Raw genomic sequence first — 72,089 nt, forward strand, 5'->3', positions numbered from 1 at the left:
TTGATAACTGCAAGCCATTGATAATTGCGATTGTAGGGCACTAGATCCTCAGTGCACGGAAAATCCACAATACCGTTGAACATGTACGTGTGTGTATATGCATAACCTGTTTGAGATCTCATCCAAGGGTGAACACATTTGGGAATAAATTCTAGATGGAGATGAGCACTTACGTATCCCTTGTATCTGCTCAAGATTGGATCACACACAGGGGCGTGATCTGCACAACAAGTTGACAACAAGGACCAAGTCCGCACAAGTTGTTCTGCATCTCTCGTACTCCCTCGTTAGAGAGCAGGAGGTCGACCAGAGATGCAGAACAGTGAGGAAAAGGCTATGGGTTGTCGTAGATTTCCTGTTATTTGCTAGTCACAGTTCCTTTAGGATCTTTTAGGATCTGTTACATTGATTCCTTTTCTTTCTTCTAACAGTTTAAAATCCATACATTGATTCCTTTTCTTTCCTCTAAAAGTTTAAATCCATACATTGATTCCTTTTCTTTCCTCTAAAATAATCCAGTTGTTGAGTAAGTACCATGGGGTCTAAGAAACCAGAAGCAAGCAGGAGGTCTGATAGGAGCCCAAGCCCGCTCCCAATAGAGGGCACTCCGGCACAGACGCCACTCCCAATAGAGGGCGTCCCAGCACAAGATGGGGCGGATGCAAGCAAGAGGTCAGATAGGAGCTCAAGCCCTCACCAGTCGTCCTCCTCCGACAGCAGCGAAAGCTCGGGGTCGTATCACAGCCCGAGCCCTCTTCTGTGCGAACGGGAGATCCAACGTCACGAAAGTGACAACGACTACGATCCTACTGAAGAGGTATTTAGTTGAGTCAATGCATTTTATACTTCTTAAATGGAGCAATTTCTTTTGTTTATTTGAACTCTCCTTTTTTTTTCTCTCTAGAGGGTCAGGGTGCAACGATCTTCACGTTGATCATCTGCGCCACAACCCACCGCTACCTCTGTGCCCGAAACTTCGGGTCCCTTTGGGGGTACGCTGAAACGAAGAAGGGGCGAGCATAGCAGAAACAAGTTGACGTCCGGCATTTATACAATAACACAGGTCAGTGTTGAAGGGGAGCCTGTTGCACATCGTGAGGCCTGCGCTAAATTCCGCAACAGTTGCGGATTTCTTGTCAAGGAGTATGTCCCAATCACTATAACTGATTGGCAGTTGCTGCCGGATGAGACGAAGGAGTTCCTGTAGGCAACATTGCAGAGAACCATCCGATTCCCCGTGGGAACAGAGGAAGCCGCCAAACATAATGCATTGAAAACTATGGGAAAGAGCTTCCGGGGCTGGAAGAGTGAGCTGAATAAGGAATTCGTGAAGAAGAACCTGGTACCCTTTAATAAATACGGAAAGATTATGCCAGAGCAATAGGTAGAGTTTGTTAGGCAGAAGACCACACCTAAGGCCATCAAACTGGGTGAATCGTTCAAGCACCTTGCGAAGAAGAACAAGCACCACCATCACCTGGGCTCGTTTGGGTATGCCCCCAAAATTCCTGAGTGGAGGAGGCAAGAAGAAGAGGCTGCCCGGGCTGGGAAACCCAACCCTTTGGAAAATTGTGAAGAGCGAAGCAGGAACTGGGTCCACGCTCGGTCACAACAAACCGAGTCTGAGGACTTAGCCTTCAATAGCCCCGAGACCATGGAGGTGACCCAAACCATTCAAGGGCTTGCTAAGGAAGGGTCTCTAGAGCCCGACAGGGAGAATGACCTGCTTACCAAAGCCCTGGGGAACAAGGAACACTCGGGTCACACTCGAGTCATCGGATCAAAAGTGGGCTGGAAGCATGGGTTCCCAGACGCCGCGGGCCAGTACGAGACCCGTAATAGATATAAGAAGACCCTAGAGGAACAGATACAAGAACAGGTTAAGGTCCAATTCATGAAAATGTGGAATGAAAAGGAGAAGGAAAAGGCGACATTAATGTTGATAGAGCAACCAACCAGCCCAGGCTTTCGGAGCAGCGTCGGGTCCACGCAGGCCGATAACCAGAGATATCTTGTGGATGACATCACAGAGGCTACCCCTTGCATGCTACATGTTCCGGTAGGCAAGGGAGACTTCACTGTCAAGGCGGCCACGGGCCAGGACATTCCAGGCCGTTTGTTTCACAATCAAGACATTCCGGCCGGTTACGCCAAGGTACAAGTGGACTCGGTATAGCCACTTTTCATGAAGTACAAGCTAGACATCAGCACACCTGAGGGTATCGAGCTTCTCGATGAGGCTGTTGGCAACTTCATTCTGTGGCCTAGACGGGATATCATCTTTAGCCGTCAGAAGTCACAATCGCCAGCGTCACGGCCGCCCCCGCGCCCAGCATCTCTGCCTTAGGCACCTACGCCCCAGAGCTGAGCCTCTACGCCTCAGGCAACTCCGCCCCAGAGCCAAGCCTCTCCTCCTCAGGCAGCTTCGCCCCCACGCCCAATATCTCCGCCTCAGGCATCTTCGCATCATGCTTCACCGTCTGCAACTCCAGCACCTCCGCCTCCAGTGTCTGTGACTCCAGCATATTCATCACCTGAGCATCGAAGAGTCCCCAAAATGATTACCCGATACGAGAAGACTCTACCTGATCCGGTGAAGAGGTGGCTTCTGTCCTCAAAAGAAAAGGCATCATCCACTCAGGAATCTCCAGCGAAGGGCGATCTGGCGAAAGAGACTGGCAAAACATTAAGTACCCCTCAGATGGATTTCTTGCCTACACCGGATGTTCCTGAGAAATATGAGCATGGCAAGCCATTTCTGCCATCGTTTCAACTCCAAGAAGGTCCATGGGAGATGAGAAAATTCCACGAATGGTACATGAGGGCATGTCGCGCGGGGTTCTCCGTAATCACTGCTTCTGTCCCTGCTAACATTTATCTAAGCGGAGACTCCTTTCTCATCTTGGATTTTAAGGACATGCACGCTTTGTTCCGCCGCGAAAAACTCGACATCAATCTCATAAGTGTGTGGTGCTTTTAAGTGCCTATAATCTACCCCTACGTTCATATATCTACCAATGTATGCTATAGAAGCTAATGACTAGTGACTTGTTCTGTAGGATGCAATTTAACGATGCGGAAAAGTTGAAGAGGCCCGTCAGATTCATTAATCCGCAACGAATTTGCCAGCCCAACATGGTCGTGAACTTGAGGAATGATGACCCCCAGATTAAGGGGAAGAGTAAAAAGGATAAAGCAAGGGTCCTAAAAGACTTGACCAAATCAAAAAGGCTCGAAATGTCAGTCTACATAGGAAGGGCTATGCTAGAAATGTAGGACAAGGACTGCATCTTGGCTCCCTACAACTTTAAGTAAGTGTGATACGTCATGAACCTAACATAAGTATTCAACTTAGTTGATCGATCAAGAATATAACATAAGTATTCATGTAGCGACCACTATATTTGTATAATGCTGATGCCGAAGTCGAGCAGACTCGTGGTCTTTGACTTAGCCGATTTCCAACAAAAATGCTATCAAGATTTCATTGACGTTATACAGAGGTAAAAGAAATTCCCATACATAAAATTCTTATAAATCATTTATGAATTGATAATTAATTATTGGCATTCGAATAGGGCCTACAAGTGGTACGTAAAAGGTGGGATACACGATACGGCCAAACCGGATGCGATAGCGGTCCGTACACACTTTCCGGTAATAACACACTTGTAATGCTTGCATCTCGCTATTTATGACGAAGAGTCTTATTGAACTAACGAATAGAAGCATGTGTTTTATTTGAAGTGCCACAAACAAGGTTTCAATAGCGTTCTTTGTGGATATTATGTTTGCGAGTTTCTTAGGGTAAACGGAAGGTACACAACGAACCCTAAGGACGTAAGTCATCATTGCGCCTGCACATTCTTATTTGGTTATGTTTCCGTTGTCAGGAGTGTTTTAACTCTTTTAGTTGTGTTTTCAATCCAGGCACGGATGATCCAATGTACCGACCAATCTCTCACAGACAAAGATATTCAAAATGTCCAACGTGACATGTGCCGGTTTATTTTGCACGAAGTCATCCACAAGAGTGGCATATTCTTTGATCCCGGAGGTGAATTAGCTAGCCATCTGAGGCTATGTGAGTGGGAGAGGAAAGACTTGTGATGTTGTGAATATTATTGTACTTGTGTTAAATATTGAAATCTATGAAATCTGTATTGAAATTTGTTGAAATTTGTGTGAAATCTGTATGCTCATTATTATTTTTTTGAAACAAATACATACCACAAGCAGTTCCGTAAGAGAACCGCCTGTGGAAATCTTCATATCTATAGGCGGCACATAAAGTGGGCCGCCTGTGAAAATGGATTTCCACATGCGGTTTCCTTAAGGAACCGCCTGTGGAAATCCATTTTCACAGCGGTTCCTTAAGACAACCACCTGTGGAAATCCATTTCCATAGGCGGCCTGTTTTGCGCCTGTGGAAATCGTTCATTTCCACAGGCCTTCGGTCGCAAGCGGGTGCGCTAAACGCCTGTGAATAGGTGTTTCCACCTACCTGTGTAGTAGTGCCGTATGCCCATCCACAGACATTAGGATTAAACTTCGCTTTGATAAGGGGGTGTGAGAAGTTTATATACTGTGCATACCAATGAAAAGATCCAAAGCATGTTTCTACTGCTCCATTCACCTTCCCTTCCATGTTAATCTTCTAGAGTCCTATAACATCCCTCTATGCCACAACGTCATCATCCAAGAAAAGAATCTGGTGCAACTTTGGGTACATCTCCAGCAAATAGAATCACCTATACCACAACATCATCGTCCAAGAAAACAATCCGGTGCAGCTTTGGGCACATCTCCCACAAATAGATCACAAGTGATTAAGCATAGACAGATATGTTGATGCGAAAAGTTGCCACACCAATACACTGAGCACCTCGTGTGTAATATCCGGCGAGCTTGTGCTTTACTAGTCGTGCGTCTGGTCGCATAGATAGCTTGTGCTCGATCACACCCCTGGGGACTCCAGGCATATCAGACAGACTCCATTAAAAAATGTCCGCATTCACCCGGAGGAATATGATGAGCACGAGTTCCTATTTTGGGTCCAGAGCGACCCCTATCTGGACCAACCTGGTTGGGTTGGTGTCGTCCAGACTCACTGCTTTGAGCCGATCGTCGGGGCAGGTAACCCGGGAGTTAGTTCGACCATGTCGAGACTCCTCTTATCGGAGTGCAGGGCTGTCTTGGTGCTGCCAGTAATGGTTTATGGCCCCTGTTGGCCCAGGTATATTGATCACCTTGTATGCGTAGTGAGTAATGGCCATAAACTGGGCCATTGCTGGTCGGTCTAGGATCGCGTTATACGCGGTCCCGAAGTCGGCCACATCGAAAAGGACTCTTTCGGTCCTGAAGTTGTCCAGCGAGCCGAAGGTGATGGGCAACTCAATCTGCCCCAGTGGCTTGGCTGAGGAGCCCAGAGTGATCCCGAAGAAAGGTGGGGACGGCCTCAATGAGCTTCTCAGAATCTGCAGGGCGTCTAGTGCGTCGGCGAATAGGAGGTTGATCGGGCTTCCACCGTTGACGAGCACATGGCCCAGGCGGATGTTCTTCACCGTGGGTTCGATCACGATGGGGTAGTGACCAGCGCATTGGACACACGCGGGGTGGTCAGCCTGGCTAAAAGTGAGCAGGCTTGGGTCTGACGTTATCACCCACACCTCCCAGACCACCGACTTGTATTCCCTATTAGATGAATATGTCACGGTGCCTCCGAAGATGTGATGGACCATATGATCTGCCTCGTGGTACCCCAATGTCGATAGGTCAGTGGTGTCCCCGTCCTTATCTTCATCGCTGTGTTTGTACTTGCGCTCTCTGAGCTCCTGGTCGATGATGCCTCGCACGACCTTGCATTCAGTCAGGTCGTGGGCGTCCGTACGGTGGATTGGGCAGTAGCCCCGACCCTTTTTTTCATCTTTCTTGTCGAAGCGCCAGCATGTTAGGCCGGTTTGCTCGACCGCCAAGACTTCAAAAGGTCCGGCCTTGCGCTTGCTCTTCTTGTCCTTCCGGTCGACCCCTTTGGCAAGGACGGGCCGTTCGGACGTAGGTCGTGACCTGGTGTCGATCTGTCGCTCCTGGGCCTCGACGACCTGTGCGCACTTATCCGTGAGCTTGAAGAGCTTGGTTGTGCTTTGGATTACCCGGGTGGCCATTTTCTGGTCTTTGACCCCCCATTGAAACGCTATGATCTTGGATTCTCCCGTGATTCTTGGAATGGTATTTCGGCGTTCAGTGAAACACTGGATGAAGTCTCTCAACGACTCACCTTGTCACTGCCGGATCTGATATAGGTCATCCTCAACCCTTGGTCAGGCGTAGGCCCCCTGGAAGTTAACGACCAACTGGTCGCATAGATCCTCCCAGGAGTGAACCAAACCACGGAGGAGGTTCATCAGCCAAGACCGGGCGAAACCGGTCAGGGAAGTAGGGAAATAGTTGGCCATGACCTTCGCATGGCCTCCCGCAGTTTGCACCATGGTGGTGTAGATCTGCAAGAATTCTCCCGAGTTGGTCGAGCCATCATACTTATCGGCTAGGACTAGCCAAAACTTGTCCGGCTAGTGCACTTCACGTAACCTGACAGACAGGGCATTACACCCTGTCCCGTAATGGGGAGCCACTCGTTGTTGGGCGACAGCGCGTGCCTGGGGAGAGAGACGACGGTCCCAGGGTCCTGGCGAAGGGGTGGAGCCATCCGATGCATCCCTGTAGGGGGAAGACGTGTGGCAGGGCTCCTTACCCTTTTCCTGCTCGCGTCGAGCCCTATCCTCCTGCTTTCTAGTGGCCACCTGGCCCTGGATCATGCCTCGCAGGTCACGTTGGCGCTGAGAGTTACGTAGGTCGGAGGGTTGGCTTTCCTGACGTGGAGGTGGTCCGAAAGTACTCCTCGTGGTTGGGGGAGCACATGACCTATTCCGTCATGGGCCCTTTTGTGACCCCTATCGACTGAGACCTTCACCGGCCCTTGCGATAGCTGTGGTGCATGTTGATGTGGTTTGGCGCCGGGCGGTCTCGACCAAAATGGCAAGATCACGTAGCCATGGTGCCACAGGCGAGCCCCCAGTACAGGTACCGGTGGGTGGCTGAGGAGGATCCATAGGGTATGTAGGTTCTGCGCCTGCATCATGGTCTCGTAATCGAGACGCTGGGCACGGAGTGGTGATAAATCGCGAGGTGGGGAGCACCGGCGTTTAGGCGGTACGATGGGCTAGGCAATGACACCATCGTGGATTGTGCTCTGTGTAGGAGTTCCTCAGGACAATGTTGGGGATGTGGGGGTTGTCTTGAAGCACCCGCCTGACCAGTGCCAGGCTCGTTTCCCTCTGGGCGTAAAGCTGGGGGTTCTCCACTGGCGTTTGACGCATTTGGGCCTTCAGTGCCTCCTATTGTATGGTCCGCCATGTAGACCTCACATTGGGTCTCGGAGCTCTCAGAATCCGGCTCGGTGTCCCATGCCTGGAGCATTCCGGACTCATCCTAATATCTAATCCAGACCATCATTACGGAGGATCAGGTATGCCCACTTGCTCTGAGGGCACCATGCATCTAGTTGCCGTGCGTATAATGCCACGGGACGGGATAAGGTCCTTTTGTGCTGACTCCAACCACTTGCCTGGTTGGGCTGCTGATGACGTCCCATCCGTCGTGCGCCGTCGTGCCGGTCCTCCAAAGTTCTATCCCGCAACATTTAATACTACGGGATGGGACAGTGCCCTTTGGCACCGACCCAGTCCACTTGCCTGGTCGGGCTGCTGACAACGTCCCATCTGTCGTGTGCCATCATGCTGGCCTACGAAGTTCTATCTCGCAGCATTTAATGCTACAGGACTGGACAGGGCCCTTCGGCGCCGACCCCGTCCACTTGCCTAGTTGGACTGCTGACAACGTCCCATCCGCCGTGTGCCACCGCATTTAATACTACGGGATGGGACAATGTCCAACTATGTCGTCCATGACTTTGTCCTCTAGTGCTGGTGCGTGGGGAAAGAAAACACTTGAGTGCATATTAACGACTGCGCTCTAGATAGGCTGTGTCAAATCTGGCCCTGCGACCAGTGGGGCTGGTCGCAAGGTGTAAGCAATGGTATACGGAGACTAGTCGGGCGGGCGGAACCTTTGAAATCTTTGAAAAGCCAAGTTGTAGCTAATTTTATTGTTGACCGTCGAATATGATAAGCATGCTTTAGAAGTCGGTTATATATATATATATATATATTATATTATATATATATATATATATATAAGAAATCATGGAACCTTTATTTTGATGGTTCTGTTTGCGGGGTAGGACAAGGTGTTGTTCTCACTTTTGTTTCACTTAGAGGTGTTGTTTTTGAAACATCTTATCGTTTAGAGTATTTTTGTACTAATAACCAAGCCAAATATGAAGCTCACTTGTTAGGATTAGAAATTTTGGGTTCCATGGGAGTACAAAATATAGAAGCTTTTGGTGATTCGTTGCTAGTTGTACAGTAAGTTTCCAGTAATTATCGATGTTCTGACGAATCACTAAATAGCTATCTTGACAAATGTCTAGTCATCATTGCCTTCTTGGTTGATTTTGCTATCAGTCATGTATCTAGAGATGATAATTTTAGAGCTAATGACTTAACACAACAAACATCTGGTTATCAAGTTGATAGAGGCAAATTCTTTGTGATTGAAAGACCGATGCTTGAAAATGTTGGTCATTGTATACTGGACATGAGTTCTTGGGTTTGGTTATGTCTTCTCCAGTGAGAGAAAAGGTTGAAGTGGCTAAATCTAAGGATTGGAGAAGACTTTTAATTGATTATTTGAAGGATCCAAGCAAAAGTGTTGATAGAAAGGTTCGGTGACAAGCTTTCAAGTATACATTGCTGAATGATGATCTGTATCACCGAGTTATAGATGGTTTTCTTCCTAAGTGCTTGGATTCGGATAAGCAAGAATTGCTATAGGAGAAGTACATGAAGGCATTTGTGGCACACATCAACCAACACGCAAGATGAAGTGGTTACTAAAAAGAGCTGGATTCTATTGGCCCACCATACTTAATGATTGCTTCAAGTATTATAAGGGATGTAAGGCATGCCAAAAGTTTGGTGATATTCAATTAGTTCCTACTTCTATGATGAATCATATTATTAAACCATGTCCGTTCCGGGGATGGGGCTTGGATTTCAATGGTCAAATACATCCTCCATTGCTAAAGGTCAACACATTATTTTAGTTGCTACTGATTATTTCACTAAGTGGGTCGAAGTTGTTCCTATCAAGAACATGACACAAAGAGGTGTTTGATTTTATTTTGGAGCATATTGTTCATAGATTCGGCATTCTGTAAACTTTAACTACAGATCAAGGTACCTCATTCATGTCACATCAGGTACGTGAATTTGCCGAGTCATTAAAAATTAAGTTTCTCTATCCATCTCCATTTAAAAGATACTAAGTTTGGCAAGTGGTCTCCGAGCTGGGAAGGTCCATACAGAGTTGTAAGTATCGTCCTCGGGAATTCTTATTTATTACAAACCTTGTAAGGGGATAAATTGCATAGAGCTATTAACGGACGATACTTGAAGAAGTATTATCCTAGTGTGTGGAAAAGTACATAGGTAGAATATGGCTGATTTTTTGCTTACCATCATTCTGAAGAACAACTAAGGATTTTGTTTTGTGTCAAACATGTATGTTTACCAAAAACAGGGGGGCATCTGTTGATGATAAGATTTGAGAAACCAAGTGGATATGGACATTGGTTTATATGTGAAGAGTCATTGATAGCATAGTCAATGGGACTAACATATTTGTCAAGTATATACTTTAGTAGGTCTCATGGATACAACATATGAAGAAGCCACCAAAGTTGAGACAAAGATTATATTGAATTGTACAAGTCCCAAGAAATATGTACATGCCAGATGGTCTGGCCATGAAGAGTTGGCAACACCGAAGCATTCCAGAAGCTGAAGTTCAAGGTTGTACATGTCGGATGGTCTGGCATATACATCGGATGCTTTGTCAAAGTAAAGTCCAGAGGAATTCACAAAGTTGATTGGAAAGAGAACTTCTACACGCCGGATATTCCGGTGCGCGTACTACTGTTAACGCTGGAATATCTGATGTTCACGTTCGTTTGAGTTTAATTGAATTAGGTTCGCATTAGCATGTCTATGTGTTACAATGCATGGTTATGATTATGACTAATTGGAGATGGAGAGAAACTTAGGTGCTTGTGATGTGTAGGTGATGGATGCAACTTGACGGTCGATGGCGGGATGATCGGGGCTAAGCATGGTGCTTGATGGCGGACGATCAAGGAGGTTGGATGGAGTCAAGGGTGATCCTAGCTGTACACGTGGAGAGCAAGAAAAACTTGAGAAGGTCGATGAAGCGGCGTGTTGACAAAGTCAAGCGAATGGGATGTTGCTGCAAGTGATAAGGTGGCTCGAAGGATCGAGAGTGGGAGAGACTTGCCAGCAGTGGAGATCGCAAGACATGGTACACGCGTCATCATTAGGAAGGTTACTTGAGATGCAAGAAAGCTAGGTTACTTAGGATACAAGAAATCTAGGAAACTTGGGATGCAAGGATTCTAGGAAACTTGGGATGCAAGGATTCTAGGAAACTTGGGAAGCAAGGAAGCTCCCAAAGCCTATAAATATGGGGGGGGGAGGGCTGTGAGGGCCTACTTGAGACATCCATTTGAGAGTTGAGTTCTAGGGTTTTAGAAGATGAAGATAGGAATGCTTAGCCTATGTGTTAGGTGAGAGTTATGTATCTAAAATCACTTTGTAATCAGCCAAAAATAGGGCGTTCGTCTGCAAGTAATGAGTATTGTGTTGCATCTTACCCGTTTATCATCTCATTCTACTTTCCCTCTATTGGCTCACTTACATGATTGCAAGTTCTTTTGTCTTTGTGTGATTTTTGTTTTTGTTTAAGAGCTGAATTTGTCCATCCTGTTGAATTTATTCTTCTTGTTGCTACAGGGATGAAAATCATCTATAAGTTGGTCTTAAACCATCCCTTATTTCTAGATCCATCAACTTAGAGTGTTTCTTCACTCTGTGCTTAGTTCTTTAAATTTGAGTTTTTCCTCATCGAGTTGCAAGTTTTTGTGAGCTATGACACTTGGAATGGTTTTCTATGGAACCTAGGGTTCAGATCCATCGATTGGAGCCATGTTCTTTTCGGACATGTTCAATGTGATTTATTCTTGTTTCTCTCAGTTTTTTGCTTCTGCTTTTTTATTTGAGGCATGTTGGATGAAAGATTAGGATAGGCCACCTAAAAATTTGGTAAGGCTTCTATTCACCCCCGTCTAGTCGCCTTCCTCGGTCCTACAAGATTTTACATCTGTAGTAGTCATTGCAGTGATGATCAGTTTAATGGGATATTGTCGGACTTAGTCCAATGCATGAGAGTGGTCCAACCGAGCAGGTGATATTTGACCAGGTGATCTTCGAGAAGGTAATATTCAGCTATGGTTATCCCCGATCAGGTGATCTTCAAGCAGGTGGTGCATGTCTCTGACCAAATGATTTGCATGTATGTTGGTCTCCGAGCAGGTGACGAACAGAGCAGTGACTAGTCAAGTTCGAGCACATGGTCTCTTAGCAGGCTGGTCGAACTTTGAGCATGTCGGTCTCCGAGCCAGGACTGGTCAAGTTCGAGCACGAGGATTCTAAGTAGGTGGTCGGACTGAGCGATGGCTAGTCGAATTTGGAGCACATGGTTGGACCGAGTAGGAGGTACGTGAGCAGGTGTTCAGGTCGAGCATGTAGTCGAGTCCAAGAAAGTTGAACTGCACAATAAAGGATACTCGGATGGATATATGGGAGCCCGCGAGATCAAAGCAAAAAGATATGTCAATTGTAGAAAGTTCGGAGATTAAATGGTATAGCCGAATCATATATATCCGTAAGTCTTATTCGGTTTGAATTAGTAGTCCTGATCTTTTATGGCTAAGACCTGACACCCTTTAAATATGAGAGGGTCATGGCCGATTGAGAACTAATCCAATGAATCAAACACAATTTACATTATCTTTCGTTTTATCTCTTTTTGGCCTAATTCTATTTTCCAACCTAAATTGCTACTCGTTCTTGATCTCGACGACCAAGAACAAGCCGCCGGCCATCTACGCTCTGACAGGGTCTAACAGCGTGGCATCACTACTAGTGTTTTGTAGGCGCTGCCCAGTCGAATAGTTATCATCAGAGCTTCCGATTTTCCTCGTCGGAACATCCGGTCCAGATTGCACACGAAGTGCTTAGAGTTTGGTGTGCGGCACCTTCACGCATCAACGGTTTCTTTGTTTATACAACTAGGATCGCCATGATTTTGCTTATGCTGTCTATTTTTTATGATTTAAATTAATTCAATTTTATCTCTCGTTTCTCAGTTTCTTATTTGTTATTGCTGTCGCCAGCAGTTTGAACACTAACTGAGTAGGTTTAACTGAACAAAAGCATGCCAAAAATTTATCATTACAAGCAGAAAATCCAACACAAATGACAAGAGGAACAACCAAAGTATCTATCATTGCTATTTCACGCCCATTTGACCCATGTTTTGTAAGTTGAAAATTCCCCTAACGGATTGAGTTGGAAAAAAAAGCACAAATTGGCAAAACAAACAGGCACTGAAAATAGGAGTGGCCAAAACGAATGATCATAGAAATGGGTGGCAATTATTGGTGATTCTAATTGAAAACACAAAATTATCCCCAAAATAAACTATGGCAAATTATGATTATAGAAATGGTATCACATCCAAACATTGCATAATTATCAAATTTCTCACAATAATTTGAATTTACAAAAATGTGGCTGAAAGGCCAACAAAAAAATCTTAAAGAATTAAAGCAACAACAAATACTTGATATGAAATATTCAAATATCCAGCTGGTATACCTAATGTTCGCCCACATGTAACTAACTAGGAGTTGAATCGTAGAAAGAGATGGCGTCGTCCTTTCCAAAACTTTATTATAAGAATGTAGCTCATTTATCTAAATTCCACATAATTAAACAAGGATGGTCCTTTCCTACTCTGAGAGATTTTACTGTTTAGCAAAACCTAACATACATATATGGTTAACCAAAGAAAGGTTCATAAATCTGGTTCTTTTGCATAAAGACAAATTTTAATATTTCAACAAATGCATAGATAAAAAATAGAACTAAGGCGGTATTTAAAGGCACATATGAACTTGCATAAAGATAAAGCATAAGACCAATTCATTCTTAACTTTCATGTCAAGAACACATATTTATCCATAACCTCCAAGGCACGGATGACATCTCCAACTAATTCAATCAATAGACTCACAACTCAGGTATGCAAATGCAATCCCGACGACCCACACATTTCTAAATAATGATCCATCATCAAGGTGCTCCTGACCACGAGCATGGCTACTCAAATAGATTAATACTATATAGAGTTTGTACACTTTACTCACGAGTGATCCATGTGGTATCCGTCGGTACCCTACACTCACAAAGTGTACATGTAGGTATCATAAGAAGCTATTTCACTAAATGACCACTACTCTTGCCTTCCCTGAAAAGTATTATTCCATACTTTACTATTTAAACTAAGTACCCATTGGCGAATCCCCTTTATGTTGGGTCCCACTAGTCCAAAGGATACAGATCTTATGCATGTCCTAATGCTTTATTTGAAAAAGCTTATAATCTTAGATTGATCAATAAAATTAGACCTCGGTGAGTTGATCAGTAAATTATCATAATTTATGTCCAGATATTTGATTGGGGACCGGCGCCACTGAAATTATACATACCTGAATATATCAATCCATGCCAGTTTAGCCCTATATTAGTAGAATTATGATAAATGGAACCTAAAAAGGATTTCTTTTTCACAACTAGGATCACCATAATTTTGCTTATGCCGACTATTTTTTTATGCTTTAAATTAATTTATTTTTGTCTCTCGTTTCTCAGTTTCTTGCTTGTTATTGCTGTCGCCAGCAGTTTGAACACTAACTCAGCAGGTTTGACTGAACAAAAGCATGCCAAAAATTTATCATTACAAGCAGAAAATCCCATGCAAGTGACAAGAGGAACAACCAAAGTATCTACGATTGCTATTTCACACCCATTTGACCCCATGTTTTGTAAGTTGAAAACTCCCCTAATCGATGGTGTTGGCCAAAAAAAAAAGCACAAAGTGGCAAAACAACCAGACACTGGAAATAGGAGTGGCCAAAACGAATGATCATAGAAATGAGTTGCAATTATTGGTGCTTCTAATTGAAAACATAAAATTATCCCCAAAATGAACCTGGTTCTATGTGTGAAAAAATGTGTAGAGTTGAGATGCGGAAACGAGGAGGAAGAAGGATTACTACAGCACTAAAATTTGCATATAAAATTAATTCTGTATGTTAGGTGCAGCAGCTTCAATTTACCACCAAACACTGAACATTTACACTTTGCAATGTATTGAACCATTTAAAGATTGTAAATTAAAAAAGCGATATTTATATAATAATGGAGCAGTAGGTATAATTCAGTGATATTGCCGATTGCCCCTGAATTATACGTAACAAAACAGTACTCATGTTCTCAACTCAGTAGTAAAGTAAATAGTAGCACCGGGGAGCAAAAGGGAGATCTCAGGTTGCGACCGTAGCAGTTCGTCTATCGAGCTCCTTAATCAGGTAAACCTGGTTCTATGCATCCTTCCACAATCTGAAATCTTAAAGTCAACAAAATTTCCCTCTCGAAACAGCAAAAAGTCAAAACTCAATCATTTCTACAAGAAAACAAGAAGGAGCCCTCTTCCATTACTATGACGAATTGTCAATCTGATCAAGCAAAGGTCTGTCCAAAATTTAAATAACAGAGAAGAAAAAATACTACATGCATTAACCTGGCACTTATTTACCTGCGGGATCCGATGTTGCACGAGCAAACATCAACTACACAAAAATAAATTGAATCTCTATCCCAAACTCAGGTGAGATCCAAAATTCACCAATAATTCTTACATGCGCTAACAGCCGGATCAGAATTTCACTAGCCAGATCACCCTACGGTTTACAAACTAAGCATTTCTCCTGCCAGAGTAATCCAGATATCCATAATTCCTCCAGAGCCATCGTAACACACGCAAACCAACAAATTCAAGAAAAAAAACCACGGCCGGCTAGCATATCTGTGATGACTGCTCAGTAGACTTCTCCCTCCTCCAAGAATCAAGGTCAATGAAGTTCATACCGTATGCCCGTCCACAGACATTAGGATTAAACTTCGCTTTGATAAGGGGGTGTGAGAAGTTTATATACTGTGCATACCGATGAAAAGATCCAAAGCATGTTTCTACTGCTCCATTCACCTTCCCTTCCATGTTAATCTTCCAGAGTCCTATAACATCCCTTTGTGCCACAACGTCATCATCCAAGAAAAGAATCTGGTGCAACTTTGGGTACATCTCCAGCAAATAGAATCACCTGTACCACAACATCTTCGTCCAAGAAAACAATCCGGTGCAGCTTAGGGCACATCTCCCGCAAATAGATCGCAAGTGATTAAGCATAGACAGATATGTTGATGCGAAAAGTTGCCACGCCAATACATTGAGCACCTCGTGTGTAATATCCGATGAGCAAAACCCAGGATACCCCGGTCGTGACACTACGTCGTCGGACCTTCATCGTCACCCACACTCGGGAGGGACCCTGTCGGAGCGCAGATAGCCGCCGGCTTGTCTTTGGTCGTTGGAATCAAGAACAGGTAGCAATATAGATTGGAAAAGAGAACGAGACTATATGAACTAGGCAAAAAAAGAAAGGTAAAGTAGATTGATTTGATCAATTGGTTGAGGTCCTCAATCGGCCATGACCCTCTCATATTTAAAGGGCAGCAGGTCTTAGCCGTAAGAGATCAAGACTCCTAATTCAAATTGAACAAGACTTACAGATATAATTCGGCTACGCCTACCTGATCTCCAAATTTTTTATAACAAACATATATTTCCTATTTGAACACGTAAAACTCTCATATATCCACCCGAATACGCTTTAATGAGTTTGGTATTCTTTAGATTTGACCAACTCTTCCAACTGTCCAGAGATCAACTGCAGTAACAAACCATGATCACTGGTCGCCTAGTCATTGGTCATGACCACTGATCGTGTTCACTGGTGTGAAATCACTATTCACTGGTCTGAAATCACTGTTTATCTGGTCGCATGTACTGTTCATCTCTGCGTGGTTACTGTTCATCTGGGCGGAATACTGTTCACCGATCGATCAGGAAACTTGCAGAACCAAAATTCTTCATAACATGCTAATTTCGGTCGTCAACACATGCCCCTCTATTTTTTTGGTAAAGCTTGCGTGCCAAAAAAAACATATCTTCTCTACTTTTATGTTTCTTAGGGCGTTGATTAAGACATCGACCATGAATACCTTAGGACGATGGTAGCTAATACATCGGCCTTACGTCTCTGCTTATTGATTCACTACATCATTTAACCGAAACTCTGAAGGTAACATAAAAATCATATTAATGTCCATACCTTCGGTTAGTGAAGCATCATTAGCATGCACCGGCGACTCTCCATAATCAAGTAATTCTTCATCTTTCTTGTCACCTTGCATAGGCGCCAACGTTGTTGTTGGTAAAGGGGCTGTGGTAGGAGTTGTTATAACATCTAGCTTTGGTCTCCATATTTGCTTCACGGGTAGCATTGGCTTAATCTCATTGAAAGTAGCATCCCATAACTTTTTAGTTTGTTGCTCCACCAATTTTGATTGCATAACCGCTGCAATCTTCGTTTCTTTGTGTGAGATAAGCCTGAGGGACACCACCTCGGCTGCAAGCATTTAGAAAGCGGTTCACTACTATTTGCTTCATGATCATTAGGCTTCGAATCAACTTGGACATTAGTAGGTATTTATTTAGACTTGACCGATTTATCACAAAAAACAATCGGTCCTTTATCAAGTTCTTCGGTCAATATTTTTATTGAACCAATCTCAATAATATCAGCAGTAGTAGTACTTGCCTTATCAATATTAGAATCTGAATTTTGAATGGAAACACTACTCTCCTTGTCCCGGCATACTTTTTTCACAACTTTAGCATGTTGAACATCATTAGACCGATTTGTATGCTTTGATCAGTCATGAGTAGGACATGAAATTCTATTAAATAATGGCATCCGTGGTGCTGTCCACATCGAATAAAAGGATTAAATTGCACAGGAGGGGTGGTATCCACATACCGTTATGGCCCCAAGTTGGGCAAGGAGGAAAAGGCATTGGAGGAGGCATCCATGACCATGGCGCCATACCGTGTGGCAGGTAGACATTAGTAGCATTATCCTCCCTTGGTTGATGATGATGTCTCACCCCTTACCTTGGAGGTGATCTTGATCGCTTAGCTCCACTTGGCCGATTCACATGAGTTTGAACGGCCTTGTCTTTCTCATATTTAGACAAGAGTTGCTTGAAAGTGGGCTTAAATTTCTTAACCTTGTTGTGTTTCTTCGCTTCACTTGCCAACCTCCGGATTCTTTGGCTTGATCATCCTTGGTTTAGCATTAACATGCCCCCTGACGGTTGAAGTGTTCTCTGTAGTCGTCTTGATTGATTTCTTGCCTTCGGGAGTCTTCTCAACTGACACCTCTTTCAACAAGTTTTTGTACCACCCCAAAGGTTTCGGCCTTTCTTTACAAAATATTACATTTTTTTCCTTTAGTCGATTCGGCTTGAGTTAGCCGAATTAATATGCTCTTATCTTGGAGATCAACTACATTAACTGGGAATGGTTGAAGGTCCACTTGCATCTCAGCAAACTTCAATCGTCCTTCATTAATGGCCGACTAAATCTGATGATGAAAAACATTGCAATCGCTAGTAGCACAAGAATATGAATTATGAATTTGCAATAAGCTCTCCTCTTTAACTCATCTAATGGCGGAATTACATGACCATGAGGCAACTTAATCTGTTTTTCTTGCAGCAAGTAATCAAATATTCTATCGCACTTTGCTACATCAAAAGTAAATTTAATCTCTTCTTGCCGATTCTTCGAAGGCATTGGCTTTAGAGAGGGACAAACGAATGGTTTAGACTTAGAAGACCAAGCCCATTCGGCCACACATACATCAGCATCACCATCATCCGAATTTTCATATTCATATTCAAGCATGTGCACATTAGGACGATCTTCTCTCACTCTATCATCCGACCTATGAAAATTTCTAGACTCTTTAACCTGGCTTTCTTGAGCTAGAGCTTTTTGTAATACTTGGCTAACATCTAAGAAATCATAATTCTCTAGCTTTTCTTTTAAATGAGAAAGTAAACCAGAAAAAGCTAGGTCGGCCAAATCTCTATCAGAAATTGTCAAATTAAAACATCGATTTCTTTTATCTCTAAACCTTCAAATGTATTCAGCAACAGACTCATTATGTTTTTGTTTAACCGATGTCAAATGTGACAATCAAAGCTCAGTGTCCCCAGTATAAAAATACTCATGAAATTTTTGTTCTAATTGGGGCCACGTATAAATAGAATTAGGTGCTAGAGAAGTAAACCAGATAAATGTAGGGTTAGACAATGATAAAGGAAATAATCTCAATTTCAACATATCGCTAGCACTAGCTTCACCACACTGCAAGATAAATTGAGCAATATGTTCTAGAGTTGTTCTACCATCATCTCCAGTAAACTTAATAAACTCAGGTACTCTATACCCTTTGGGATACTGAATATTATCATAGAAATCAGGGTATAGTTTTTGATAGCACGTGCTCTCCCCTTAGGTTCTACCCCAAATTGTTCCTTTAAAATACTAGCCATTTGCTCTCTAATACTTTTGTGCTCCATAAGTTGCTCTGTCGGGGGCCGAGTAGGAATCACATTAGTTTGTTGTTGCTACCCAAAAGAATGTGGTGGTGTATCATGAGAATGCGACACAACGGGCTGCGTATATGGAGTATTTTGTGGAGGCACATTAAAATAAGTCTCCGACAATGGATCGTAAGGGATGCTGGAGCCTTGTGGAGGTATAGGAGGTGCACTATATGCAACAGTATTATATGAAGCTATTGGCATGTTTGTTGAAATTTCATTAACTCGGCTATTTGTTATTAGTTACATATAGAACCGAGTTAATTATACTAGATGTAGTATTTGACAATGGAAAAACGAATGGCGTGACCTCCAGTTTAGTGGCATCTAGTGAAGTAGGCGGTGGTGTCACAGCATTGGCTGAACCTACAACATTAGTTCAGCTATAAATTTGTTCCATCGGTATACTTTATCGTGTAGGGGTATATGTGGCATAAATTTTACCAATAAATCAAAAAGACCTTGCTGAATTCTACCATCATTATTAGAAGTTGAGGCACTAGCATCATGTGATAGAGGCCTTTTTAGTGTATCCTTAATATTTTGCATCTCAATAACCATTGACTCTAAACGGCTACTGAGTGATTGATTAAAACTCTTAACTAATGCATCAAACTTGTTACTCATAACAGCACCTATTTGCTGATCAATCATTAAAGAAACTTTCTCTTCAGAAGGAGATGTGTTACTCACAATGGGAGTTACCTCGGGCTTGGTATAGATAGGTGTGAAATCTCCGCCCTTCCGGACGATGCCCTGCCTCGTCTTTTGGTAGTGCAAAGCGAACGCCCTGTCGAACTCCATCTTGCGCCTTTCATATTCTTGTTTTGCCTCCTCACCTAGCTCCTCGATGGTGGGCACAATGACATTGTCGAGGTTGACTTTGGATCCGTTCATCATGGCTAAGGTTTTAAAATTTGGCTAAAAGGTAGCTGAAAGTTTCTTCCACAGTGGAGTCGCCAAAAAGTGTGTTAACAAGAAAAGTTGCCATGCCAACACACTGAACACCTCGTGTGCAATATCCAGCGAGCAGCACCTAGGATACCCTGGTCGTGGCACTGCGTCATCGGAACTTTGTCATCACCCACGCTCGGGAGGGACCCGATCGAGGCGCAAATAGCCGTCGGCTTGTCCTTGGTCGTTGAAATCAAGAACAGGTAGCAATATAGATTGGAAAAGAGAACGGGACTACAGGAACTAGGCAAAAAATGAAAGGTACAGTAGATTGATTTGATAGATTGGTTGATGTCCTCAATCGGCCATGACACTCTCATATTTAAAGGGCAGCAGGTCTTAGCTGTAAGAGATCAGGACTCCTAATTCAAACTGAACAAGACTTGCAGATATAATTCGGCTATGTCTACCTGATCTCCAATCTTTCTATAACAAACATATATTTTCTATTTGTACACGTAAAACTCCCATATATCTATCCAAATACGTTTTAATGTAGTTCAGCCTACTTTAGATTCAACCAACTCTTCCATCTGTCCGGATACCAACTGCAGGAACAAACCATGATCACTGGTCGCCCGGTCATTGGTCATGACTACTGATCGTGTTCACTGGTCTAAAATCACTATTCACTGGTCTGGTCACAGATATTGTTCATCTGGTCGTGGTTACTGTTCATCTGGTCGGAATACTGTTTACTGATCAACCAGGAAACTTTCAGAACCAAAATTCTTCACAACATGCCTATTTCGGTCATCAACAAGATACTTGGGATTCCTAAACTTCATATTGCTAGTATCTTTGGTGGCATTCTCAAGCTTGTTCTCAAAATAGAATTTCTGGAGGTTTGCTGACTCCAATTGCCGGAGCACAGGAACATACGAGGAGTTCAAGAATTTGTAATCCTCAAATGATTGATCTCATAATGTGCACCTTTAAGTCCATTCGGCATATTATCACCTGCAGAGGCATAGCATACTAGTCTCAACTCAATTTTCACAGAATCTATTAGTGGACCAATGACCATGTGAGCCAAAAAAAAAGTGGATAAGAAAAGGACAACGGTTAGAGAAGCACCAATGCCAGTGTCCAAAAGAAGACTTAGACAAATTGGAGCCAGTGTAGTGATTCTGAGTCTTTTATTGCCTTGATTAGCACAATAGTATTCCAGTGGTGTCATCCCACTCGCTATGTCTTAAAACTCTGAAGGGCAAAAAATCAGTATTCAACAAGCCAGTTGCCATCGTCAACTATTCTGATCTGCCCAGACAAGATATTTACCAAAAACTATCGTTTTATCATATTTGGTGAGCTAGGACATCTTAGGGCTATATATGTTGACTACTGTAAGGTGCCATTAGTTTTTCTTGTGCACAACAGCTCACTACATTCTCTAGGAAATGAATAGTAACGAACAAAAACTGACTTAATACAATACAAGGGCATGATAGACGGCGGTCGAGCTCACTAGCCATGGGGTCCACATGCGACAGGTTTCCTTCCTCCTTTCTGGCCATCGCATGGAGATGGAGCTGCGGTGGGTCGACTTTGGTGCCAATTGCCTTGCTACGAAGGTGGGCACCATCGAGGTGCACTGGCTAGGCTCTTCAAATGAACCATACGCATCTAATGTTCCTGCTAGAGAAGGTGATTGCCCTTTGGCCGTAGGCACGCCACTACCTGTCATAGGTTTGCCTCGGCGTGATGTGACAATGACGCCGGACGTTACTTCCTCGCACCCATACAAGTTCTATACTCCACTACATTCGCTCCCGGTTATCAGCCTAAAAACTTATTCTCGTCGCCGGGCATCGGGCCGCACAAGGGCGGCGAGTGCTGCATCTCCTTGTGCATCTCTCACTACTGCCTCGCCATTGGTCTCAACAACTTGCTGTCCTGTCCCTATACCAGCGGCAACAATTGGCTTGGAGATGTCGAGTGCGTCCTCCCCTCGGGCGTCTGTTGCTCCATCCCCACAGGCCCCTGCAATGTGCAAGTCAATCAGTAGTCTCAACACCACAGGCCTACTGGTTGATTTCATAGCCAGAGTCTCTAAGAAAACATTAGGCGTTACGCAAGCTCCACGAGTCAACAAAAGAAGATGTAAAACCTTGCCTCCTCGTACCTTGCCTCGTTGCAGTAGGAGGATCATTGGTGTTGGTGTGGAAGCCCCTAAGATAGTCATTAATGAACCCAAGAAGGTGATGATGTAGGACCGAGAATAGCGACTAGAGGGGGTGAATAGGCAACTTACTAGTTTCTTTTGAAACGGATGACCTTTTTCTTTTATCACCCAACTACATCCCCCTCAACTGCCGCTGGTGCAGGCTCAAAAATAGCTGAAGTAGAAGTAGAGGTTGCATGACCCTCTACGGGTGTAGAAGAAGCAGGAGCCTGCTCGAGAGAAAGTGTGATGGAAGGAAGTAGTGGATCATCCTCATCATCATCGAGAGCTGGAAGGTCGCCATCTACGAAGATGGTTTCGCGAATCTCTTTGTCACCTGCACACCTGAAAGCAGAACTAGCACACATGGTTGATTCATCAAAAGTCACATCACATGATTCCATGATGTTGTTAGTGTCAAGATTATAAACCCTGTAAGAATGACCATAGAGAGAATACCCTAAGAAAATTTCATCAGAAGAACGTGATTCGAACTTGTCAAGATTGTCACGCTTTAGGATGAAGCATCGACATCCAAAAACTCTCAAATGTGAAACCTTTGGCTTCCTCCCAAAGCACATCTCATAAGAAGTCAAATTCAAAATCGAGCACAAGAAAATACGATTTGAGATATAGTAACCTGTGCTGATAGCCTCTGCTCAAAAGTTTCTAGGAGTCCTATGTTCATCGAGCATCGTCCTAGCCATCTCCACCAAAGTGCGATTCTTCCTCTCAACCACGCTATTCTGCTAAGGAACGCGTTGGTAGAAAATTGATGCTCAATATCATGTTCAAGATAGAAAGTATCAAAGAGACAGTTCTTAAAATCAGTGCCATTATCGCTGCGAATTGTTTCCAATCACTACTCCAAAACACCTCATCAGTGCCGGTTCCAAAATCTCAACAGTGCCGATTTTGGAACCGGCACTCCATAATTGGCACTGATAGTTGGAGATTGGTGAATATATTGATACTGTCCAGTGTGATGTTATGCCCATGACAATGTGCCATTTGCTGTTGGGAAGGCCTTGGCAATATGATCGTTCATCCCTTCATTATGGACGCACCAACCACTACACTCTCAAGTGGAAAAGCAAAGATTTGTTGTTTAAGCCCATGACCCCTCAGCAAATCATGGCTGAACATTTGCAAAAGAGTTCGGAAGTGAAAGTGGAGAGTGAGCGAGAAAAAGAAAAAAAGAATAATCCGAATGCCACCCACAATTCGGTGAGTGAGAGCCACAAACCAAATGTGAGAGATAAAAAGAAAAGATAGGGAGAGAATCTAGTCATGTTAGCCAGCAAATCTAAAATAAGAAATGTGAGGACTCACCCATATCAAGTACTCTTTGTGCTTGTGTACAAAGATGTATTGCTTTCAGCTAACGGCATAGCATCTCTTCCTAGTACTGTGTCTCATCTTTTGCAGGACTATGAAGATGTGTTTCCAAAGGAAACCCCAGTTGGACTTCCTCCTTTGCGTGGCATTGAACATCAAATCGATCTCATTCTAGGTGCTGCACTACCAAATCGACCACCATATCGCACCAACCCTGAAGAAACAAAGGAGATTTAAAGGCAAGTGCAAGAACTTTTAAATAAAGGTTATGTACGTAAAAGTTTAAGTCCTTGTGCTGTTCCTGTGATCTTGATGCCAAAGAAAGATGGTTCATGGAGGATGTGTGTAGATTGTAGAGCCATCAACAATATCACTGTTCGCTATCGTCACCCTATTTCTAGGCTAGATGATATGCTAGATGAGTTGAGTGATTCCATAATATTCACTAAAATTGATTTGAGAAGTGGTTACCATCAAATAAGAATGAAAATTGGCGATGAATGGAAAACTGCTTTCAAAACAAAGTTTGGATTGTATGAATGGTTAGTTATGCCTTTTGCTTTGACTAATGCTCCTAGCACATTCATGAGATTAATGAACCATGTCTTGAGATCTTTCATTGGTAAATTTGTTGTGGTTTACATTGATGATATCCTAATTTACAGCAAGTCTTTTAAGGAGCATGTTGATCATCTTCGGCAAGTCTTGGGTGTGCTTAGAAAAGAAAGATTATTCGCTAACCTTGAGAAGTGCACCTTTTGTACAGAACAGGTTGTGTTTCTTGGCTTTGTTGTTTCAGGAAAGGGGATTGAAGTGGATGAATTAAAGGTGAAGGCAATCAAGGATTGGCCAACGCCTGTGAATATAAGCCACGTAAGAAGTTTTCATAGTCTTGCTGGTTTTTATAGGAGATTTGTGAGATATTTCAGTACCCTAGCTGCACCCTTGAATGAATTGACAAAGAAAGGTGTTGCATTTGAATGGGGAGAATCACAAGAACATGCTTTTCAAGAACTAAAGAAATGTTTGACCAAAGCACCTTTACTAATTTTACCTGATTTCACTAAAACTTTTGAAGTTGAATGTGATGCTAGTGGAATTGGTATAGGAGGTGTGCTCATGCAAGAAGGAAAACATGTAGCATATTTCAGTGAAAAATTAGGAGGTGCACAACTGAATTATTCCGTGTATGATAAAGAGTTGTATGCTTTGGTTCGAGTACTTGAAACTTGGCAACATTACTTGTAGCCAAAAGAATTTGTTATTCATTCAGATCATGAGGCTTTAAAGTACTTGAAGGGTTAAGCTAAACAGAACCGTAGACATGCCAAGTGGGTTGAGTTCATAGAAACTTTCCCATATATTGTGAGATGCAAGAAAGGTAAGGACAATCTTGTGGCTGATGCTTTGTCTCGTAAAAATATCTTGTTGAATCAACTAGAGGTGAAGGTGCCTGGCCTAGAGAGTTTGAAAGATTTGTATGGTAGAGACTCTGAATTTTCAGAACCATATACGCACTATAAAAATGGGAAAGGATGGGAGAAATATCACTTGCATGATGGGTTCTTGTTTCGAGCTAACAAGTTGTGTGTTCCAAATTCTTCGGTTAGACTCTTGTTGTTGCAGGAAACACATGCAGGTGGATTGATGGGTCACTTTGGACGTGATAAGACCTATGAGCTGCTGACCGACCATTTCTATTGGCCAAAGATGAGAAGAGATGTTGAGAGATTTGTGTAGCGCTGCGTCACATGCCACAAAGCTAAGTCAAAACTGAACCCCCATGGTTTATATATTCCACTTCCTGTTCCGAGTGTTCCCTGGGAGGACATTAGTATGGATTTTGTGTTGGGATTACCTAGAACTAAGAGGGGAAGGGATTTCATTTTTGTTGTTGTTGATAGATTCTCAAATATGGCGCATTTTATACCGTGTCATAAAAGCGATGATGCTTCCCATATAGCAAATCTGTTTTTCAGGGAAATTGTGAGATTACATGGGATGCCAAAGACAATTGTTTCAGATCGTGACACGAAATTTTTGAGCTACTTTTGGAAGACGTTGTGGGCAAAACATGGAACAAAGTTGTTGTTTTCCACAACATGTCACCCACAAACGGATGAGCAAACTGAGGCGGTGAATAGAACACTTTCAATGCTACTGCGAACGATGATCAAGAAGAACTTGAAAGAGTGGGAACAATGCTTACCACATGTGAAATTTGCTTATAACAGGGCAGTACACTCTACCAATATAAGACAAGAAAATATTCATCTCTAACAACATATAACTCCACCTGCAGTTAGTCCAATTTGAAATCCTCAGTTCAAAGCACATCTCAGAAAATTCATGAATGTCAGATAATCCAACGCACACTCCTCCTGAGCGCCGAACCATCCGGCGTGTACAACTTAGCAGACTCCTCCATCCAGAATTCTCTTTGGCAAGAAATAGTCCGGCAATCTTCCAGTGTACACGCCAGACCAACCGACATGTACAAGTCTACCAGAGCCAATTTGCAACCTCTCTACAAGAAAAGCTACGGCGTTCACTGCCCAACGCCGGACCATTTGGTGTGTACTTCAAGTTTTGCCTTCGGCTTAAAATCCTCTAGCGTGTACTCAGTCTGAACGCTGGACCATCCGACATGTATAATTTTTCTGGACTCGGAGATAGACATGCCAACTCGATTTTCTCTACAACTTTGATTAATCATGATCATAATTGCAATCCAAAAAATTCATCTCTAACAACATATAACTCCACATGCAGTTAGTCCAATTTGAAATCCTTAGTTCAAAGTACATCTCAGAAAATTCATGAACGTCAGATAATCCAACGCACACTCCTCCTGAGCGCCGGACCATCCGGCGTGTACAACTCAGCAGACTCCTCCATCCAGAATTCTCTTTTGCAAGAAATAGTCCGGCAATCTTCCAGTGTACACTCCAGACCAACCAACATGTACAAGTCCACCAGAGCCGATTTGCAACCTCTCTACAAGAAAAGCTACGGCGTTCACTGATGCCCAACGCCGGACCATTTGGTGTGTACTTCAAGTTTTGCCTTCGGCTTAAAATCCTCTAGCGTGTACTCAGTCTGAACGTCGGACCATTCGACATGTATAATTTTCCTGGACTCGGAGATAGACATGATTTTCTCTTCAACTTTGATTAATCATGATCATAATTGCAATCCAAAAATCATCAAACCAAATCAACACACTTGTTAATCACTCATCACATATAAGCCAAGACACATTTCCACTTGGTTTCTCAGATGCGATCATTGGGAATAATTCAAAATAATGAAAGGATAGTTCAGCATGCTCTCGATGATTATGCAAAGCTTTTTGGTCAGCCACTATCAGCAGCTCATATACATGCTTTAGCTGCTCTTTTTGGATGGGCCCCTTCTGAGTTTATAGCACCAGATATTGGGGGTATCTCCACTTCTCTGTAAAGATGTGTTCTTTGGTCGTACTTTTTGTTTAGAGATCATGAATCCATCTTGCATTCTTGTTTGGAATGTCCGTACTTTTTGTTTAGAGATCATGAATCCATCCTGCATTCTTGTTTGGAATGTCCATGGTTTGAATTTGACCGCGAGACAAGATTCAGTTCGGGTAATGGTTGACACCGCCAAAGTGGACATTGTGTGTTTTTAGGAAACTAAAATGGAGATCATTACATAGTGCCTTATGTTATCCATGTTGAGGCCAAATTTGCAACTATGTTTACCTACCTTCAGCTGGTCTGCGAGGAGGAGTTCTGATAGCCTAGAGGGACAAAATTGGCCAAGCTCATGCAACACGGGTGGACTCTTTTTCAGCTTCTGTGCAATTCAGCTCGGTGGAGGGTCAATCTTGGTGGCTAACGTGTGTATATGGTCCTCAAGAACAGCAGATAAGCTCCTCTTCCTACAAGAGTTAAGAGATATTCATGCTCACTGTCCAGGCCCATGGGTGGTAGCAGGTGATTTCAATCTTATTTACCGAGCGAAGGACAAGAATAATACAAACCTCAACCAAGCAATGATGGGTCATTTTCACCGGTGCCTCGTTGATACGGCACTCAAAGAAATCCCGTTACTTGGCCGCAAATTTACACGGTCAAATGAAAGGGACTCTCCAACTTCGGTTAAACTCGACCGTGTATTCTACTATGGAATGGGAGCAGTTGTTCCCGAGCTGTATTCTACAAAGTGCTGCAACAGAAGACTTTGATCACTGCCCCTTGCTGCTCGGTTTACAGGTTAATGTTCCAGGCAAGGGACACTTCCATTTTGAGGCATTTTGGCCAAAGGTTGAAGGATTTATGGGGAAGTATCACATGCTTGGTCAGAGGTACAGCTGCGGCATTGCCCAAATGAGACCCTGTCAGTCAAGTCCAAAGCTCTTGCCAGGGCTTTACAGAGTTGGAGCCAAAAGAAAGTAGGGCATGTTAAAACACAGCTCATGTTGGCCAAGGAAATATTACATCCATTAGAGATTGCATAGGACTCAAGAGTTCTTTCTAGTGAGGAATCTTGGTTGTGATGTCTTCTCAAGAAGCACACTCTTGCTCTGGCTTCTTTGCTACACACTATTGCGAGATTATGCTCCCGAATAGGGTGGATCAAGGAGGGTGATGCCAACATCATGTTGTTCCAGTTACATGCGCGTCACCGGAAGAGGAAGAATTTCATACCCAAGTTACGTAATGGGAAGTAGACTCTAATCAGCCACGAGGATAAAGCGCAGGCTGTCTTTGTTTTTTATTCGAACCATCATGGTTCGGTGGATCAGCAGGCTGTCACAATTGATTTGGAGGAACTGCAATTGCAACAGCATGGGCTGGAGTCCCTTGATGCTCCTATTACAGAAGAAGTATGGGCTACCATTAAACATTTGCCTCCAGACAAAGCCCCGAGTCCAGATGGTTTTACGAGACATTTTTACAAATTTTGTTGGCCATTCATCAAGGATGATGTAATGGCAGTGATTTCTGCAATCTATGGAGGGAATTATAGGAACTTGTGGATGCAGAATTCGGCTTATTTAACATTGATCCCAAATATGGATGATGTAGTACAGGTTGGACATATCTAATGTATTTGACTCCGTCTCTTGGTCGTTCTTATTGGAAGTAATGCGCCATGTGGGTTTTGGCCATGTCTGGAGGAGGATAATATGTGGTTTGCTGGTCTCTTGATCCACTAAGGTTTTACTTAATGGTATTCAGGAGATGAAATTAACCATTAACATGGATTGAGACCGGTCGAGACCACCTCTGTTGAGACCGGCTCAAGAAACAAACCAATCTCATCTATGTGTTGAGCCCAGGAATCAATCCCAACACATAGTGACTTTATTGATGATAATCATTATAATATTCATACTTAATCAAATTAACTGTCTTACAAAAGTGACTTTCAAGGGTCGAAGAATCAAATAAACTGCAGCGAAACTAAATGAACTACGAAGACTCTAATCCTTTACGACCCTTCCACATGCATCATCGATGTAGAAAGCATCTTAGAACTATCCACTTTTAGCGTATTCCTCGATACCTTCTCCAACTGAGTGTTTGATGATAGCAAGAGTGAGCACTTGTCGTACTCAGCAAGTTGTGAAGGAAATAGTATGCATATGAAGGCTTGGCAAAAATAAGGCTAATATGGCTCTATTGCATAAATCAGCATTTAAGTAAAAATATTTGAAAATCGATAATAATTAAGTGAATAACAAACCATCTCAAGATTCCATCCATTTTGAGTTAACCAACTAATCAACACCTCAAATAAAGTTCCATCCACTAAGGTTGAACCCTCAATCATACTTCCCACTACTATGATTGACCATCCTCAACTATGATTCCCACCATCACAGTTGACCCGGCTAACCAAAACATCAAGTTATAACCATGGTAGGTTTTCAATGCCGCTCATGACCATGCGCACGATTGAATATTTAGTTTTAACTCTGCAGAGGTTGTACTTTATCCACAAGATGTTTCATCCCATTTTGTGGAGTATCCGTTGACCGATAGAGAACTCTTACATACTACCAAGGTGTGCGCTAGGAATCCACTACAAAGCCTTTACAATGCCCCCTCTCAGCACATGTCTACCCACTAAGGTTTCACTGTCGTGTGATTCCACCTCAACAACGAAAGCCCCTTCTTGCGCCTTTTGAATCCCAAGACATCATCCATTCACTACTCTTATGCCTAGTCTACACTATGCTGAGAGTAAGCAAATTACTTGGCTAGGTCCATCCCATTCCAGGCTTGTGGTTGTACTATAAACACAGAAAGATCACTCCCCGAACGTAGATTTGAGCAAGACTACCACTTTCCCAACCATACATCTCATCATACAACCTGCTCAAATCCCTATACTATGTTGCTACCAAAATTATTTCATTATATTTTATCATTGTTGCATAGGACCATTATCAAGTTCATGGAACAGTTTTCATGATTTTCATCCAAAAGCAAAGCTAAGCATGATCTACTCATCCATAACCCAAAACCATATTATGATGACAAGGATGCTAAGGGAAAAACTAGAGTAAAGCCTAACACTTGGGATTCCGAACAAAATTATTAGCATACATGTTTGTAAAACAAAAAAATTTAAAAATTGGATAAAAAAGAACAAGAACACAACTTGCTTTCACTAAACTCAGTTGGGTCCTCAAAATCTTGATCATGCAGACCTTCTAGCTTCTCCTGAATGTTGGAGTCTACTTGCAACATACACGGAAAAACAACAACACATAAACACTAAGATCCAAAAGGAACCAAATATCACACAACAAACATCATCATCACAAGATTACACTATTCTGGACAATTCGGTGAAAGAATGGGTCTGAACAGAGCTACGATTTATAAGTTATGATATTCTAAAGATTAAAACACGAATGTAAAGATTATCTACAGATGAAATTATGTTGCTAGGAATTTTCTTGGATTTTTCCAAAGCCATCTATGATTTTTTTGGGATTTTTCTAGAATTCTCTAGCATTTATTTGAATTATAAAACTATTTAAAACTATTAAACAGAATTAAATATACCTATAAAACATTATTAAACATTTGCAGCAATTAATTTACTAATTATTATTATTAGTAGTAGAATTATTTTTACATTAGAATACTATTTATTGCATAATATATACTATTTATGATGTCATCACAACAATTAAAGCAACTAAAAAGAAAAGAAAAGCTAACATGCCTGCTGACTCAGCGATCTATGTTGACATGGCATGACACGTCGAATGCATGTGTCTACGTGGCTACCACATCATCGGCTGACTGGGTTAAAACCCGAAGGGGTATGGCCGATCTAATCTCAACCGTTGGTTCCAGATCAGACGACTCACAGCACTCGGCTCTCATCTAAATGGTAGTACAGCGGCGAAGATAGCTTCCACGGCGGCGCATCGCAAAACCCTCGCCGAAACGGCGCTCCAATTACCTAAACTCGAACCACGAGCGGCGGAACAGGAACACATGCTCACGGTGAACTCACCTAGACTCTTGTTGAAGCTCAGGGAAGACTCTAGCTAGGTCAGCGACGGTTCTCCTTGGTCGGTGCCATGGATGAAGCTCCGGCGACAATCGGCGATCAAGCTTGCCTCTAGAAGCTTCCTTGCACTCCTGCGGTGCTAGCAAAACCCTCAGCGGTGGCAATTAGCTACGGCAACCAAGATCGACAGTGGCGGCTTTCTTCTCTAACACGATGGTGGATAAAGCTATGAGGCGGCTCTCGAGCTCTAAAACTGATGGTAGCTTTGGGATGCTCTAGGGAAGAGGTCTTAGGTGCGTTATATACTCATAAGAGATAGGTCTCGTGGGTGATTCGGACTCGATTTGAATGGCGATGGGGTTGACTTGAACTCAAATCCATTGAAGATAAGGCGTCCTTGGCCGTGATTCTTGCTTATCTGTAGCTGGCGAGCTTCTAGAAGACCTTCTCCTTCATACGTGCATTGGTTTTGCTCCTTGGCCCGTGGATGGCTTGGATTTCTCCGGTGGCACTTCTCGACGGTGTGAGAGATCGATGGAGAGGGGGAGCTGGAGGTTGAGGATGACTGGGTTAGCCGAACAAACAAGATGGGCTGCGGCCTAGAGGAAGGAGAAGAGAGGGTAATGGCTGGGCTAGTTGGATCGGGCCAAAACTGAGAGAAGAGAGGGAAGAGAGGTGGGCTTCGGCCTATTTCATTCTAAAAGATTTTCTATTTCAAAACTATTTTCTCTCATCTATATACACATGTATTCTTATACATATAGTGTATAAACCACATATTTATCTTATATTGGCTTAGAAAAACAAACAATCAATCAAGTAATCAAACATATATACATATATACAAATAAGAATTATTTAGCTTAGCAAATTCTTTTATTTCCTTGGAAAAGTTTTATATTTTCTTGGTTTTAGGATTTTGTGATGTTACAAAACCTACCCCCCCCCCCCCCCCGCCTTAAAGAAATCTTGTCCCCGAGATTCGGATTGTTCTCCAAACAAGTGAGGAGACTTTGCCTTTTGCTATTCTTATTCCTAGGTTGTTTCATCCTCAGTATGGTGACTCCACTGAAGTTTGCACATACGTATGACCTTTCTCCGAGTCACTCACTCTGCTATTTCTAGAATCTTGACTGGGTATTCCGCATAAGTCAATTCCTCTTGCGGTTCCACTTCTTCCAAAGGTAACTATTCCTCTGGCACTCGCAAACACTTCTTTAAATATGATATGTGAAACACATCATGCACATCTGCCAGCTTGGGCAGCAATTCCAACTGGTAGGCCACTTCTCCATGTCTAGCACTTATTCTGAATGGTCCAATGTACATAGGTGCCAACTTTCCTCTAACCTTAAAACGGCGAAGTCCTCTTAGAGGCGAGACCTTGAGATACACATAATCTCCAACCTTGAAAGTTAACTCTCGGTGTCGGTTATCCGCAAAACTCTTCTGTCTGGATTAGGCTATCTTTAACTTTTCTTGTATTGCCTTGACTTGCTCCTCATCTTCCTTGAGTATTTTCGATTCAAACACTTGACCTTCTCCAGTCTCACTCTAATGCAGGGGTGTTCTACACTTCATTCCATATAATGCCTCGAACGAGGTCATCTGTAAACTGGACTGATAACTATTGTTATATGAAAATTCTGCATACAGCAAGTTCTTGTCCCAACTGTTGTGATTTTGAAGAGCACAAGCTCTCGACATATCCTCAAGTATCTAATTTATTCTTTATGTTTATCCATCTATCTGTGGGTGATATGCCGAGCTGAAACTCAACTTTGTGTCTAACGATTCATGAAGTTTCTGCCAAAACATTGAGGTAAATTGGGTTCCTCAATCCGACACTATTCTCTTCGGAACTCCGTTTAAACATACAATCCTGGACATATATAGCTATGCTAACTTATCTCCTTTACATGTTGTTTTAACTAGGATAAACTGAGCTACCTTCGTGAGACAATCCACAATGACCCATATTGAATCATAGCCTGATTGGGTATGAGGTAAATCGACTATAATTTATCCCAATTTCTTCCCACTTCCATTCTGGTATCTTCAGAGGCTATAGCAGCCCTGCTGGTTTCTGATGTTCTGCTTTCACACGCTAACGTACATCTGTAACACCCAGCTTAAAAGGAACAAAATCAGGTACAACATATGTATGCAAGGATCAAGTTTTCATACATACGTTACATCATCAGTGTATCTTCACAGTGTCATTATTACAATAACGTTATAACTTATTATAAAAGAACCCGAGGGTATAGAAGAAAACACAGCAAAAAAGAAAACTCCAGCGCCAGAGGGGCTTCCATCTTCCACAGGCATCAACCGGGGGCACAGCAGCCTAGAAAAGGAACTCCATGTCAAAGTTGTCTTCATCGAAGGATGCAGCTTCATTGACGGCTTCTAAACAGCAGAAGGATGCAAGAAAGGGGAGCAACGGGTGTGACTATATAATATACTCTGCAAGTGTAGGAAAATCATGTTATGAGGCATAAGTCGAGAGAAGGTTAGACACTGGTCAACTACACTAAGCAACTATAACCTATAACTCCAACAACAGACCCCTTGTTTACTAAGTGTGAGGACACAACTAAAATAAGAAGAACAACTTATCAGATTCTATCCGACTACAAAAACTCACCAGGTAATTCCATTACTTGGCTACCCGACCATCTGTACCAAAAACCCTGATCCCAACTAATCAGGAAGAAGTCCAAGCCCGCTCTTGACCGGGAGCATAGCCGATCGATCAGTTTAATACTCTACAGAGTTTGCACAGCTTTCCCCATGAGTTATGATTCTCGTGATGCTTCACACTTTCGAGATGTGGAGTCGGGGTCTCACTACAAAGCCTTTACAAAGCTCTCACTGACTTGTAGGCACCCACTAAGGTTTCACTGCTAACAGTGATTCTATCACTGTAGAAGCCTCCTCTTGTGCCACTCAACCATCTACTTGTGCCCACAGAGTCAAAGGGGTGGCTAATTAGTTGGCCAGACCGTACCCATATCAACCCCATGGTTGTGCGGTTTAACTTGGTTACAGGTTTCAAGAACTGGTCCTTAGGACCCCACACAGGAACAACCACAAACCAATTGTGCATTACCCGCACACGTGCATTGCCGCACCATCATCCCACAATCATCCTGTTAGGATCCCAATACCATGTTGCTACAAAATTACTAGACCTGATTTTTGTTGCATAAACATTAGTCAAGTTTAACATTTACTCCAACTATGACAGCAACTAGCACATCTACCCTTCATACCCAAAGACTCATCAATGGCAACAAAGATAATCATACAAAAGCTAGTAAACCCTAACATGAGATTCCAATTTAGACAAGCATACAATGAAGGATAAATAACTACATATAAATCCTAAAATAGGAGTAAGATGTTCAAGGACACTTGCCTTCAGCTGAGGTTTCACGAACTGATCACCTCCTAATCGACACACCGGAAAAGCATACAAAGGAAACTACTAAGAACTGTACACAAAAACACTACTAAAACTATGTAATAACTCTATAAAAAGATTCTACACGTCTCTACGAGAATTTGAGCGCTAAAATAGCCCAAATCGTAGCTACAAGCAAAACTTTATAAGTTTTTGAAGTTATAGGGCTTTACTGCAAATTTTACTTAATTTCAGAGAATAAACCTATTAATTTTTATACTAAAAACCTTGTTTATTGCGCTTGCTGATGTCATAAATCAGAATTGAAATATTTTTGTTAAAGAAAAACCATGTGGACCAAGTCCACACTGTTGTGAACCCAAGGAAGGCCCTCGGTCCACGAGTCCACCATGGACCAGCAACACCGGTGTCACACCCGGTTTTAACGGCCAAAATCAGATGCGGCTTATGTGTGTCCAGGATGTTCAACACACATAAGGACCTCACAGGTGAAGTAACAAAAGCAATACTTCTATTAAATAAACGTTAAACTCTTACAACAATTGACATATATTGTCTTCTATGAAGATATCTGCAGCGGAACAGAAGCACTGGTGCCCAACAACACCGCAGGCAACCGACCTGGAGACACGCGCCTAGAACGTCACAACCTCGTCTTCATAGTCTTCAACATCTTCACTCACTGAGCAGCAACATACATGTCGCATGGTGTAGGGAAAATAGCAAGTGTGAGCACATGACGCGCTCAGCAAGTGTGGGAAAGATAATGATATGCAGGCTTATATCAAGAGTAGGCTAACACATGGTATATTTGCGTAAATGCGAGTAACGAAAACATATTTGGACTCAAAAGCATTAAGCAATTATTAAGTGAATGTAACTCATATAGTCCAACACACAGCATACAAGGCTCCCCACCTTACACACCAAAACCATCTAGTACTCCCTGTACTATAACCAAAACCATCTAGTACTCCCTGTACCAGAACCAAAACCATCTAGTACTCCCTGTACTAGAACCATTACCACAACCATCTAGTACTCCTTGTACCAGAACCATAACCACAACCAAACTCATAACCACAACCCACTAATCATGTGAGGATCCAAGTCTCTCATATCCGTGAGCATGGCTGTTATAACAGTCTTACACTCTGCAGAGGTTGTCCAGCTTTCCCCACGAGTCAGTGAATTCCATGTTGCTATGTTCGCGAAACACTTAACACACGCCAGTGGTGTGCCACCAAGAATCACTGTATGACACTTTTCACTAACCAGAGACTAATCCAATATGTGTCTACCCACTAGGTTTCACCACCAGGCTTTACGCAAGCTAAGCTCCTACCCAGAAGCCCCCTTTTGTGCTTACCCAACACACACTGGATAGACTCTAATCAGTATGTCACGCCTTACCCATATCAGCCTTGTGGTTGGTACGTTACTTCTTGGGTTGTCGCTCCACGAACGGATCTTTACTTAGGTTACTTGAGCAAACACTAAACCCACATCATAACCATGACAACCATCAAAACTACTTTACTCAAGGCCTAAGGTTCCATGTTGCTAGACCATTAACACATTAACGACCATTATTGTATATGTTCATTAGTCAAGATCATGACACTTCTTAACATCCCAAAAGCATGGCTAAGCAATCTACCCATAAAAGACACCTAACCATAAACCATCTAGGTTTCCAAGGGATGATAAGGGAAAATCTAGGGAAAAACCCTAACATAGGTGACTACCCATCATATTGACACTGCATGCAATTTTGTAAAACAAAATATTTAAAAACATAGGTTCAATATGATCAAGGACACTTGCCTTTTACCCAATGCTGCTCAGTGTTGTCGAAATCTTGGTCTTGAAGTCCCTCGAACTGCTCCGGAATGTTATTGACTAATCGCGAGAACTACCGACAAACAACACAAAGCAAACACTAAGAACAACATACCAAACATCATTAAAACACTTTTAAAACACTATGGTTGGATAGGGATGATTTTAGAAACATTTAGATGTAAGAATCACCTAAATCGGAGTTAAGATGAAAAGAGAACAGCTTTCGGGAGATGGATTAGGCTGAAAAGGAAAAACTAGTTTACTGGAGTTATCTTCCTATGGGAAAAGAGTTTATTGTGCAATCACCGTGTCAGGCTTGACAACATCCTTACGCAAGATTCAAGAAGTGTAAGGCAGACTAGACTTCGCTGACTAGGCTAAAGAGACTGATGTGGTGCTGACTTGGTATACTATACAAGTAACATCTTAGATTAAAGAAGGGATACGCGGAGATCTAGCATCGACCACCTATGATGGATCAAAAAGGCCAAAGGTTGCGCTTCTAGGTTAAGGATACTATTAGTGACTCTATGTAGCGGTGGTGGTTCGGGTTTCATCGGAGATGGCGATCGGGCACGTGGCCACAGACATCAATGTCGGCTTCAGTGGTGTTTTAGTGAAACAAGGGAAGCATGGCGTAGAACGCGGAAAGACTAACTCAGTGGTATGGTTGGTTTTGGAAGGGGTCATCCGAGGTAGTGGCAAAACAGCGATGACTGCTTCTAGGTTTGGTGGTGACCACGAACAAATGTAGGAACGAAGATGCTCGCGTTCCCAGAGATTGGCTATGAATTTTGAGGAACCGTTTGAACAAGGATGTTCATATAACCTGGGAACACAATGCTACGGCATAGGTTTTGGTAGATCATCCACTGAGAGGAAGAACGATCAGCACAGATGAAACGGGTGGTGGTTGCGACATGCTGTGGTTGGCAATGGCGTCCTGGTCGTGTCGCTGCACAAACGGGGATGGTCTCCTAGCGTAACATAGAAGACTTAATGGGACACACCATGACGCAGTTGGTGCATCCATACAGCTTTCGGATTGACGGGGAACGCGAATGCAAATTCAGTGCGCACGCAGAACGTGTCCAAAATCCGGACAGCGGGTATGTCGACCTTGATTTTGATAGTTTGGCTAATCTACTGGCCAAACCAGTTGGTGAGAGCATGGATAACATCATGGTACATGCACCGGTGAAAGGGCTTGGTGATTTGACCTCTGGTCGGTCGGAAACATCGATGCCAATCGGCTACAGCGCGGCTGTCCGCAACGGCGACGACTGTGGCGGCGTAGATTGGGCTTTGGCCGGGGCTAGAGCTTGTCTAGGGATTTAGTATGATGCTAAAACAGTAGTAAGGGAGGAGAAGAAGAGGTCCTCACGTTGCTTTGGTGGTCGAGGAAGAAGGATTTGCAGAGAAGACGACGTAGCGCATCACGGGCGGCGGCGGCTCCAGCGACGCACAAACAGGGCAGCAGCGACTTCTAAGGCTTCATGGCGTGGAATAGAGGTAGGAGAGGGCGTGCAACTCATATATATAGAGCTAGGGATGGCTGGTTGAGGTGGAGTCCAAACCGAACACGAATCGGATTCGAGTTCGAGTCGGTTACGGTTTCCTTTTTCGCAGCTCTCTATTCCTAGGATGATATCGCTACCGTCCAGACTCCAAATTGGATGTTTCTTGATCTAAATTATAGTACTCAAAAAGATCTACAACTTTGATAGTCATTGGAACTTCTGAAAACGCCATCTTGATTTTGAAAAATGCACCACAAGATAAACTGTTTGAACTCGGACTTCTCTGCGCAGCACTGATTTTGAGGGCCATAACTCCTAGCTCCATTATCCAAAAGAGGACTTCCTAGGTTCAAATCGAAGCTCTCGACGAGACCTACAACTTTGGTTTTGACAAGATTTGCATTTGAGGCCATTTTGAACTCTGAAACTTCATGTAAAGATGAGGCTGTCTAGGACTCCGCGAAAATTTGCAGATTTCGTGGATCCTTTGTTGGGCCATCTAGAAGAGTTGGCTAAGGGTTTGGACTTGAAAAAGATTAAGCTCAAAGACATTTTAGGTATATCTAGGGTTTAGAAAAGAAACTTTTGCAGAGAAATTTGAATAGGATTTGAATTTGAATTGTGTTCGGAGTGAATTGAAGAGAAACGAAAAAGATGAGATTGAACAAGAATAGGACTAGATAAGAAATTTGAATTTAGATTCTGGGTAGAATTTAAGAAAGAGGAGAGATTGACTTTAAACAAGGATTTGTATAAGATTTGAATTGAACTAGAAAAGGATCAGGTATGACCAAGGATTGAATAGATGATAAATTCAAAGACTTTGAATTCCAACCATTAAGATCCTTAACTTATTCACTACTGAGTTTTGTAAAAACCTTTTCAAAATCTTTTTCACTCAAAACACCAAACAGAAAGAAAAGAAAAGGAACTCTAATGTATTTACCTGACTTCTAACAAAACTCAGCATGCAATGCATAGAAAATAATAACCTATATTGATTGATTGATTAAGAAAATAGGTTTTAAACCTATACTACTAGTGAAGCTATTCAATACTCTTGGAAAATTTTAGAAATTTGAGAAATCTGAAAATCAGGGTGTTACAACCGGCGAGGCTAAGCGCGGCAGGCACGGCAGTGGGTGGCCGCAGAGTGGCTGGAATGTTGCTCTAGCGGCCAAGAAGCTCCAAGAGTGGTGGCAAATAGAGAGGGGCGACGGCGAGCTCACCCTAAGTGAAAACTACGTCGGAGCGGAGGCGAGGCTGCCAGGCAACGGTGATGTTGACCACGACGGTCGGAGAGGCGTCGGGGAACATGCATTGGCCGCAGAATGATGACAATGACCCACAGGATCACCTCTAGATGGACCTGCGGAGCAGGAGAAATGGTTAGCTCAGCCAGAGATGATACGTAGGTGCGGAATTGGCAGCGGCGGTGACACTCACCGAAGGCAAAGAAGAAAGCAGCTGAGATGGCGCTACGGAAGAGGAAATGAGGCGTGAGCAGGTGGAAGAGATGCAAAACCTTGCCAAGGAGGTGGATGACAGCTTAAATAAGCACGAGAGTGAGTGGAGGGCTGGGGCGCAAAGTTGAAGCAGGAGGCGCTAATGGCCAAATGGCCGGCAGTTTTCTCATCAAATCGGGCATTAGAGAGGGGGATTAAAGAGGGAAAATGGTGGGGGGGAGTCTTGATGGTGTTTAATGCTTCGATTCTAACCGTTACGGGAGGGATAAGGGGCACAGGGAGGCATGGAAATCATGGCGGTCGGCAGAGAGGATCAAACTGGGCGGGAGAAGGAAGGAGGGGAGCAGGCGACTAGGCTCGGTTAGGCATGGGCCCACAAACAAAGAGAGTGGCGAGAGAGGGAGCAGTTTAGGAGCAGGAAGGCTGGCTTGGCCATAGGCCACGCCTAACACGCTTGTGGGCACAGCCAGGCCGAGGCCAACGAAGGGAGAGGGAGGGAGAAGAGGCTCGGGCCAAGCCAAGAGAAGATAAGTGTGAGGACCCGACCAAACAGTATTTGAACTAATCATCAGGCGGATCACTGACATAATCACAACTACGACGATTAATCAAAATACCGCTCCAGCAATCCTGGCACGTGTTTTGTGCCCAAGGATCGGAACGCATGCTTTCCAACATATTCATCACAACATAGTTTAATAAAGAGTAGGTAATTAAACATTTATATTACAAGTCTTTAAACATGCAGTTGTTTCCACAATTTACATCAAAAGGAAAAAACAACTACGCAGCGGAAGATAAACCTATACAACAAAAGCCGATGGCGCCATATGCCCTTAGGCACCATCCCAAAAGTATTGAGTTCGGAGTAGAGTGTGCTACTCCTGCCCACCACCCTGATCGGCAAGCACAAAGTAGCCGAACACCACCTCTTCCTCACTGACCTGTGAACCTGCAACAACTTAAGGCAGCACCATGAGTATGAAGGTACTCGCAAGTCTTACATAGTATGGGTATATATATTCCTGACTCCAAGGATCATGCATTAAGCTGGTAGCACGAATTAAACATGGTTAAGTTAATTAAGCGGTAACCATCCTAGATATAGGTGTGAGCAACTAACTTAACCAACTTATATGAAACTACCATGCCATAACCAAAAACTGAGCATATGTAAAAGTAACAACAAGTATATCAATGTGAACAAGTGCCAACTCGAACCACCAACCACCATACCCAGACCATAATCACATGCCCAACCATCAAACTCATGCCATCATCCACAAACCACAACGAGAACTCTACGACCGGGTGTAGATGAAACAATAGCATGCTCATGACCGAGAGCGTGGCAGTTCGAACTGTTTATACACCCTGTAGGGGGATACTCCTGGACCCACACGACACGAGGACTATTCTTCTTGTGCCACCGGCCAAAGTGCACACAAGGAGGTACTCGTGACAACCTTTCTCAACCAGCCCCAACCGTGTGGGGCATGCATCGCTCAGCACGGCGATACTAGAATTACTCCCAGAGCAAACTAGTACTGCTTACAAGCCCGCCCGCTCACACCGTTGATGTTCATGACCATAAAGCCACAACTGCGAAGGTATTCGGCTTGCCTTACCATTAGATCAGCATGTGGTGAGTAAGGTAAGTGATAAAGCCAATAACCCCGATGATCGACCTCAAACGATGCAAGCGGTCTATGGTGCTCAGGTTTCCTCTCCCGACCTGCCCCCTGGACTTTCCACCGAGGCAGACGACACCCCTAACACCGCCCACATCTCGTCTCATACTCACCACTCACCAACCATACCATCACCAACAACATATAATTGCAAACAGTAGTAGATCCTATCCTCGCGAACAACGGAGAACGCCGTCGTTCGACTTCTACCAAAATACCTAGCATTGCCCATTTGAGAGGGAGAGAGAGCACGTGTGGGGAGAGAGAAAGGGGTTGCTGCCCATTTGAGAGAGAGAGTGAGGGATATTTCCCTCATGTGGGCCCCACAAGTTAGAGAAAAAGTCCGATTTTGCTTCTAATTCAATTCTCTCTCCAATTTTCTTTTCTCCCACCTCATTAATCCAAATCAAGGTGCGGTAGAGCTCCAAAAACTCTGAAAATTTATGTCGAAAATCCTTAGGAGATCCTAATCGTGAATTCGCAATGCAAATTTCAATTTGGCGATCGAAAGCGATCCAGATTCAAATATGAAGCTAATTATGCATGTTTAATACTAAACATGCAATTACGGATTTCGGGGTGTGACAAACCTCCCCCCCCCCCTAAAAGGAATCTCGTCTCGAGATTCGGTACGAGTCGGGGAGAGAGCGATGAGCATGCTGCAAGGACCATAGCACGCCATGTGGGACAATCATTCTATGAGAGGCCGAATCCAAAACACACTTTCATTCACATGTCGATACCTAGACACATGAGAGATTCCAAATATGCTATATTACATCCACATTTACAAGTTCTCAAAGAAATCAGGATACCCAGAGCGGAGCTTATCTTCCCGCTCCCATGTCGCTTCGGCTTTCATGTGATTGCTCCATTGAACTTTCAAGAACTTGATTGAACTTCGCCGTGTCTTGCGTTCAGCTTCATCCAAGATACGGAGTGACCGCTCACAATATGTCAAGTCCGGTTGCAACTCTTGGGGTGCAACATCAATGACTTCCATCGGGACTCGGAGACATTTCTTCAATTATGACACATGGAACACATTGTGCACGGCGGAGAGAGACGGCGGCAAGTCCAATTGATATGCTACTTCACCACGCTGAACAAGAATCTGGAATGGCCCCACACATCGAGGTGCTATCTTGCCTCGGACTTGGAATCGGCGAACGCCTTTGAGAGGTGAAACCTTGAGATACACATGATCTCCAATAGCAAATTCAAGGTCTCGACAACGGCGATCTGCATAGCTCGTCTACCACGACTAAGTGGTGAGAAGACTCTCGCGGATATTCAAAACATGATATTCCACCTCCTTGACCAAATCCAGACCTAAGAAGGCCCGTTCACCGGATTCAGACTAATTCAACGGCGTTCGGCATCTCCGGCCATAAAGAGCTTCAAACGGCGCCATCCCAATACTAGCCTGGAAGTTGTTGTTGTAAGAAAACTCCGCGAACGGCAAGCATATGTCCCACTTCTTCCCATAAGTGAGAACACAAGCTCGGAGCATATCTTCTAGAATCTGATTCACTCTCTCCGTCTAACCATCCGTCTGAGGGTGATACGCTGTACTATGGAAGAGCTCGGTCTCTATAGCTTCTTGGAAGCTCCTCCATAAATGAGAAGTGAACTGCGTGCCTCGATCAGAAATGATCTTCTTCGGAACTCCGTGGAGGCACACAATTCTGGTGAGGTACAACTCCGCATACTGCTTGGCGGAGTATGTGGTCCTGACAGGGAGGAAATGCACGGACCTTGTCAACCGGTCCACGATAACCCAAATGGAGTCATACCCACTCGAGGTGTTCAGCAAGCCGGTAATGAAATCCATCCCAATCTCCTCCCACTTTCAGGAAGGAATGGACAAAGGCTGGAGTGTACCAGCGGGCCTGAGATGCTCGGCCTTGACCCTTTGGCAAACATCACACTCTGAGACATACCGAGCTATCTCCCGCTTCATGCGAGTCCACTAAAAGCGAGGCTTTAGATCTTGATACATCTTCGTGCTGCCCGAGTGAATGGATAGCAACGAATCGTGGGCCTCATCAAGAATCTTCTTCCTCAATGCCTCGATTCTCGGAACCACTAGACGGTTCCCAAACCACAGAATGCCCTACTCATCTTCAAAAAAGCATAAGGTCTCACCAATCTTCCTCTTCTCTCAGATTCGAGCCATGCCTTTGTCATCCTTCTATGCCGCCTTGATTTCGTCTACGAGACTGGACTTGATCTCCAAGTTTGCAAGAAAACCATCTGAGACCATTTCAAGCCCAAGCCACCAGAAATCATCACACGGTGTGGAGTCCATCGGTGAAACTGCAAGACAATGACAGTGAGCTCTCTGACTCAAAGCATCGGCGACCACATTCACCTTGCCGGGATGGTAGTGCACTTCAAGCTCATAGTCCTTGATCAGTTCGAGCCACCTTCGCTACCTCATGTTCAAATCAGCCTGAGTAAAGATGTATTTCAGGCTCTTGTGGTCCGTGTAGATACGACACAAATTACCCATCAAGTAGTGGTGCCAGATCTTCAGAGCGTGCACGACAATGGCAAGCTCCAGATCATGAGTTGGATAATTCTCCTCGTGGCGCTTCAACTGACAAGATGCATAGGCAACGACCTGGCCCTCTTGCATCAGAACACACCTGAGGCCTATGCCGGACGCATCGCAATACACATCAAAACCCCTACTCACATCTGGTTGGGCGAGCACTAGAGCGGTCGTGAGCAACCTCTTCAAAGTCTAGAAAGCAGACTCACATGCTTCTGACCACTCGAATACGCTGCCTTGCTTCAACAACTCGGTCATTAGCTTGGCAACCTTGGAGAAGTTCTCGATGAACCGGCGGTAATAACCCGTGAGTCCGAGAAAACTCCTTATATCAGTGACACTCTGGGGCTAAACCCAATCGAGCACATCCTGCACCTTCCTCGGGTCAACTGCAACCCCGTTCTCTGACAGAACATGCCCCAGAAAAGCCATCTCCCTGAGCCAGAACTCACACTTGCTGAACTTAGCGTATAGCTGATGATCTCTGAGTCTGCCAAGAACAACACGGAGGTGCACAACATGCTCTTCATCTGTCTTAGAGTATATAAGAATGTCGTCGATGAAAACCACGATAAACTTATCCAAATCCTCCATGAACACCATGTTCCATCAAATACATGAAGAATGCTGGCGCATTCGTCAATCCGAAGGATATGACGGTGAATTCATATAGACCATAACGGGTCGAGAAAGTCGTCTTCGGTATATTCTCTGGTCAGACCTTGATCTGATGATAGCCCAGTCTCAAATCAATCTTCGAAAAGACTCGGGCTCCAGTCAACTGATCAAACAAGATGTCGATCCGAGGGAGCGGATACCTGTTCTTGACCGTGACCTCATTCAATGGATGGTAATCAACACACATCCGCAGAGTGTCATCCTTCTTCTTCACAAAGAGTGCCGAACATCCCTAGGGTGAGGAGCTCGGACGAATGAACCCCTTTGATAGCAATTCCTGAATTTTCTTCTTTAGCTTAACTGGCTCAATTGGCGACGTCTTATACGCTTAATTCAAAATTGGGGCCGCACCGGGCATGAGATCAATGGAGAACTCCACTGCTCTATCAGGCGGCATTCCGGGCTTTGGGAAGGAAAACGGCCCAGGAGGGTTTTGCAAAATAGGAAAAACTTTTCTTTTAATTTTTGAACCATTTTCACAAAGCGATTTTAAATGAGCGCCTTCTAGCGAACTTTCACAAACATTTTCCACACATAAAACCTAGTGTAACTACTGCAGCATGAACGCATCAAACACAAATATAACCTATGGCAAATTAAATTTAGAAATTAATTTCTTTCTATTTGAACAAAAATTTATAACTCCTATTTAATTCTAGTCAAATTTTAAACTATTGCGAAAATTGAAAATTTAGGGTGTTACAACATCACACGGTGCCACATACTCGGCTATTTCTCGCTTCATACCAAGCCACCAATAGCGATCCTTCAAATCCTGATACATCTTCGTACTGCCTGGGTGAATAGAATAAGCTGACTCATAGGCTTCTCTTAAGATTATCTCCTTAAGCTCTTTCTGGTCTGGTACATAGATGCGCTTGTCAAACCATATCATGCTTTCTCGTCTTCTGAGAACTTTGGGGCTTTGCCTGATTTAATATTCTCTTTAATCCCTTTGATATTTTCATCTTCTGCATATCCCTTCCAGATGTCCTCATCCAAAGTAGGTTCCACTTCCATGGTTACTGCCTCTAAATCCACAACAAAACCTAAGTTAAGACGTCGAAATTCTTCACACAAAGTCAGTTGAGCTTCTTGCAACATAGCCATAGTAATGTATACTTTACGACTTAACACGTCTGCAACCACGTTTGCTTTTCCTGGGTGATAATGGATTCCTACATCGTAATCCTAGATCAATTCTAGCCACCTTCGTTGCCTCAAGATAAGATCCGTCTGGGTGAATATATACTTCAAACTCTTATGATCCGTATATATTTCATATCTTTTCCGAAGAAGATAATGCCTCCATATCTTCAAAGCATGTACCACTGCTGCTAACTCTAGGTCATGAGTTGGATAATTCTTCTCATGAGTCCTCAACTGTCTCGAAGCGTATGCTACCACTTGTCCTTCTTGCAACAAAATACATCCAAGACCTTATTGAGATTCGTTGTAGTATATATCAAAGTTCTTCTGGATATCCAGCAACACTAGCATTAGGGTTGTAGTTAACTTTTTCTTAAGCTCATTGAAACTTGTTTCACAAGCGCTTATCCATTCATACCTCTTTTCCTTTTTTAGTAATTCTGTGAGTGGCTTGGCTATCTTCGAGAATCCTTCTATGAAATGTCAGTAATAGCCTGCTAGACCAAGGAAACTTCTCACTTCTGTAACGCTGGTAGGTGATTTCCAATTCAATACATCTTTCACCTTGCTTGGATCTACTACAACTCCTCCTGCAAATAGAATATGTACATGAAATGGCACTTCTGTCAATCAAAACTTGCACTTGCTAAGCTTAGCATACAGTTGATGTTTTCTAAGTTTTCCCAGAACCATTCTTAGATGTTCCTCATGTTCTTCTTCACTCTTAGAGGAAACCAGTATGTAATCAATAAACACTACGACAAACTTATCTAGATACTCCATGAAAACCTTATTCATGAGGTACATGAAGTAAGCCGGGGCATTAGTTAAACCGAACAACATAACTGTGAACTCATATAATCCATACCGAGTGATGAATGCTGTCTTGGGTATATTCGATTTCCGTATCTTTAGCTGATGAATTATCCTAACCTTAAGTCTATATTCGAAAACACTCGAGCTCTGGTAAGTTGGTCGAACAAATCTTCGATTCTGGGTAAGGGACACTTATTCTTTATGGTGACATCATTGAGTGCTCGATAGTCTATGCACATCCTTTGACTTCCATCTTTCTTTTGCACAAAGAGCACAGTTGCTCCCCATGGCGAGGTACTAGGGTGAACATAACCCTTCTCTAACAACTCTTGTATTTACATCTTTAGTTTGGCTAGGTCATTAGCGGACATCATGTAGGATCTCTTAGCTATATGCGCAGTTCTAGGCACAAGATCAATGACAAACTCAATGTCTCGGTCTGGTGGCATACCTAGCAATTCATCCGAGAACATGTCTGGAAACTCACCGATTATCCATATCTGGTCCATTGTTGATCCTTCAAGATGGTTCAACTTGCATTGCTCTGCTGACAGTGTGTCTGCCAGGAACTCTACCTTGACGCCTTCTCCATTTTCCAAGGTGACTACCCTTCTACCACACTCTATCACTCCTTTGAACTTTGCTCACCAATCCATTCCAAGAATCACATCGATCCTATCTGATTCTAGGAAGATGAGGTTGGCTGGGAACTCTACCCCCCTTAATTTAAGGTTTAACTTAGGGCAGAGGAGACTAGCTCTCATTTCTCCACCAGGTGAGCTAATTAACATCTTATGTTTCAAGGTTGTTACTGGCAAACTATGCTTGGCCACATACTTGGATGTAATGAACAATGTGAGGCTCCAGAATCTAACAAACTAAATGCAGGGGATGAGTTGATAAAGAACATACCAAGTACAACATCAGGTGTATCCTGAGCTTCTTCTATGGAGATGTGGTTCACGTGTCCCTTCACATGGTTCTGCTGAGCTCTGCTGGGCGGTGCAGGTGTCTGATACTGATTGCGGTTCTAAGTTGGAGCAGGTATCTTCGTTGGTGTGTTCAAGTTGAATGGAACCAGTGATTGGTTCTGCCTCCTCTTAAGACACTGATTGTCATAGTTTCTAATCTCATGACAGTTGAAACATGCACGTCCAGTTGGAGCCTGTGGGTTAGGGTTCTTAGCCAGGGTTAGTGTGTTGTAGTTGGTGTTGGAGCGAGGCTGCTGGTTCACAGAACTAGGTGTTGTTGCTTGATGTCTAAACTAAGTGGATGACTATTGCTGTCTCTAGGGCGGCATGGTGCATGGGCGAGAGTTACTACCTGAGTGTTATCCTTGTGAGATAATTCTTCTCTTGTGATCTTCACTGAGCATACGACATTTGTCTTCTAATACCAGCGTCTTTTTACCAAATGCTGAAAATCCTGGTAGTCATGGGTGCATAACTGAGCTTGTATTCCATAAACCAACCCATCCGGGAAATCTCCTGCTTCTTCTCGTCAGTGTCTACATCCTCTAGTGCATACCTTGAGAGTTGAGTAAACCTGTTGACATACTCATTCACTGACTTTGACCTTTGCTTCAGGTTGCGGAACTCCTTCTTCATCATGGCAATAGTGCCTACCAGCACATGATGACGGAAAAGCTTCATTGAATTTTTTCCAAGTGACTGACTCCTGGTCCTCATGGGCATGGCAGAAAGCATCCCACCAGTCAGCAGCAGGACCGGCGAGTTGATGGACAGCATACAATACCTTCTCACGACAATTGCATTCAGTGATCAACAGTTTTTTCTCAATTTTCTTAAGCCAATAATCTGCATCGAGCGGCTTAGTGGTGTGAGAGAATGTAGGTGGCTTAGTCCTCATGAATCCCCTAACTTGGAATGGTTGTGGTGGTGGGGCTGTGGTGGCAGCTGATTCTCAGTAGTCTATTGCATGTTAGTTATTGCCTGGGCCATCCCTTGCAAGATCTGGGTTTGTATAACCATAAGCTGCTTCATAGTCATTGGAGGTGGGGTTTCTATGTGGTTGCCACTATTGTGCTCCTAGTGTTGACCATCTAGCAAAGTAGGGCATAGATAAGAGGAAAGCACAAGTTCTAAGAAAACGTCTATGTTGTAGGGACTGATTTTCCTTAAAAAAAACTTTTATTATATTTATTAATTACTCTCATCAAACCCTACTTCTAAGGTGTGGATGCAGACAGGGTGCCTAAGGGTGATCCTGCAACTCACGTCTGACACTCACAAGCAATAAGATCAATAAGAACCAAAAACCCTGGAATGACCTAAACGACACTACTGATCGATCCATATTATTCTAACAGGGGACTCCCTATCTGGTAGACATGATGGGGTTGCAGGTTCTCCATCTGAGTCACTGTCTGGGTACTCTGATCCTGAGCTGGTGAGAGGTTCGAAGCGAGCTCTCTTGCTTGGGGGCGACACTGGTGTAGGAGTGAATTCACGCAAGCAGCATCGAAGTGTCAAGTTTTCTTCTTCAGCTTCATCCAGGCAATGGCGAACCTACTTTAGTTCTTGCATGGTGCTTTCATAGACAATCTATGGCGGCGGTGAGTTGAACTTGGATCTGGAGTGTGGTATTATCTTCATTGCAATAGCATCGAACTCCAGTATCCGAGCTTGAGTCATCACAAATGGGGACGTAGCGGTACAATGAGTCCTTATTGTTGCTCCATATTCTAGGCACATGCGGTAGAGGGCTTGACATGCGGCGTCTCATATGCCTTCTTCGAAGCTGGACCTCCTTGTCTCCATGGTGTAGGTGTGTGCAACTATAAACTCTCCCTTGTGTACGCGGTGTCTATAGACGAAGACTATAACAGACCATTCTGTACGGTTGGCTTGCCTTGTTCCTTTGTACATTGTCTTCTTTTTGTGTCCCATGTCGGTAAGTAAGGCCCATAGCATCCTTGGCAAGATCCCTTGGTGCAAATCATTGGAATGGCAAACTTCGTTGAGATCTGACTCCATCTGTAGGTTTGAGCACAAGAGGAGGGTAAGTAAACCTTACTAGAAGAACGTAGGGTAAGGGGTCTTTAAGTATAGCTTTTAGTCTTTTCAAAATTCCACTTTTTAGGGTTGATCAGCTATCTAAGGCTGCGTTATAGGTCAATATGACTCTGATACCACCTCTGTCGAGACTGGTTCAAGAAACAAACCAATCTCATCTATGTGCTGAGCCTAGGAATCAATCCCAACACATAGTGACTTTATTGATGATAATCATTACAATATCCATACTTCATCGAACTAACCATCTTACAAAAATGACCTTCAACGGTTTAAGAACCAAATAAACTGCAGCGGAACTAAACGAACTACGAAGACTCTAATCCTTTACGACTCTTCCACAAGCATCATCAACGTAGAAAGCATCTTAGAACGATCCATCTTCAGTGTACTCCTTGATATCTTCTCCAACTGAGTGTTTGGTGATAGCAAGAGTGAGCACTTGTCGTACTCAGCAAGTTGTGAAGGAAATAGTATGCATATGAAGCCTTGGCACGAATAAGGCTAATATGGCTCTCTTGCATAAATCAGCATTTAAGTAAAAATATTTGAAAAGTAATAATAATTAAGCGAATAACAAACCAGCTCAAGATTCTATCCATCTTGACTTAACTAACTAAAGAACACGTCAACCAAGTTCCATCCACTAAGGTTGAACCCTCAATCATAGTTCCCACCACTATGATTAATCATCCTCAACTATGATTCCCATCATCAAAGTTGACCCGACTAACCAATATATCAAGTTATAATCATGGTAGGTTTTCAGTGCCACTTATGACCATGAGCATGGCTGAATATTCAGTTTTAACTCTGCAGAGGTTGTACTTTATCCACAAGATGTTTCATCCCATTTTGCTAAGCATCCATTGGCCAACGGAGAACTCTTACACACTACCGAGGTGTGCCCTAGGAATCCACTACAAAGCCTTTACAATGCCTCCTCTCAGTACATGTCTACCTGCTAAGGTTTCATTGTCGTGTAATTCTACCTCAACAATGGAAGCCCCCTCTTGCGCCTTTCAGATACAAGACATCATCCATTCATCGCTCTTCTGCCTGATCTACACTATGCTAAGAGTAAGCAAATTACTTGGCTAGGCCCGTCCCATTCTAGGCTTGTGGTTGTACTATAAACACAAAAAGATCACCCCACGAACCGGTCCTTATATTTGAACAAGACTACTATTTTCCCAACCATACATCTCATCATACCACCTGCTCAAATTCCTATACCATGATGATACAAAATTATTCTATCATATTTTATCATTATTGCATAGGACCATTATCAAGTTCGTGGAACAATTTTCATGATTTCCATCCCAAAGCAAAGCTAAGCATGATCTACTCATCCATAACCCAAAACTATACTATGGCGACAAGGATGGTAAGGGAAAAACTAAGGTAAAACCTAACTCTTAGGATTCCCAACAAAATTATTAGCATGCATGTTTGTAAAATAAAATATTTAAAAACTAGGATAAAAATGATCAAGAACACAACTTGCCTTCACTGAACTCATTTGAGTCTTCAAAATCTTAATCATGCAGACATTCTAGCTCCTCTTGAACGATGGTATCTACTCGCAACATACGCGGAAAAACAACAACACATAAACACCAAGATCAAAAAAACCAAGTATCACACAACAAACATCATCATCACAAGATTACACTATTCCAAATAATTCAACGAACGAACGGGTCAGGACAGAGCTACGGTTTACAAGTTATAATTTTCTAAAGATTAAAACATGACTGAAAAGATTATCTACAAATAAAATTATGTTGCTAAGAATTTTCTAGGATTTTTCCAAACCCATCTATGATTTTTTGGGATTTTCTGGAATTTTCTAGCATTTATTTGAATTATAAAACTATTTAAAACTATTAACCAGAATTAAATATATCTATAAAACATTATTAAAAAAATTCAGAAATTAATTTACTAATTATTATTATTATCAGAATTATTTTTACACTGAAAAACTATTTATTGCAAGATATATACTATTTATGACGTCATCACAGCAATTAAGCAATTAAAAAGAAAAGAAAAGCTGACATGCCTGCTGACTCAGCGATCTATGTTGACATGGCATGACACATCGAATGCATGCGCCTATGTGGTTGCCACGTCACCGGCTGACTAGGTTAAAAACCGAAGGGGTATGGCCGATCTAATCTCTGCTGTTGGTTCTGGATCGGGCAGCTCATAGCACTCGGCTCTCATCTAAACAGCGGTACAGCGGCAGAGGCAACTTCCACAGCAATGCATCACCGGACCCTCGCCAAAACAACGCTCCGGTGACCTAAACTCGACGGCAAGCAACAGAATAGGAACACATGCTCACAGGGAACTCACCTAGACTCTTGTTGAAGCTTGGGGAAGACTCTAGCTAGGTCGATGACGACGCACGATGACAGTTCTCCTCGATCGGCACCATGGACGAAACTCCGGTAACTCGGCAATCAAGCTTGCCTCTAAAAGCTTCCTTGCACTCTTGCGGTGCTAGTCAGGAGAAATGTAAAGGAGCTACTTAGGAAAACATCGGCACAGGTTTTTCGATGTAGCTAGGGAAATATTTGGACTAAACAATTCAAAGATCCGTAATTTTATCAGGTGTCTAAGAAACTTGTAGCGTCATGACAGTGATGCAGTTAATCAGTTTCCAAATTTCACAAGTTGCATGAGAACCTACAATTGAATTACTTGAGGCAGATGGGGGCAAGATCTTAGCCCCATTTACACAACTTTTTCAACTCGAAACTACGCATGCAGTGGTGAACACTCTCTCTATCCACTCAGCAGTCAGTTGTGGTGATCACTGAGTAAAAACAGCTTCTTCAGGAAATCTTTAGAAAGAGACGGTCAGTGGAGATGTATGCAGATATGCTGACACCATTACGTGCACACATAAGCTTTGAAAATATTCTTTTCACATCCGATTACATGGTATACACATTTGCATGTTCACTGATCTTCAATTGACACATGCTCAAAACTTGTGTTTCTTTCCCCGAAAAAGATTGTCAGAATTTCCCTGAAATACAAGCTTCTGCCATGTTACTGAACCGTGCAGGACAAACAACAGAATGTAATGTGAGAATCACTTTCCAAGTGAGAAAGGAACATTGTATATATACTATTGATTTGGAATTATCTTGAGAAGCTCAATGTCGAACAGTAGAGTTTTGTCTATCAATCCTTGATTCCGTAAGACAAAATCAAGAGCTCTTTGACCCTGAAGGCAAATGTTAGATGTTTAATGTGATTTAACCTACACCTGATGAAGAGAACTCATAAAATAAGGAAAAAAAATATATACCGAGAATGTTGTTGGTTTTGGACCCAACTTGTTGTAGTCATTATCTGGGTATCCAAGATCTGGTGGTACGATTATCCTGAAGTGTGAGGGTTCTTCAATAGCATATTTGCAGGTCGCAATAAGAGATCTACTATGCCAAAGTTGTGGCTTGGAAAATGGAAAACACCTTACCTTCTAACTCCTCCGGGAGCCATGCCTGATATAGCCTCCTCAAAAGCTGGTATGACCTACTTGTTAAAAATGCTATTTGTGAGGAAGGTACTGACAAACCATTTGATTGAGTTCTCAAAGGTGAAAAAATGCCAACATCTGTTTGGTAATTGATATTCTAAACATTGGTGGCACTGGTATCAGTATGGTGTATGGACATGGCAAGATAGACTGGTACGCTTGATGTTAGATAGTACAACTGTGAGCGAACTTGGTAATCAGTACTGACTGAACTAGTAAATCACCTGTCCCGTTCCAAGCTTAAACTTGAAGAAGTCTTTGTCACCACCCTGCAATTTTTTATTTCAGAATTATATAAGACAAATTGAAGAAATAATTCAGAGGAAAAGCAGATGCAATCCTTCTCCTACACCATTCATAGAACATTTGTGTACTACACCTTTTCAAATTTGACTTCTGAATTAAGACATGGTGTAGCACACATCCTTTCGCAGAATGGATGGTTAGATAAAATGGTGCATGTGAACCTAGGTGCCAAAAAATCCATGTCCATTCATATTTAAACAAATTTCTGTGACACACTTCTTCCGGCCATACTAGCTAGTCCAATAACCACATGATTGTTCAAGCTTGTAGTAATGGATACCTCAAAAGAACCACCTTTGGTCTTGTTTCTAGCTTCAAAAATACGACCGTAGTATCCAATTGTATAGCCATCCCAATCAACCTTAAAGAGTTAACAATTCAAACCTTTATCAGGGTTGGCACAACTATAATAATAAGATTACACAGAAAGATACATGTGTATGCATGTATAGAGAATAAGCCTACATGTACATTCATATGTAATGGTTGTAACTTGGCAACTCACCACGACTGTCTCCCCATTCTTTGGGGAACGGCCATCACCAACCCGCAAGTCCTGTATTTTTCCATCCGGATAATGAATGAAACATCTGCTCATTTGAGCATTATGTCGAAATCAATGGATGGCATAGGTACCTTATACTGGAGGCCTGATTCTGTTTCAGTGTAATCTGGATACCGCATTTTGGTCTTTCCATAATCTTTGCCGCGAAGTGCAGGCACTGAAAATTGGATTATCATGTAAGGTCTGTTTGCCAAATTTTGTTACAGTTGCATCTTTGTTTATGGTTAGAACAATAGATAGATACTAAACAAGCTTCAATTAGTAGTGGTTTGGCAGTTATCTATATATGTCATCCCCTTAGTCTCTCTCACACTAGAAAGGTCATTTTAATATACTAACTAACGCATGTCTACAAAAGTATGCCAAGAGCACGGTATTTCTGCTTCAAGGTCAGTTTATCTTACTCCAGCATTGGGTTCTCTTCTAAAATCTGATTACTAGCGGCAGTGTTTTCATGTGATCAAGTCGTCCAACTAATCGTGATTAGTCGTTCTAGTCGGTGCCGAGGCGACTTGATTCTAACTACAATTAGTCGTAAAGTCGCCCGATTAGTCGCGACTGGTCGTCCTAGTCGGTGCCAAGGAGACTAGACTTGACTTTCCAACTTGAAAACATTGACTAGCGGATCACATGGCGTTCTCTGTAAATTTTTTGAAAGGAAGGCAGGAGCTGTGCCATTCCTTAAAGAAGGAAAAACAAGATTGGGAGAATGTTACTAGTTGGCATCTTTTATTAGCAAAATCTGACAATCAGAACACTAGGACGAGTACTGCACAACATCTTTACTTAAACACAATTTTTAGTCAAAAAGTTGGGTAATTTTACTCCAATAAGAGTTTTCAGCACACAACATTAAACACAGTCCTTCGTTGAAGTGTCGCTATTGTATTAATCGTCAGGTCCACATGCAAGATGCTAGATGCAACTTCATGTCATTTAAGATGTTTGGATATCTACAAATTTATAAAGAGCACAATCTAATTGGTTCAAGTATATGCACTTCAACTGAGAAGAACCAGTCTAATTGAAGGAGCGTTAATAAAAGACTCACTATCAGCAAATTCAGCTTTTGCCGCTCCCTTCTCGAAAGTGTACTGAAAGGAGCCAATGCCGATACTAATTGCAGGGATCAACAGTAGTCTCCTTCTCTCCATCATACAACCTGTCCCCAAGTAGTTCAGGATGATCTTAGTGGAACCCAAGAAGGATCACATTTACTTTTGATTTAGAGCAATTGCAATTTGCATTCATCCATAAATTTTCTCTAATTACATGTATCAATTTAGTTCCTATGCATACAATCCCATTTCAGATTGTGACATTATATATTAGGTAATTCCCCATGGGAACTTTATCTACTGTATGTTCGTAGAAACCACATTCTACTTGTATTCCCTTCCACCTGAATCAACACGACATTTTTTATGAGCACTCCACGTTATCAATAGATGTTGAGAACAACGACTGCCACTCAGTTAAGTGGATAACTGAAGCCACATTACAGAGATCCTGAAGTGGGAGGCATAACCAAAATTACGGACACCACCAAAAGTGATGGCAATTTACTCTTTCCACTCTTCATCAGAGCATAAGTGGGCTTTTTTACGGTAGACCGTAACAGCAACCATCTTTCAAACAAATTTCATGGGATAAGATAGCAAAGGAGACTGACCTGGCAGGCTCGGTGCCCCGAGGTTGGCGAGAAGCATCATCCTCTGACAGAAACAAACTGGGTGGAAGGTAAACTGGTATTAGCAGTACTCGAAGATGCAGAGGACAAATCCGCAACAACAAAATGAATGGAGCGGGGCCAGATTTGGATTGGAGGACACGCAGGAAAGAATAGAAAAGATTCTACAGAACAAGAAGAACAATCCATGCATCCAAGCAGGCACGGGGCCAGGTGCTTCCTCACCTACGAAAGAGCAACCGATCCAAGTCTTGATGGACCGCCACTCCACGCGGCGCAGTTCAGCGGTGGGACGGGGACGACGACGAGGAGGAGGGAAGGGAGAGAGGGATTGCGGTGGTGGAAGCTAGGATGCCTGGGGTCTCCTGGAACTCTAGATGGAGGGAGACGAAGAACGGTGGAGAGATTGCTAGAGCCGAAAAGCAACGAGTGGTCCGCGGCGGACTCGGTTGGGTTGCAACCAAGAATGGCGGCTGTGGCTGAGGGGCTTTTTGGGGCAAGTTTGCATTCTGCCCAGCCCTGCCCTGCGTTTCGCCCCAAATACTTGGTGGACTTTTTTCACACCCACAGTTCATCTAAGCGCTGGGCGAGTCAAAACGAAAGCCGGATGAGCCAATATTTTTTTTAGATTACAAAGGTACACTCTAACCACCTAAATAAATTACTGGTGCGCATCTATAAGTCTTAAAAACGCGACTCATACGTAGGCCGGTGGGGCGTTGCCATACATAACCCCACCCACGGACTCGAACACGGTCTTCCCGGTTACGAGCGATCCCCTTGCCACCCGAGCTAAAGTCCGTTCGCAAGATGAGCCAATAGTTGGCGGGGAAGCATTTGCTTTGATGCAAACGTGTCCTTTGGTTTTGGTCATCCGCTGCGTATTGATGGTGAGTACAAGCCAAAGACAAACACACGCTGCTACCTTTAATAGTGCACACTTTCAGACAACAAAACATTAGCCTTCTTCCTCCATCTCCGTTGACCTCCCACCACCGGCGTCGCACTAGCAGCGAGCACAACTAGCAAATGACTCTACGAACCCCATTGTACATAAACCTTCCTTGTGCATAAAAACTTTCGATTCATTCAAAGAAACATTCAACTGATTCAGATAAAAACCTCCAACTGTTTGGAAGAAAACATTCAACTAATTTGAGAAATCATTCAACTCGATTCAAAAATACTTCCAACCCAATTTGAAAAACTCTCGACCAAATTTGGAAAAACTTTCAAACCAATTGGAATAGCACTTTCACCTCAGTTCAAGAAAACTTTCAAAATTATTTAGAAAATATTCCAATTTGAGCTCACATTTCGCCCGATGGAGTGCCCCTTCATGTTGGTAATGACTTGCTTAGGCATCTAAATTGGTTGGTTCCATCTCCGATCCTTCTTCCCAACCATGTGTGCAACCACCTTGCCATTTTTCTTCTTCTTGAGCTCGTAGTGGTTGCTCTTGATCTTGTTCTTGTAGTTGGGTTTGGTGTAAAAGTTTGAGGTCTTGTTGGAGAGATTTGTCATCTTCTTCTTCTCCTTGGTCTCCTTCTTGACTTGATTGCATTGGAATGACTTGTGGCCTTCTTGATGACATTTGAAGCATGTCACGGTTTGACATTTGAAGCATGTCACGGTTGACCCCTCCATAAACTTCTTCACTATGAAAGCATGGTTATCTTGAGGAGGTTGGACATGTCATTTGCCCTTCAATCTCGTCAAGTCCTCCTTAAGCTTCTCTACTTCTTGCTTGAACTCATCATTTTCTTGTGCAATGTGTTCATTAGATTGTTCTAAAATAACATTCTCAACACAAAATCTCATTGCAAAGGGTAAGCTAGATAAAACATATAAATCATCACAAGAAGTAGAAGCATCTACCTTAGGATTGTAATTAAAAAAAGAGGTAGATTGCTTCAAAGGGATCTTAGTTTGAGATTCAATACACTCAAATTTAGTATTAAGCTCTTCATGCCCCTTATTTAGCAAATTAAATTTGCACAATAATTATTCATAATTAGAAACAAAGGTAGCATGAATGTCATTAAGTACATTGAATTTCTTAAGCTTTTTTGGTTGTTTCTTAAGGGTCCTTTGTTTCTCATTAATCAAATGAATGAGTTCATCATAGGAGAGAGCATTCTCATCGGATTCATCATCACTTACATCGCTATCCATACATTTGGCCATAAGGTACTTGTGAGATGATTTGCAAGACGACTTGTGTGATGATGACTTTGAGGAAGAGCTTCTCTTGGAGGAATGGATGGTGATGCTCCCATCACTTGAGTTTGAATCTTCATCATCACTCACCCATCTTCCTATGCTTATGAATGTCTTGGGTCTTCCCCTTGTTTCCCTCTTGTTCTTGGTCTTCTTCTTCTCCTTCTTGATATGATCAATTATTTTAACTAAGTTCTTCATGGAGATTAGATGATCAATCTTGGCATTGATCTTCTTGATGTTCTTCTCCATTTTTAAGATGAGCTTGACGACTTCAGAATCCATCTCTTCATCGCTTGAGGTGCTTTGCTCATCTTCTTCATAGCTCTCTTCATCTTGATCTCCATCATCTTCACTTGAGCTTTGACTCTTGCTCTTATCTTCTCATCCTTGCCTTCATGTGTTGACATTGAGCTTGCTTGCTTGTGAGAGCAAGGTTCTTGATGTCGGATAAGGTATGAGCTTTCACCTCCATATTCGTTGTCATCTCATGGGTGGTGATTTTGCCGAGCATTTGACTTGAAGTCATCTTCTTCATTGTTGTCGTAGATGATGGAGACGATCAACTTGTACTTTGGAAGAATAGCTTGAAGTATTTTTCTCACCACTTGATAATCTTCAATTTATGTCAAACCTAACCCATTGATCTCATTGACAAGAATATTCAAACGTGAGTACATGTCATTAGCACTTTCATGGAGTAGTTGCTTGGTACCATTAAGCTTAGTAACAAGCACATGATATTTCTCATTGCACACATCCTTTGTCCTTCATGTATTTCAATGAGACTATTTCAAATATTATGTGCATTGGTGAGAGAATAAACACGATTGAATGCATCAACACATATAGATGATAAAAGGATACTCTTTGCCAATGTATCTAATTGCCTCTCCTTGTTGGTGATGCGAGGTTTCATCTCTTCCTCGGTAACTCTCCAAATATCTAAGCCTCTAGCTTGCAAATAACAAGACATTAGAATTTTCCAACGCGAAAAATTTGTGCCATCGAAAAGTGGAGCATTATGGGAATCCATCTCAACCCCCGATGTCACAACTCTAGGATTTTAAGCATATCAAGAGCACGAGGCTCTGATACCAATTGAAAGAGATCGATGACATCCTAAAAAAAGAGGTGAATTAGGACACTTAAAACTATTTCGGCTCCAAAAATAACACAAGATAAACCTATATCAATATCTATCTAAATATGCTCTAGATTTATCTAGTGTATCTACTCTACCGATCAAAGCGCTTGCAACCTATCTAAGAAAATAAATTGCAAGTAAATACGAAAATGTAAATAAGGTAGAGAGAGCAAACTCGGCATAAGTATTTTTTTCCCGTGGTATCAATGGCATGAATGCCACCCCTAATCCACGTTGGAGCTCCACAAAGGATATGCTCCCGATCGGCACCCGATCACGGCCTTTAAGCCACCAAGTCACAAAGACAATGCCTCCACCCAGATGAGCCACCAAGTCACCAAGGCAAGGTCTCACCACTAGCCTCTCTTCCGATTTCTTGCCGTCATGATCACTTCGGAGTTTGAGCCACAAAGGCAAGGGTCTCCGCGTCCCCGCACAATTGCCTTACCACCGCTCCACACCAAGTCGAAGGATCAACAAGTTTGTCGGCGAGTCACCAAGACTCCAAGGTGCTAACGTACCAAGAGATACACTATTGGATCACTTCTTGATCCACTCTCTAAGCAGCAATCACCTAGCAACTCACTCTCTAGGCCTATAAGCACTAATCACTCACTAATCTTGTGCTTAATCGTCTTGGATGATCATTTTAAGCACTTTGATGGCTTGGATATCTTCTCAGGTGTATATGAACTTCTCTGGACTCCAGCACACTCAAAAGATTGAGTGGAGGGGTATTTATAGCCTGAAACTCACGCACTAGTCGTTAACCCAACGGCTCTAAAAAGCTGTTAACACCGGATGACCCGGTAAGAACAGTAGTAGTAACACCAGATCATCCGGTGAGTATACTCTCACAAACTAGCCATTGGAACCCCACTCACATCTCTGTGAATACCGTATACTCCGGTGTATACTGCAACATCATCACCGGACATTCCGGTGAATATACCTTAACCATCCGAGCTAACTTCTTCTCTGTGTAAATTGCTCCGATGTATTTCCGGTGCACATCACTTCATCACCGAACATCCGATGAGTTATCTTCAGCCAGCTGAGCTAATGCAACCCTCTCTGGAAAAGATGCTCCGGTGTACACATCTTCAGAGCATCGGACCTTCTGGTGAGGTCACTGCATTCTCCCCTTTGTCAACAATGCTCCGGTGCTTTCCTCTGGTGTGTTCAAATAAATCACCGGACATTCTGGTGGGGTCTTCTGTTTCTTCTTCGTCTTTGCACTGTTTATTTGTCCGGTGTGTGCACTTCCGTAGCACCGGACCATCCGGCGTAACACCTGTGTCCATTTTGCCCACGTGTCACTAAGAAATACTCCGGTGTTTAGAAAATACTTGACACCGGACTTTTCAGTGAGGTCAAATGCCTCTGGACACAATGCTCTGGTGTGTTCAACTATGTGAACACCAGACCATCCGGTGTAGTCATTTTTCTTGAGACTTTTTCCAATTTAACCACACTTTGTCTCAGTTTCAGTGGCTTCTTCATGTATTGTATCCATGAGATCTACTAATATATATTTTTTACAAACATGTTAGTCGCATTGACTATGTTGTCATTAATCACCAAAATCACAATCATGACCTAATAGGACCATTTTCGCTACACTTGTATTTAAAAGGCAATGTAGGGAGGGGTTTAGTAGGAATTAGACACTCCCCTGTGTGGTGACCAGTCACTTCACAATGTTGGCAATATGAATCAACTTCTTTGATGAAGCAATTCTTGATCTTCGGTGACTTGATGATATTTTCCACCAGTTTGGGGAAGCACCCAATACATCTCTTGTTGTAGTACAATGCATTGTTCATAAGAATTTCCTTATGCTTGTACTCTCCCTTAGTGAACTGGGTCATACATGAATTGAGATTTACAATCTTATCTATAAGATCTTGCTCTCTTGCATGGTTAGTCTTAAAAGATAATATATTACCACATGAAGAGGAGCATGATATGTCAAGAATGTCATCACAAGAAATAGATACATTAACCTTAACAACATCAATAGTAGGCAATTCATTTAAACTAGAATCAATGGTATCATAAGCTAACTCAAGTTCTTGATATTTGCATTTTAAGTTTACATGCTCAAATTTTAACTTCTTATTACTAGCCTCAAGAGACTTCCTAAATACAATAACTTTATCATATTTCTTAAGCACATCATTGTATTTAGCAAGCAACTCATCATGACTAGAATTAAACTTAGCATTAGCATTTTCAACGGACTTGATTTTAGCTTTTTGCTTCTTGATGATAGTAGCATAGTCATTCATGAGCTTAGATAGATCATTAGGAGATGGGGCAATTTGTTGGGTACCATCGCAAAAATCGCAAAAGTTGGAAAATATCATCGGTGTGACATGTCATCCTCACACCGATGATATTTTCCAATATGGGTACTTTTGTGATGGTATATATCTAATTTTCTCTTAGGAGAAATAATATCATCTTCCTCATTACTCACCATGTTGTTACCTTTTGCCATGAGATACATAGGTGGTGGAGGTAGTGGTAGATCATCATTGGTGATGGTGAGACCTGGAAGTTGTTATCTTCATTATCACTTGAATCATCACTTGAGCTCTCGTCGGAGACCCATTCACCAACAATGTAGACCATGCGGCCTCCACCTTTCTTGTTGAAGAGCTTCTTATTCTTATCTTGATCCTTCTTCTTGTGCTTGTCCTCATCCTCACTTGCATCAATCTTCTTGCTCTTATTCTTGTTTTTCTAGTCAGGATGAGAGCAATCATATGACATATGGTCATAGTCATCACAATTGTAGTACTTCTTCTTATCTCCGTTACCGGATTTGTCAAATTTCTTTGAGTGAAATTTGTTCTCTTAGGATCATAATTGTAGCCCTTCTTGCTCAACTTGGATATCATCCTTGTGGTTCTTCTCAGGAGAAGGGCATATTCGGTGTCGAAGTCATCATCATCATCGTTATCTTCTTCATCACTCTCACTTGATGATGGATGCTTCATCATGTTCTTATTTGTTTCAACCATCTTGGCCTTGAGACCAAGATTCTTCTAGATAAAAATTGATCACCTTGATCTCCAAACAAGAAGATCTCATGAGCGCAAATCTTCCCAACAACATCGGTAACAGTCATGTCATTGATGTCCCTTCCATGAAGATGAGAGATGACAATGTTGTATTATGGCTTGGGAAGCACCATCAAGATCCTACGAATAATGTCTTCTTGAGACAATTGAGTAAGCTCAAATGAATCAATTTCCTCAACAAGCATGTTCATACAACAATACATATCATTGCATAACTCATTGGTAACATCTTAAATTAACTAAGAGTATTCATAAGCACATGATATCTTTTTTCCCGAATTTTCCTAGAGTCCTCATGAATTTCACAAAGAGCAGTCCAAATATCATGAACAAATTCCTTGCTTCTTACTTAGGAAAAATATCTTCACTAATTCTCTCAAATATAGCATTTTTAGTCTTAACATTCCATCTAACTTATTGTTCAGTAAAAGGTTGATCAAACCTAATGGAAGTGGCTAGCCGAACTTCGGAGGAAATAGCCTCAAGATAGCTCGCTATGCAAACTTTCCAATATGTGAAGTTATTTCACTCCAACCTTGGCACACTACTTCTATTCTCAGAGGCCATTTCTCTAGGACGTTAAGTCTATCAAGAACATAAGGCTCTAATATCAATTGAAAGGATTGAATAGCCCAAGAGGAGGGGTGAATTGGCCTCTAATTAAAAATACTTCTACCAAATACTAAAATAAGTAGCAACCTTATCCTAGATTAAATATAATGCAACTACGCAAACAATTTAGATCAAGGCAAAAAAAAGATGCAAGCAAAGATAAGATACTGAGTAAATTACGGAATTAAAAGCTTACAAAAAATGTAAATGCTCAAAGTAAATACAGAAAAGTAGAAAGATGGACAAGAGGACACTGATTTTTCCTGAGGTATCGAGGAGTTGGCACTCTCTTCTAGTCCTCGTTGGAGTATCCACCAAGGATATCGCTTCCCCTTGAGTCACCAAGACTCAAGTGCTCCCTCATAATTATCACTTCTCTATCTCTAGATTGATGGGCATCAAACCAAATATATTGCACTTCTCAGGGCTCCCATAAGAACTCCAAAAGCTCAACAAGACAACTCCAATCACCTAAGACTTGCTAGGTAAGAGCTCACCAAGGTAACTCCAATCATCTAAGACTTGCTAGATAAGAGCTCATCAAGACAATTCCAATCAACTAAGACTGGCTAAGTGTTGCTAACCACCAAGGATAAAAGTCAATAGCTTCACTTGATCAAGATCAAGACTAAACTACAGCTAGATGCACACTTGCTACTCTCTAAGCACTAAAGATGTTCTTAATCTTCCAATTAGAGACTTTGCAAATCACTTAAGTGCTCTCTCTTGCTTCTTGATGACACACACAGTGTATAGGCTCCCCTGGGTTGCAAGAGATTTAAGTGAGATCGAGTGAGGGGGTATTTATAGGCTAGAGATCTAAATCTAGCCATTGCCCAACCACCCATTTTTTCTATGAGCGCCAAAAGGTATGGCGTGCACCGACTCACACACACCGGACCATCCGACATATACCTTTTTCAAACACTACCAGTGCTAACTATCACTAGTGGTTCATGTTCTAAAATACTCCGGTGAAGCCTCTGGTTCACACGCCGGACCATCCGACGAGTATAATCACGAAAAACCATTTGACGAACCTTCTTTGCAAGAAATGCTCCGGCGAAGCCATTCTGTGTACGCCAGACCAACCAGCGTGCACACTCACCTTTTCAGTAGAAATTCCAGTTATGCGTAAAAAGCTCCAGCGTATTTCATCCTCAGTGCCGGACCATCAGGTGCGTTGTTTTGAAGCGCCTCTTCAAAGTCAAAACACTCTGGTGTGTTCAATCTGCAGAGAGTCGAACCATCCGACATTGACTTGGACTTTTTCTAGTTATGTCACCAAAAAAATGCTCCGGTGTTAGTACCTTTTGTGTCACCAGACCATCTGGTGAACTCAAAGGATTTCTGACTTGAACCAAGAATTGGCCGATGAGTTCAACATGTTGATCGTCGGACCATTCGGTGTAGACTTATTCTTCTGAACTCATCCAATTCAACCATTCTCGAGTTCTAACTTCTCGACATCTCATCCATATGCTTTTTTGAGCTACCTAGTGCTAGAATTTCACAAGTATGCATCCAACCAAGTCTGGACTAACTTAGGTCGAGCTACTACTCTTATCTCTTCTTTATAGTACGATCAAAAAACTAAAAAAAGAGATCTATACTACTCTAAGTGTTTTTCATCCCCTTATGACATTTAAACTAGGAGATCCTTAATTTTGATGTACATATCATTTTATCGTTCAAAGAATCACCTTAGAGACCAAAAATACCTAATTATCATTGTGACCTAAATTTTTAATACCCTTCAAAACACACTTATTAGTTATAACAATACAGTTATTATTAATCACCAAAATACTTACCACTTAATAAGGGCTTAGATGCTACATCTGCTATGACGAGAGTGGGCTGGGCTAGGTAAAATATAAAATAGTTATTCTATACCCTAGGGTGAGCCGGGAGTACAAACTAGTTTTAACAATGCGATCTACCCAGAAGCAAACCTGCTGGGGCTTGTCATTGCCTTGAGATAGCCAGGGTTCAGATAAGAGTACGAGCCTTGTGACCTCTGCTGAGTTAATACCGAACTGGCACGTATGTTTCTCGGGAAACCGCTGCTGCAAATGCTTCGATCGAAGCTGATTGCCAGCTAGTGGAATTGGAGTTTCTTGTATATGGTTTAATTTTAGAAAATTTGTTTTTTATCACAGTATTCTCTAATCTATTAGACAAGACTGGAAACGAGGGCAAGTTACTGTAGCTACTATTGCGTATATTTACATACATATATACGGATATGTATAAGTATATATACTCGTATGTACATGTATATGTACATATATGTATGCATATATATAAATGTATACGTCATACACATTTTTTTTGCAAAATTCCAAAAAAATAGCGAAAGTAATAATAGTTATATTAATAAATTTGCTGAAATAATCTTAAATACATAGGAAAATATCTAAAACTCAAAAAATATGAAACAAATTTAGTTAGGTTTATATTATTGTCGTCTACATGTTAATATTATGTGCATACATGAAAGTACTACTATTTTTCCTATAATTCAATAAATATGTTAAATATTGATAAATTTATAAATAAATATTGAGATGTTCAAAATTGGTGAACCAAATTTTTTAGTCTTCTTTTATCATGCTCTGTGCAATAAAAAACGAACACGACGTAGGCGCGCCAATCTGCCCTAGTTTTGTTTTGTTAGGAACCTTCTAGTGACCTTAGTTCTCTCCCTCACGCTCAATAGAACATAAGCCTCATCAGAAAATCTCCTTTTAGTTTCTCATTTCTAGAAAAATATGATGATGAGAGGCAAAATATATAATCTTTTTTGCCCTGCTTGATGGTTAGACTGATGGTGATGGCATTGGGAGGATTTGTTTTAATTTTCATGCAGATTTCAAGTAAGCGACTAAGTAGACACTACTACAGGACTGCATATCAGTGCCGGTTGAAAAATAGCTTCACTACTGGTTTTTTTAACCGGCGCTCTTTACTCAGCACTGATAGTGTGCTACTATCAGTGCCGATTGATTACCCAGCACTATTACCATTTCTAGAGAACAAAAAAAGAGAATTGGCGGCAGCAGGAGCGGCATCCAAACCGGCTCGGAATCGAGCTGGCTCGGATGTCACTCCCGTCGCTGCTCCCGTCACTACTATCGTCGGGCACTGCCGGGCACACCTACAAACGTGGCGACTCGAAGGCCGCCGCCACAACACATGCACAAGATAATGCGGCATGCCATGACTCCTCGCAGCCACCCTCCAGCGTGCTCCGGCTCCCTCTGATGCTCCCCGCTAGCCTCAATCGCCAGACCGTTGCACCTCAGCCAGGCTCGCGTCATGCAAAGCGGGGACGAGCGGGTGCAGGCATGATGCAGCCGTAGATGCAATGCCGCCCCATTCATCTCCCCTCTCTTCTCCTCGCCTTGAGCTTGGCTAGCCCCGCCGGAGCAAGGCCAGCCTCATGCCCTCGCCTCCCCCTTCTTCAGCGACGATGAGAGGTGACGAGAGGCTCAGCGGAGCTCGATCGATCCCGGTAGAGCCCCTCGAAGCCGCCACCGCAAGATCCGGTGGAGCCCCTCGAAGCGGCTACAGCTAGATCTAGCTGCCACGAGCTCGCCGTCACCAAATCCGGTGGTCATGAGCTCATGGTCGGCCAGATCTGGACGGTACGAAACCACCAGCCGACAGTGATACCCAGGGCATCACAACTGACCGAATCCTTCAACCAGCAGTGATAACCCCTTTCACTGCTGATCCATGAAGACGGCAGTGATAGTCCCCGACTATCACTGTCTGTTACCCACTGCCGGCTCCAAAACCGGCAGTGAAGGGGTTTTTGGAGCCGACAGTGAAGGGGGTTTCTGTAGTAGTGAGAGGCTCGGCCCCTGGTGCATACAATCGAGGTGTGTAAGGGATGAGGCTACCATTGGGCTTGGCAGGGTGGTGTTGGAGTTTAGTATTCAAGTGGTGGTGAAAGCAGCGACATTAGAAATCAGGAGAGGCAAGTTTTAAGCGAGCGAGGGAGGTGAGCGTAATTATTGTCAGGAAACATGAAGTTCTACAATACAATATGGGTCTATCTTGATCTATTAGAGTTTAGGAGTTTTTGGCATTAAATATAGGGGTGAAACCCCTATTGTAGAACACATATGAATTATAGAGAAAACTTTTCCCCTACATTGTGTCTTATTTTGTGTGATTGTTCATCATTGGAATCTATGGATTATACCCAGTAGTAGAGATTCATCAACACGTTATCAGCACAAGTCTCTACCTCATCATCATCATCGACGCCGACATCTACACGTTGTTGACAGGATCAGATCATCTGCCTGCTACCAATCTATAGTGCACTAAATTGCTTCCTGGTGTGCCGGCCTTCGAGCCAACCTACTGTATACATCTAGCATTATATACGCCATGAACAGTACCATGTAGATGGTGGGGCCCGTAGCCATTGCTATATCGTCGGCCGAAAACTGGTGACCATGCTCCGCACAGAACGCGGTGACTCGAAGGCAACCTCCACGGATCATAAAAAACGAAAAAAAGGTATGGGCACACCGCCAGCATGGAAGTTAGTGGCCTTCTCGCTACGCCACCTGAAGGGGAGCCATTGCCTCTATGCTGCCTGAAGTGGCGCCACTGCCGCATCACAGTAATCCATCGGACTTCGCCATCCGACTGCCCCTGCATGGGTGCTCTGTGCCACTGACTTGAAGGCATGCGGGCCACCACGCACGTCGTAGCCCCTGTTGGATCGCCGCGCCGCCACCTGGAGTCGAGCCATTGCCGGCCATCGCAGGCCTCCACAAGCCACATCACCTTGGCGTCGCAAGCTGCCGGTGCCTCCCCGCACTGACCACGCCGCTAACATGCTGAGCTGTCGCACTGTTGCGACCTACTCCCACACGCAACTCGCCATTGCCGCAACCTCCAAACCCTAGCTACCCCCATGTATACGAGGCGCGCGGGCCGAATGGATTGGGCTGGCCCAAAGCTAGCAGGCTGGGCCAATAAAGGAAGAAAAACCGGTGGAAATAAAAGGAAAAAGAAAAATATAAAATTTTATGTTTAGCCCACAGACTTTCTATTAATTGAGCGCAGTCTCTTTTCTTTTGCATTTAGGCCCCTAGTTGTTCTAAAAATTATCCAGAGGCCCTGATTTTGCATATTAGACCCTGTGGTTTCTAGAAATTACGCAAATCCTGGAGTTTTGCGTATAAACCCCAAAAATACTTTTTCTTGAATAAAATTACCTCTAGAATTTGAATTTTGCATCTGTTTTAGCTATCATGTAATATTTAATTATGTTATCCAAGGTTATCCAGGTTCAGGCCTCCCGCGGGATAACAGCCCTACGTCCTTCGTAATCTTTTATGGATTGTGTCAAACGGTTTACAGATGTGTTCCTCCTTCTCTTACAAGCCCGATCCTCCACTATTTGTATAGCAGGAGTGGTGTACATAGAAACAGACCGTGCCAACAACATGAGCGGTCTAATCCTGACGAAACCAAATACCCTAGCTAGGATAGGTATGCGGACCCTACATTAGTTGACCAGCCTACCCTGTCCCGTTGCCCCATGTCGCATGCCTGCCACACCTGTTTGTAACCCCATCCCATAGTGTTTAATGCTATGGAACGGGACATTGCCCATCAACGTCGACCAAGACTTCGTTCGCTAGAGGGGATGCCTAAGGAAGGAAAACACTTGAGTATATAGCATTTAATGCAACTTGATAGGTTAAGGTGAAATATCTACCCTACGACCAGCCTCACTGGTCGTAGGGCTTACCTTCGTGACCAGGGGCTGGTCACGAGAGCCCTGCCTGGTCACACAATAGAGCCACAATCTTTGAAAAAATCTACCACCAACTGGCACTCCCTTGTGCGGACTCCCTCTGGAAGGGGATCTTCTTATTCTATACACCGACAGTAGCCTTCAAGTTCCCCCATGGATGCGATCGGTTGTACAGTTCACCACACGGTCGTGGTCGGACTTGGCCACACCACTTGGGCCTCAGGTGAACAAGAATTTACCCTAGGAGTGGTCATCAACACAGTCTTCCCTCATGGAGGGCCCAAAAAAATGCATCCCTATGGGAGGTTAAAAGTAGAGAGAAATCGTGGGAGAGAGAGAAAAGGCAAATCGTGGGGGAGAGAGACAATGATGGCCACTGAACCCAAGGGAATTTCTATTTCCTCTACATGGCTTTTCGAATTTCGAACTAGCGGGGCCCCATGATGGTTGAGATACCGCAACTGTACTATAAATGGGGGTGTCAATGGCTTTCCACAAATCCTTTTGCCATTCTCCAAGCTCCCAGCCCTTGTGCTCAGAGCTCCTTCTCTTCGTCGTGCCTGTTCTCTCGCCACAACCTTTGCCACATTACAATGGCTCCATGCTCTGGTAAAGAATCTGACTTCCCCAAGTCCAAGTGCACTGCGGCAAAGATGAGGGAGATGTGTGAGAACCATCTGCTTCCCCGTCACTTGTCTTTGGGTTACCGCTCTGGGGAAGAGGCGCCTGCTCCTCACCAGGGGGAGATCATTATGTTCGCCTCCTTCTTCCTCGCCGGCCTCATGCCGCTGCTCGAGTTAAGCAGCTCGTGGATGCTGGGCTATTGAGATCAGACGTCGTTCAGGACTTCATCAAGCGTCGGTTGTGCCCCTTGCGGAGGAGAGCATGCCTGGCCTCCCTGTACATAGGGAGTGAGGACGACACCTGGGAGAGCTCCTCAGGTAATGCTGCAATCGTTTTCATGGCACTTGTTGCTAATAGTACGGTATCTTAGGTATTTCTTTTATTCAGATCTCCCCAATGAATTCGTTGATTCGCAGGTCAAATTCCTAATGGTGGCTGTCCCAAGGAAGAATGGCCCTCTGTGAGACGCTCCACCAATGTATGACCTCCCCTCATCGGAGAGGGCTCTAGTCAGATTGGTATGTTTGGCATTTTCCTGAAATTTCCACCTCCAAGCCTTCTTCTAGGTTAGAATTTCACGGTTTGCGTCGTTGCAGGGTCTTCCTGAGGTCGATGTCTTATGCCCGATCATAGACGAGGTCATGGTGATCTCCTGGGAAGTTGATTTTGTTGTCCGCATGTCCTCTCTACAGCCCAACGCTGCTCTAACGGCTGTCAATCTGGTCATGAAGTCGACCCAGCTAGCCACAGAGGCGACCAGACTGCTCGAAGACAGGTATCGAACACAGGCGATGGTTTTAGGAGCGGCATTGGTCAGCAGAGGGTCGACTAGCATTGCCTCGACTGACCTCACTCTGACCAGCCTCGACTCAACCAACCTTGCCCCGACCAGATTGGGGGCGATCGGGTTGTCGCCAACCAAGTGTTCGCGCATGGGGGGAAAAGACCGGCTGGAGACTCGGGTTCCGCGGAAACCTCTAAACGCATCTATGGGACACCAACCCCTGGTGGCTCATTGATGGTCTTGGCTTCCTAGCCTAGCCACTTTATGAGGATGAGACTTGTGCTCACTCCTCCGCTGACGCGGTAAGTTCTTCAGTTAGGAGTGGATCCTTCGAGCTCTTCCCTAACCATGGTTGCTGCATGTTCTGAACCCTGCCTCCGACCTCGATCGTGCCTAATCCACCGATGCCTCACCAAGGTGTTCCTTGCTCCTAGCGAGGCATGGCCTAGACGCCGAGAGCATTAAATGTGACTTCCAGGCACGCAGAATCTGTCGCGGAGCCTGTTCCAGCCTTCAACCTACTCTCACTTGTCGATCACTTCCCTGCCTCTATCCGCAAGCTGATTGCCAAGAAGGAGGTGGCAAACGACCAGTGTGCTGAGCTGGATAAGCGGGTGGCCAAGGAGAAGAAAGCGTGACTCCCACATCAACAGGAAGGCACCAAGCTCAAATAGGAAAATGACGTGCTTCCTGCTAAACATGATGAGCTTAAGGAGAAGGAACGAAGGACCCATAATATTCTTGAAGAAGCCTTTAAGGGTATTCGGAGGCCCCTGAGGAGCGTTAGGCTGGACACCCCTGACCTGAAAGATGAAAGGACTACTAAGGGATGGGCCTTCGCCATCCATGTCCTGACGGAGAGGTTTGCCCAACTCCCGGGAATTCTGGCGGAGAGGACATTGGAGGACGTGGTGAATACGGCGAAGGTCGTGGTAGCGTACGTCCTCAAGGGCTACCACAATCATGACCCCAACTTCAATCTCGAGACCGTCTAGGAGGGGATCGCGACAGCAGGTCCCATAGGAGCGAAGAGGTTATAAGAGGAGTGCCAAGGGTCGGCGGATTACGTGGGGTCCATCTTTCAGGTGTAGACCTTCGAAGAAGCTGTTGAAGAGGAGTAAATGTTGAATTGTAATTTGGGCCTGTATTTTGTATGAATGAGGCTTTCAACTTCTCTGATGAGCCTATGTCACTGTTGTGGTTGTAGGGTCCCTAAACTGATCAAACCACCTGCCCGCTCTGAGCCCCTGACCACACCTATAGACAGAGTGCACTCAGAGACGTCTGGGCAACCTACTCCCTCTGAGCCCCCAACCATGTTTACTCACAACTCCACTGACCAGCGCAGTCAGGAAGCAGTGGTTCAGTGCGAGCCTAGGTTCACAGTCGAGCGAGAGATCCTGCAAAGTGACCTCTGAGGTGCGTCGGTCTTATCACCACTCAATCATGTGTAGTCCTAGGCCAGCCAAGTGAGGCTCGACCAGCTGACCTCTATGAGGTTTGCGACCTGTTTGCTTGGTTAGCTTGTCGGGAGGAGCTGCTTGCGATGCGGAGAGACCCTGAGTGGATAATTAGAGAGAGCAACCAGCGACGAGAATACATCAATGGTTGCCTCAGCCGGGCTTTTACACCCTTCGACTCACTGTTGTGGCCCACTGGCATTCAGGTTCGCTCAACTCGTGGAGATACTGTGACTGGACACATCAACTGGTCTTTAGCAGCCTCCAAGGAGGCCGGCGATCTTGAGCGGAGTCTTTGCGAAACTGTCAGTGATGAACTTTTCGAGGTTAGAGTCACTGACACTTGTCTTGCCCTTGCATGCTTCTGTGACCATATCGCCGACCTGGACCTTGCTTCGGTAGTTGCTGCCAGCTTTGGCGGGATTCAGAAGACCACAGTGGAGCTTAGCACTCTCGCAGACTCATTTTTGTAAGCAACTCACTCCCTCCTTTGGACTCTCCAGTTTGACCCACTAAGGGGCATCTTCGGGTCCTATGGATACTGAATGAAAATGTTAGAAATAGCCCTCAAGCAATACCCGAGCGGTTATTTTGTAATGTAAGGACCTACTTTTATATAAACTTTCCATGTGTTCAAGGGGCGATAGGTTCTGAGCGACCATTACAATTAGGGGGGATCAAGGCTTATGTACCGCTCACTAGTTAGGTTCGTGGTGCCTAGGACAACCCTTGGCCCGATAAGCCCTTCGATGGTGACCAACGCTCGACCCTAGTTTGGACTTATGGCTTTGAGGTTGTTACCCCCGGTTACCCATATCCTTGAAATTGCACGAGTGACAACTTGAATCCCCTCTCAACAGTTTGGTATTCACCAAAAAAAATGAACAGGCAAAGTAACTAGAAGTACGGGAAAACAGGGAAAAGGGACTATATCTAGGCTGCTCTAGCCCCTGACTTCCTAGTCGGCGGGGAAAGCTACCGGTCAGGCGGTCGAGCTCTTGAATCGGAAATACTCATAATCTGTCAGGAAACCTGGGAAATCCTGCAAAACAAAGAGTTTGGTTATTGAATTAGAAAAACTTACAAGCCCTTATTCCATGCTCATCTTGGAAGATCTTGCAATATAAAAAATGTGTACTTGTGCTTTGAGAAGACTCATACATAGAACTTGCGCAACTAGTCAATATTCTA

The 72,089-nt window shown here is 43.3% G+C and overlaps 1 protein-coding gene and 1 pseudogene across 2 annotated transcripts; both read right to left on the reverse strand.

The window, feature by feature from the left end:
* Positions 1-5,174: 5,174 nt before the first annotated feature.
* Positions 5,175-21,361, reverse strand: LOC133888419 (galacturonosyltransferase 8-like; annotated as a pseudogene).
* A 30,568-nt stretch (positions 21,362-51,929) lies between these two features.
* LOC133889194 (peptidyl-prolyl cis-trans isomerase FKBP19, chloroplastic) lies at positions 51,930-55,682 on the reverse strand. Of its 2 annotated transcripts, XM_062329672.1 has the most exons (11): positions 55,400-55,679; positions 55,157-55,213; positions 54,536-54,646; positions 53,556-53,641; positions 53,425-53,475; positions 53,200-53,280; positions 52,838-52,882; positions 52,554-52,609; positions 52,383-52,458; positions 52,188-52,298; positions 51,930-52,097 (listed from the first exon to the last, which is right to left on the reverse strand). In XM_062329672.1, exons 2-10 carry the CDS (start codon positions 55,194-55,196, stop codon positions 52,200-52,202), a joined length of 645 nt encoding a protein of 214 aa, XP_062185656.1. In that variant the 5' UTR covers positions 55,197-55,213; positions 55,400-55,679; the 3' UTR covers positions 51,930-52,097; positions 52,188-52,199. The 2 variants fall into 2 exon arrangements, with proteins under 2 accessions (XP_062185656.1, XP_062185657.1); XM_062329673.1 differs by lacking the exons at positions 51,930-52,097; positions 52,188-52,298 and having other exon boundaries at positions 52,391-52,441; positions 55,400-55,682.
* Between the last annotated feature and the right edge of the window lie 16,407 nt (positions 55,683-72,089).

Source organism: Phragmites australis, chromosome 13, assembly GCF_958298935.1.
Source record: "Phragmites australis chromosome 13, lpPhrAust1.1, whole genome shotgun sequence".
Classification (NCBI taxonomy): domain Eukaryota; kingdom Viridiplantae; phylum Streptophyta; class Magnoliopsida; order Poales; family Poaceae; genus Phragmites; species Phragmites australis.

What these genes read in the sequence shown, in the direction of transcription:
- LOC133889194 (XM_062329672.1), bottom strand. Translation starts at nt 55,196, where the DNA reads ATGATGCTTCTCGCCAACCTCGGGGCACCGAGCCTGCCAG. An exon ending in CCAAAGGTGGTTCTTTTGAG is followed by an intron (nt 52,883 to 53,199) that starts GTATCCATTACT and finishes AAAAAATTGCAG; the next exon opens with GGTGGTGACAAAGACTTCTT. An exon ending in CAAAACCAACAACATTCTCG is followed by an intron (nt 52,299 to 52,382) that starts GTATATATTTTT and finishes ATTTGCCTTCAG; the next exon opens with GGTCAAAGAGCTCTTGATTT.